The following is a 60948-nucleotide window of genomic DNA, read 5'->3' on the forward strand; positions in this document are numbered from 1 at the left end:
AAATGGAACCAACTATTACCCCATGGGGGGAAAAAAACTAAACAATTATTCAGTAAAGAAAGGCTTTGTCTCCAGCTACATGAGGTCTGTGCAACCTCCATTGTTTTGCTCCATTAAAAATCACACCCGTGTGAACTGAGCGGTGGTTTACCCCACCAACCCCCCCCCCCCCCCCCCCACCCCCCCCCCCCCCCCCGTGTGTGTGTGTGTGTGTGTGTGTGTGTGTGTGTGTGTGTGTGTGTGAACAACAGCGCCCCCTTCCCTTAACATGTGTGGTCAGAAAAGGTACTGCCAGGCTACATACACGGCCGGAGACGGACGGACGCATACATACCCACACACCACGGCCACGTTATAGGAAGACGGTGTGTGACCACCGCTCAAAAAGGGCATTGCTGGTAGCACAGCCTGCGTTCTGATACGGCTGCTTGCTAGGAGAAGACAGGAGCCCCAGGGGGGCCCAGGTGGAGCTGTCTTTTCTATCCCAGCGTCTGGGCTTCGTGTCTGGGTCACGGTCCTCTGTCTTCTCCCCCTGCCCTGCTGGAGGTCCACTGGGAACCCCTGCTGCTTTTGTAATGAGCTGTGGAGTCAGCACTTAGTACAGACACATGTCACGCCCCCGTAGCGCGACACATCACACACACACACAAACACACACTTACTCTATCATGAATGGATGTGGACGGAATCAGGAATCAAAACTTGCTCACGAGAGAACACATGCACATAAAACATGCATGATGTGCACATATAGAAATGGTCCTCACGTACAAAGGCGCACACATACACACAAAAACACATCCATGCACGTGCACGCTCCCTCACAACACACACATCAACTCTCGCTCCACAGACACACACACCCACATTGCTGGCTCGGACATGGCACACACACACGCACGCACGCACGCACGCACGCACGCAGCCTTGAGGCAGGATTAATGCAACAGTATGCGGAACAAGGCGATTTTTTAAAAACGCTTCCCATTCATTTTCTTGGACGTGGAACCAGTGTTGGAAAAAGTACTCTAATTTTTTACTTACTCTGTTACAAGTAAAAGTCAAGAAATCAAAATGAATTCTTAGACAAAAATTGCCGATCTACAAGCTCAGATCTTGCGAACGCCTGGTGCTAGTTCTCCATAATCGAGATTTGTCTCTCTGAAAAAAGACCTTTTAGGGTCAGAATGTTGGGGGGGGGGGGGGGGGGAGGGGGGGTGTATAAAACATGGCTAAAACCTAAAGTGGTTTATGTATGTTTAAAATATTATAACTTATATCTGAAAGTAACTAGCAACTAAAGTTTTCAAATAGGGGGCACGGTGGTTAGCGCTTCGCCTCACAGCTAGAAGGTCCTGGGTTCGATTCCCACCGGGGGACGCTGTGGGTGCTGGGGGCGTGTTTCTCCCTCTGCGTCATCAGCGCCCACACCCTAGGTGGGGTCGGCGATAGGGCCCTTTCTGTGTGGAGTTTGCATGTTCTCCCTGTGTCTCCTAGGGTTGATACCCTCACAAAAACATGCAGTAATCCTGGTCATAATAATGTCTCCCCCTGGCCAGCCGGGGGCGCTTGATGGAGGGGAAAGGAACTGGTTGGAATAACGTGTTCCTTCCACGCGCTGCGTCCATCCCGGGGAAATCCCCACTGTCAGGTGAAAAGAAACAACTTGGCCTACTCATGCATTGAAGGAAGCATGAGGTCAGGTCCGTTGTCTCCCCAGGTGCGGCAGAGGGAGAGCAGAGCCCAGGATTACATAGGCAATTGGCACTGGGTGAAAAAATGGGTTGCAAAATCGTGGGGATAAAAATTATAGAAAAAGTTTTCAAATAAATGTTAGTGGAGTAAAAGTACAACATTTGGATCTGAGATGTAGTGGAGTAGAAGTAAGAGTATTGGAAATTGGAAATACTCAAGTAAAGTACAAATACCTCAAAATTGTATTTAAGTACAGTACTTAAGCAAATGTACTTAGTTACTTTACACCACTGGATAGCTGTCACTACACGTTCACCTACAGACAGGGCGGCACCTGTCAGCTGGGAGTGATGGGCGGCGAGAGGAGTAGGGAGGAAGGCTCTTCGTCCTCCCGAACGCCGGCGTTGTGAGCATGTAGTTCGGCTATATTCACAATATTTATCTGTGGAACCGAGTCACATTAAATGTAATACCTACAATTCCGAGTGCTTGTCAGTGGTGGGGGTCCAGTTCAAATATGTTTATTTTGGGGGTCACAGCCTAAAAAGGTTTGAGAATCCCCTGCTGTCGGATACAACTGCAGACAACACACAAATGTGTTCGAGGAGGAATTGCTTGGCACTAAATTGAGGAGAAAAAGGGGTCAAAAGTCTCCTAAGGGAGCAACCCCACCTACGTCACGTAAAAGCCAGGTGGGCTGTCTTGCTCCTCTATTTAGCTTGGCTCGGCTCTGCCATCGATCCCACAATCCTTTAATAAGACCCACGTGAAGGCAAAATATTATGCGGTCTCGTAAAAACATGATTTTTTGCATTATCATACGACGGTGTGGTGCACCAAGAATATTCGACACTGTTGTAACAGCCGGGGTAGACTATATATCTCTCGGCCTCGGCCATTGAAATCTCTATCCTTTCTCCCGTCTCCTCTCTTTGTCTCATGGGTTTCAGCAGTCTCTCTCTCTCTCTCTCTCTCTCTCTCTCTTCTCTCTCTCTCTCTCTCTCTCTCTCATCTTCTCTCTCTCTCTCTCTCTCTCTCTCTCTAGTCTCTCTCTCTCTCTCTCTCTCTCTCTCTAGAATGTGAAAACCTATTTTCTATTTTTGATTGCCTGTTACCGAACAGTCACCCCCCCACAAAAAATATGAAGAAAAGAAAATCATCACTTCCTTTGTTTTCATTACATTCTTCCCGTCAGGCTCTTTCTGTCTCACAAATGCACATGAGCGCCACCAACACACGCGCACACAAACACACACATGCACACACACGCGCACGCAGATGCACAGTGCACACAAAAACACAATAAGGTGCACAATATGACACTAATGAGAACAGACAGCACAGCAAACAAAAACTTAAGACACTCTATCCTCGCGCACTCACGCACCCACCCACATACACACACACACACACGGACAAGTGTGATGAGCCTGCAGTCACGACTGCATTCTGGGAGGAGACAAGTAGGAGAGGTCTATGACATCACAGAAATACACTGAGGTACGAAGCACAAGAGGACAACTACTGTCTCTAGATGGAAGGAAAAGAACAGATTACTGAGAATTCAATGTTTAAAGTTGTAATCCTGACAATTCCTTCCTAGTCCTAGCTCTGTTGGGCTTTCGCTGTACCACAGTGACATCTTCTGATCAACTGAGGAACAGCAGCTAAAGGATTATTCACTACAGAGAGTTATATTGTATAGCTCACATTGTTATGGTGAAGACATTTGCCACCCACACAAAGGCAAGAGAGCAGACACCTCTTGTATGTGTGTGAATGCATAAACACGCAGACACATTCACACTCAGTCTTACACACATTGACAAAATACACACACAAACAGGTGAATATGCTGTGTCGAACACATACCCAGGGCTGTGTTCCACACGTGGTATGCAATATTACGCCGTGTGACCTGCAGAACATTTTCATAGCGAGGTGTAGCCATTCAAAAAAGCATATCTGATACACATCTGATACACAGGAGAGGGGCTTGGCAGCAAGAGTGTGGGCTTCGATAGCCTAGCCCAGGCCAGGATTAACACCTCTGAGGGCCCCTGGGCACTGAAGCTCCAAGGGCCCCCCTCTGCGTACGTGCTACAGGGCTCGAACTAACTGTTTTCAGCATTTTAAAAAGTAGCTTAACAATATCAGCAGCCAGTGAGGTAAGAAACAGTGGCAATGTGGCCACTGACAATCAAAATAAATAACAATGTACTATTATAGTACTACTATAATTATGGTCAAAACAAGCCATATCCTTCCCCCCAAAAATTACATAATACCATTTATGACAAGATTACTGTCTCTGCTCTTGCAGTTCTATTGTAATACAAGGCAAAATAACAACACAAGGCTATACTATTACAACTGATTATTTTTGTATTCACAATTATGATCATTTATAACTTTAACGCAATGGATGATTTTGGTGCACAGTGTCATTCAATGTTATGAGATATAATGGTTTTGTGTAAATAAGCTACAGAGCCAGTGAACCAGTGAACTGTACCGTCATGAAACTGTACCTTTCCTTTGCAAACTATTAATAAAGTCTTAAAAGGATCCCTGGCTAATACGACAAATATGCCTTAATATATTATTATTATAATTGTCCTCTTTAACTACAATGTAAAATTAAAAACACCTTAAATATTGTATTTCTTCTAGAAATAGCTAATCTTTCACTCAATAGGGGAAATGCCTGTCGCAAGTTGATGATGTCATAAATGTCATGTGTCATTTTTATGGCATGCATGTGCAAAAAAACTAAACACAAACATTTGAAATATTGATTTGATGCTCATATTAACCATAGGAAGTATTACGTTTGTTTTTATTTGCACATGCATGCCATAAATTCCATAGGGATAGATCACAAATTACATTTATGACATCATCAACTTGCGACAGGCATTTCCCCTATTGAGTGAAAGATTAGCGATTTCTAGAAGAAATAAAATAATTAAGGTGTATTTTTAATTTTAAATTGTATTTAGAGGACAATTATAATGTATTAATCCTTGCTCCTCTCTCTCTCATTCTCCTTGCTCTTCTTTGAGGATTGTTTTCCCTGCTAGAAAAACCAGCACAGACCAGCACAATTTTCATGCTGGTCTGTGCTGGTCTATGCTGGTTTATGCTGGTTCATGCTGGTCTGTGCTGGTGCTGGTCTATGCTGGTCTGTGCTGGTCCCATGCTGGTCCACCAGCACAGACCAGCACCAGCACCAGCACAGACCAGCATGAACCAGCATAAACCAGCATAGACCAGCACAGACCAGTACAGACCAGCACCAGCACAAACCAGCACATGTTGTGTTTTACTGCTGGTCTGTGCTGGTGCTGGTGCTGGTCCAGCATAGACCAGCACCAGCACCAGCACAGACCAGCATAGACCAGCACAGACCAGCACCAGCACTAACCAGCACATGTTGTGTTTTACTGCTGGTCTGTGCTGGTGCTGGTGCTGGTCCAGCACAGACCAGCATGAACCAGCATAGACCAGCACAGACCAGCACCAGCACAAACCAGCACATGTTGTGTTTTACTGCTGGTCTGTGCTGGTGCTGGTGCTGGTCCAGCACAGACCAGCATGAACCAGCATAGACCAGCACAGACCAGCACCAGCACAAACCAGCACATGTTGTGTTTTACTGCTGGTCTGTGCTGGTGCTGGTCCAGCACAGACCAGCATGAACCAGCATAGACCAGCACAGACCAGCACCAGCACAAACCAGCACATGTTGTGTTTTACTGCTGGTCTGTGCTGGTGCTGGTCCAGCACAGACCAGCATGAACCAGCATAAACCAGCACAGACCAGCACCAGCACAAACCAGCACATGTTGTGTTTTACTGCTGGTCTGTGCTGGTGCTGGTCTGTGCTGGTGCTGGTCTGTGCTGGTCTGTGCTGGTCTAAGCTGGTCATATACAAATAGGGACAAACACCCATTTTAACTAACAGGTTCCAGTGGCGCCGAGGATAAGTGCAGGACTGAAGTGCCAGAGGTAGTAAGTTCAAATCCCACTCACACCCACAATGTCAAAAATAATGTCACAATCTAATATGGTCAAATACAGAACAGGATTCAAGCACCAGAGCAAAGAGCAAATTAAACCAGCAAAGACCTGGTCCACTTCTCAGGGGGGTCCCCCGGGGGTCCCTGACCACACCAGCACAGACCAGCACCAGCACAGACCAGCAGTAAGCGCTCGTTTGTGCTGGTGCTGGTCTGTGCTGGTTCATGCTGGTTTAGATGGTGGGACCAGCACAAACCAGCACCAGCACCAGCACCAGCACAGACCAGCTCGAAAACACAACATGCGCTGGTTTGTGCTGGTGCTGGTCTTACTGCTGGTCTTGTGCTGGTTTTTCTAGCAGGGTTGATGGGGAAATGAAAGGGGAAGTTACAAGTTGCAACTTACAACCACAAAAAGCCAAACAAGCAGCCTAACAAACTTCAGAGCTATAAAGTCAGTCAAGTCATCCTGTCCTCCTCCATGTCAGTAGCCTAGCCAAACACACAACAAAAACACTGACTTAAGGTGGTTGCACACTGCTGCGTTTTTCGGGCCGAATATTGGGGTGAATTTCGGAGCGCACGTGAATAAAAAAATCAACCTAACGTTATGTCAATCACGTTTGCACACTGCCGCCCGTTTCGCGCACCACTCGGTCCCTTGCTCTCTCTATCTCTCTCTCTCTCCTTGCACTGAAAAACGCATTTCGCAACGAAAAACGCAGCAGTGTGCAACCACCTTGAGTCTATGGTCCTGAATTCTATACAGTCCAAATTTGTCGGCAGCAGTGACAATGATAATGCCATAATCCAGGCATATCCAGTGTGCACAATAGACAGCAGACTTCTTATTACCAATTGCTCCTGTCACATAGGCCTAATAGCAGAGATGCAATGCACGTGATGTTATGGCTATGCATATAAAATACAAATAAAAAAAATAACCCCAATAAACACACAGACACTGAGCAGACAAGACAACATGCTTATTGCACAGCTTAAAATGGTTCTTATCTTACCTATTTAGAAGTTCTTCTTTCTTGACTTTTTTTTGGAGAACTCCAGGATTATGTCCTCGTCCTCGAAACCAACTCTGATGCCACAGCCATTAAAGAGAGTTTCATATGCGGAGGAAAGGGACTCCGGACTCGGCCAATTTGCGAAGATCAGTGTCATCAGATTTCGTGTGAAATAGGACACCAAAGCAGCCTCCTCTTCTGTACTGTACTAGTGTAGGGTTTACTTGTCAGCTGGTATCAATGGAGCACACACAGACAGTCCCAAACTTTGGCCAGCAGCGCCGTCTCCAGCTTTCTCAACTTGGCACATAGCGCTGCGGCCTCATCCCACTATGTTTCCCTAGCCATAAATCATAACTCTTCGTAGGGGGCTTTTATTTTGGGACGTTAGTGTAACAGTGTTTCCTGTGAAGCGGGTGCTACACGCCTTTTCCTTTCTTTCTTTTTCTCTAGCGGCGCCGCCACGGCGCCACCACTACTATTAGGCTTTTGTTTGTTGTCCATTTTTCCATTTCCTCCTTTGATTTTAGCGCGTTCACTCACTTGTCACCTGCCTCCCTCTCCCCTCCCCGGGCGGGAGAGTGTTTTCTGCTGGTGTTTCAGTCCGAGTGTACCAAAGAAAGGGTGCGCTCGGAAATGCGCACCGGTCCTGGTTAGGGTTAGTTTTTAGGCATAGTTTTACTGAGGTTAGGGTTAGGGTTGGGTTTAGGCATAGTTTTACTGAGGTTAGGGTAGGATTAGGGTTAGGTTTAGGCACTTACTACACTGAGCACACACCCAGTGCGCATTTCCGAACGATGTGAATGTTAACCTCTATGCCTAAACCTAACCCAAATCCTACCCTTAACCTCAGTAAAACTATGCCTAACTCTAACCCTAACATTAACCTCAGTAAAACTATGCCTAAACCTAACCCTAACCTCAGTAACCCTGACACATGGCGAGTAGCCGACGCTGGTGAACGGAAAAGAAGCGCTCCTTCCCCCCCCAAAATGTTGTTGTTGTACTCGCAACGAAAGGACATGAACTGCAGCAGTCAGCAGTCATGAAGGACGGCCGCATTTTTTTCCGCTCCGCGACCCATTGTTCCGACTACACTCCAGGAACAAAGGGAAGGATATTTTTCACTTTTCTGATATTTCTCGTGTATTACACCGACTCGTGCCTCAGCTCACCATGGCATGCAGAGAAAATGGATACAGTGGATTATGTGCAGAACAGAGAGGAATCTCACTGTGATTTTTACCTCCACGATGGATCGGAACTGAAACACCTCTACAAACTGGCTATCCTAGGCTCGCTGATAACACCAAAAAACAGACCCCCGGTTGGTAGAATGGACAGACGGTCCTTTATTTACTTTTTTCTACTACTCTCGGGTGATATTCACGTTCACCCAGGCCCAGCGATCACTCGACAAACAACCGCTCGTCTGGCGAGAGAACAGATGTTTTCCCTGACCAAGAGTGAATCCGTAGCTGAGACAGAAGACCTCCCGGCCGCTACGAGGTCAGCTGGTGAGTCCTATGCTAAAAACAATGGCTCTCCAGCCGGCTCTCTGCAATACGATCGCCCAGCGGTTGCCGTGGCTACATACGACGACGCGAGAGAGGATCCCTGCATGAACCCTGCACGCATCGGCGAGGTTTCGGTCGTTGAGCCGCCTGACAACAGCAGCGCCGAGGCGCCTGGCGGCAAACCCCCGGTTCCCGACGGTGTCCAAGTCACAGACGACCCCCCGCCGACTTCCCCACTAAACACCCAGGGACCACCCGACCCACGGAGCGACTCGGACGACGGCATGTCCAACCCCGCACCACCAGACATCGAGGCTGCTGGTGCCCAGTTCGCGGAGATTACCATCGAGCAGGATGCCCCCCCGCTGGCCCCGTCACCCCCCAGGGATCATAACCAGTCGTGGCTGTTGACACGTCTCGGCTTTGATACAATCTGCGCCGACACCTCCCCCCCTCGTGCCGTGGAGAGAAGCTGGATATCCTGGTGTCTAGGTTCACAGACAACAAAGGGACATGACCTCCCCCCCTACCCCCACCCCCACTACCACTACAGACGGATGTGGACTCACACACAGCAGAAACCCCCAGCCCTGATAATGGCTATTTGATCACCTCAAATATGAAAGAAACATTTGTAAAAAGAGGACTGAAAATGATCCATCTCAACGTCAACAGTTTGGAACCCAAACTGGAACAAATCAAAGCTATGTTTTTTGATGGTAAGGTCCAAATTTTAACCTTCTCAGAAACTAAACTCGATGACTCATTCTCAGATGCTAGAATTGAAATAGCCAATTACACTGTCATTAGGAATGATAGGAACAGGAAAGGAGGTGGTGTTTGCATGTATATTCACAATGATTTAAATTTTATCATTCGCCCAGACCTACACCACAGCTCTCTTGAAACTGTATGGGTCGAGATAATTTTTGAACATGCTAAAAATATACTAATATGTGCTGTCTATAGACCCCCTGACCAGAATGATTTCTTTGAGCTGTTTGATGAGAGCTTAGCTAAGGTGGACGGTATTGAGTACTACGCTCTGGGCGACTTTAATTGTGATGCTTTACGTAAAGAAGCACCCCTGTTCAAGTCCTTTAATGGGTTATGTAATCAATATGGCCTCACTCAGCTTGTTACTGTGCCCACTAGGGTGACGGAGCACTCCCAAACCCTCATAGATCTCATCGTAACCACAGACAAATCAAAAGTCACCGCTAGCGGGGCTATTGTATGCGGTCTTAGTGATCATTACATGATCTACTGTACGCGTAAAATACACAAACCCAAGGCTAGTGGCCACAAAACAGTTGTAGCTAGAAGCCTCAAAAACTACTCCAGTGAGGCTTTAAATAACACTCTAGCGAATACAGACTTTTCCTCTGAACTGCAGTGTACAAATGTCGAAGGAGCATGGTGTGGTTTTAAAACCAAATTGACCGATGCTCTAGACATCGTGGCCCCCTTGAATACCACCAGGGTTAAAGCCCGCCAAGAGCCATGGTATAACTCAGATATTGCTGAATCAGCTAAACTCAGAGACAAAAAGTACGATGAAAAACGTAAGTGCTGCAAAAAACTTAAAAAAAAATTCAACCCTGACCTCAATATCCAAATCAAGCATCTTACTGCTCAGTGCAAGAAGCTTAGAAACCAGACAACTGCCTATATTAGAGCCGCCCAAAAAAACTACATTGATGAAAAAATCGACGAATTCAAAAACAAACCACGAGACCTATGGAAGTTGCTTAACAACACATTAGGCTTAAAACCTAAAACCATAGGCCACAGCATAAACATCAAAACGGACACCGCTCTCATTTCTGACAAATGTGAAGTGGCTACCCATCTTAACGAAACCTTTACCACCGTGGCCCGTTCGCTGGTTGAAAAACTGGTCGCCCCATCTGGGCGGTATGGTGTAAAATTTGTTAAGAAATTCTACAATAAACTGGGCGTCAGAAAAGACAGTTTTAAACTTGCCACAGTGACAACTGATGAAGTGTTTAAAAAACTGAGTGCCCTACCTCAACACAAGGCCACTGGCCTTGATAAAATTCCAGCTAGATTTCTCAGAGATTCAGCCGCCACCATTGCTCCAATAATTACCCACATAATTAACCTTTCCATCGAACAGGGTCATGTCCCACAGGACTTCAAACTAGCAAAAGTAACCCCCCTGCATAAAAAAGGTAGCAAACTAGACCCTGGAAACTACCGTCCCGTTTCCATTCTTAGCTCCATATCCAAAGTCATGGAGAAAATAGTCTACGAACAGATAGCAAGATATCTCGATGAGAATAATCTGATTTACGAGTTCCAATCTGGATTCAGAAAATCTCTTTCCACTGACACATGCCTTCTCTATTTGACTGACCAAATCAAACGCGAAGCGGATGACGGCAAATATAGCGGCATGGTCATGATGGACCTCCAGAAGGCATTTGACACCGTAAATCATTCTATTCTGATTGAGAAACTAAAAGCCATCGGTCTTGACAGCGCAGCAGTGAGGTGGATGCAGTCTTACCTGGTGGGGAGGGAACAGGTGGTGGAGATTAACGGTACCCTGTCCCCCCCCCTCCCGGTAAACTGTGGTGTTCCTCAAGGTAGCATACTGGGACCTCTGTTGTTCCTAATATACGTGAACGACATGGCATCTGCTTGTGACTGCAACCTGTTCCTGTTCGCGGATGACTCGGCTCTCCTAGTCTCGGGCAAGGACCACTTGCAGGTTGAGAAGACACTTAACTCTGAACTAAGTAAGATCTGCACATGGCTTAACGACAACAAATTATCAATTCACCTGGGTAAAACAGAGTCCATCCTCTTTGGATCAAATCATAACCTCAAAAAAGTTGATAACTTCACAATCAAAGTGGGTGACAAGGTCATAACACGAAAAAACGAAATCTCTTACTTAGGATGTATCCTTGAAGCTAATCTTTCCAGTGAAAAGATGACTTCTAAAGTAATAAATAAAATCAACCAACGAACTCGTTTCCTACAGAGGATCGCCCCGATGGTCAATTCCAACACACTGAAGACCATAGCTGGTGCAATAATCCAGCCCCTCTTTGACTACGGAGTCCACGTATGGTATTGTGACGCCCCACAAGCCCTGAAAACTAAACTACAAACAGCCCAAAATAAACTAATTAGGGTCCTGCTTAGACTTCCCTATCAGACTCACCTCACCGCTACTCACCAGTTAAGAGTGGGGTGGCTCAGAGTAGTTGACAGAGTACAGCAACTTGCAATGGGCCTGGTGTACAAGATACACTACACCACTATGATACCCAAGTACCTGTCAAAATACTTTATAAACATTAAGGATGTCCATAATTACAACACCAGAGGCAGCGCCACAGATCACTTTCAACCCAGAGTCAAAACCAACAAAGGGTCCAACTCTTTTTTCTGCTATACCACCAAAATGTGGAAAGCCTTACCGAAGGCCACAAAGGAGTGTGGATCACTAGCATCCTTTAAAATTGCCCTGAAAAACCACTTACAGGCAGCAGCCGTTCGCAACTGGTAAAAAAGAATCTAGCCCAACCCTACCCTCCCCTGCCCCTTCTTTGTATATACTGTTTGTTTTGACTTACTGTCTTCTATTTTGTTTTTCTTTACATATCTACTGCATAGTACTGTGTTCTATTTGTCTGTCATTCAATGTTATATGAGATACTTCAATGGTTTCCAGTGGAAATAAGCTTAGTCTTTTCATGGATCTCCTTTTAGTAGACCTTGTACCAGTGAACTGTACCGTCATGAAACTGTACCTTTTCCTATGCAAACTTCTAATAAAGTCTTCAATCAATCAATCAAACCGTCTCCTACGGTAGGAACATAGACCGTAAAATATATGGACAGTGCCAGGCCCGGTTCCACGGGGGTGCTCAGTCCTGCTAAGCACCCTCAGTTTTCAAGTGGAGCACCCTCAGATGAGATTTAGAAAAAGTTCTCTTTTTTATTTTATTTATTTTTTCGTTTTGTCTTCTAAGTTAGCTATCAATGGCATGTTAGCTTTGAGAGAACCTGCAGCTTGCGCCTCCCCTCCTCACTCATCAGTGAAGCCAAAAGGTGTTAATAGTCGGCCAACGGTAAACAAAGCTTTTGTTTGGCTCCTACATTTGCATGCACATGACATGCATGCACGCACGCACGTGTGGGGGGCTGACTATAGGTTAACTTAGCCCCCCCCCCCCCCAGGTTAGACCTATGTTTAATATTTTTCTCAACATTTTCTTGTCAATTATACCAATTCAATGTAAAGGAGCATTTGGCATGAGAAACATAAGTTTACATTGCCTAAGCAAGTATCAAAATAGTAATACAATAAAAAAGTAGAAAAAGGGGAACATACCTGTATATACAGTTGGAGGGGGCAGGGGGTACAGCATTGTGTAAACAGGACTATGTCACATGTTGTCCTAATGTGTTAATAGTCAATATACAGGCTATAAAGTAGCAGTATGAAATATGAAATACCATTCCTTTTGCAATTTGTCTTTGGAATGCTTTCTGCATAGTAGCCAATAGCCTACTGTGTTTTATTTGTCATTCAATTTAAACTAGTTTAAAAAGGACCCCAATTTAAACAAGCCCAAAGACCATTTTTATATATTTGTTTGTTTTGCTATTTTATTCACTTAATAATAACATGAAATAATACAATGTCTAGTCTACCTGTCTACCTGAGCAACCCCAGTTAAGATTTAGAAAATGTCCTCTTTTTTATTTTTTCATTTTGTCTCTAAGTTAGCTAACAATGGCATGTTGGCTAGAGAGAAACTGCAGCTTTGCCTCCCCTCCCCGCTCATTAGTGAAGCCAAAAGGTGCTAATAGTCGGTCAACTGTAAACAAAGCCTTTGTGTTTGGCTCATATTTCCATGCACATGACATACATGCATGCAAGTGTGTGACATGTGAGGGCTGACTGTAGTTTGGGGCAAGACATGCATCTTTTAAATTCCTTACATTCATAAAAACCCACCTAGACCAATGTTTAACATTTTTCTCAACATTTTCTTGTCAATTATACCAATTCAATGTAAAGGAGCCTTTGGCATGAGAAACATAAGTTTACATTGCCTAAACAAGTATCAAAATAGTAATACAATAAAAAAAAAAGTAGAAAGGGGGGAACATACCTGTATATACAGTTGGAGGGGGGCAGAGGGTACAGCATTGTGTAAACAGGACTATGTCACATGTTGTCCTAATGTACATGTTAATAGTCTATATACAGGCTATAAAGTAGCAGTATGAAATATGAAATACCATTCCTTTTGCAAATTGTCTTTGGAATGCTTTCTGCATAGTAGCCAATAGCCTACTGTGTTTTATTTGTCATTCAATTTAAACTAGTTTAAAAAGGACCCCAATTTAAAAAAGCCCAAAGACCATGTTTATGTGTTTGTTTTGCTATCTGATCCAACTGGCATTCGAGAATGACCTCAGTGTTAAATTCAGAGATGAATGGAAGGAGTTACTGCTGAGGAGATTCAGCTCAAACAGGAGAATGCAGCTCTACTGAGTAAAGCCTGACAAGGGCGACATTGTCAGGACATTGCTTTAAAGCCTATTTGATTTTTTCATAGGCATGTCGCATATGTATATATTTTTATTTTACTATTATACATTTTTACTATTTTTTACTTTTTTACTATTGAGAAGCATACTGTTTTATAGATATAAATCCGATAATGCTGCTATACATTCCCCGTTTTCTTTAACTGTTTTTATTATATTTTGACTCTTGCTTGGCAATGTAAAAAGATGTTTTCTCATATCAATAAAAAATAACCCAATAAATCACCTTTGAATTGTATTTGAATTGTGTGCCGTTACTTTTTGCATAGCTTTTCGGCGTCAAGCCTTTCTCAGCTTGGGAGGAACTTATCAAGATAATATCAAATATAATAATAAAACAAAGCTTCCGCCTTCCGATTGTTTTGCTAATATGGTTGGTTTAATTGTCTGGCTGTCATTGCCTGCGCAGTAGGCACAGTCTATATATAGACAGGCTACAGGGGGCGCTGCTGCAGCTGCCGCGCTTTATTGGACATAAAACATTTTCAAATATATGGGCATCCTCACTTAAAAGGGGGGCACCCTCAGCCATTGTGGGCACCAGCCGGGCCTGGACAGTGCGAAGCCATTGGTTTCTATGCAGCGCAACTGAAGTATTTTGGGTCCTTGGCATGGGTGTCGCCATCATAGATTGACATGGGAGAATGTGGTCGGAGCCTCCCGAAATACAGCACACGAAGAAGAACACAGCCAGCTGGTATCAGTTTAGTTGGCCACGCCCTCCGCAACTTTATCATCAATTTTAACATAAATGGAACCTTATTTTCACAAAACGCATATCATCGTGATTGAAAGGCAATTTTAAACTAGCGATAGGAACCATAAAGTATTTATGAAAATGTTAATTAAGGTTAGAAAAAGTAAGGGGAAAATGAATGGGGGGGGGGGGGGGGGGGGGTATTGCACATGCGCAGTGTAACTGGAGCTGCCATGGTGGAGTGTTCCAGCAGAGGCGCTAGATAAAAAAGATCATGATCCGTTCTCTGTAGATCGAGGTGTGCGTTTGTTTGTTTTGCTGCAGGTTTTCTTATATTTTCTGCACAGTGCAGTGCAGTACATTTTAAAAAAGACCTTGTACCAGCTGTCATGAAACTACCCTTTCCTATGCAAACTTCTAATAAAGTTTTAAATCAATCAATTGTGGAAAATAATTGATCTTCAGAGGGATGTTTTTATATAATCCTGTACTTTGAAGTATATGTCTTAGAACTTGTACTGTGTGCCATACTTGTAGTCAGACTAATGTAGCCTATGGTGCAAAACAATTCAACAGACCGCACAATGTAGTCTACTGGAGAATTGTCATTGAGGACAGAGGAGTGTCCCCTTCTGGGGTCCACCCTATGTTCCCCAGGTTCTATCCCCAGGTTCTATGTCCATTGTTCCCCAGGTTCTATGTTCCCCACTTCCCCCCAAAAAAGGTTTTGTTCCCCAGGTTCTATGTTCCCCACCCACCCAAAAAAAGGATCTACTGAATGTTCCCTACCAAAAAACAAACAAAAAAAGTATGTTCCCAACTCAAATGCAGGGCACTAAGAACATGTGGGCAATCCTAATTTAGGTGCCCAGTTGCCCAGATGTCTCCACCCCTAAGTGCCCACTCGTCTAGGTGCCCACTCATCCAAATGCCCACGTGTCCCTATTGCCCAGATGTCCAGGTGCCCACTCGTCCAGATGCCCAGTCTTAACAAAAGTATGGTGTCCAGATGTCCCTGGTACCCCTGTCCCACTAGTATTCATAATTTCTCCCCATTATTGTGTGTTTTGAGTTGTTATTAATAATTATAAATGAATGTTTCCTGCATTTTTGGATGAGTGGGGAACATAGAACCTTTTTTTAAGTTGAGCGGGGAACATATAACCTTTTTTGTGGGGGTAAAAGCCCAGAAAGCGTGGGGTGGCTCAAAGTAGCTGAGAGTACAGCATCTTGCAATGGGCCTGGTGTACAAGATACACTACACCTCCAAGATACCCATGTACCTGACTAAATACTGGTGTACAAGATACACTACACTTCCAAGATACCCATGTACCTGACTAAATACTGGTGTACAAGATACACTACACCTCCAAGATACCCATGTACCTGACTAAATACTGGTGTACAAGATACACTACACCTCCAAGATACCCATGTACCTGACTAAATACTGGTGTACAAGATACACTACACCTCCAAGATACCCATGTACCTGACTAAATACTGGTGTACAAGATACACTACACCTCCAAGATACCCATGTACCTGACTAAATACTGGTGTACAAGATACACTACACCTCCAAGATACCCATGTACCTGACAAACTACTTCCTAAAGGTCAAGGATGTTCATGATCACAACACCAGAGGCAGCTCCACTAAATCATCATCAATGTAGATTTAACACTAAACAATTAAGGCTCTAACTCGTTCTCCTGCTACACCATCATCATGTGGAACGCCCTCCCACAAGCCTTAAAGGAGAGCAAATCCCTAGCCTCCTTCAAAATCGGTATGAAAAGTCACCTACAGGCGGCTGCTACCCGTGACTTGTAAATAGACTAAGCCCCCATGCTCCCCCCCACCCTTTTTTCTGCCTTTGTATTTGATGTTATGCTTTTTCTGCTTTTGAAATTGATATTATCCTAGATAAAGTACTATGTTCTATCCGTCTGTCTTTCAATTATTATGAGATACTTAAAGTGTGGTTCCGGTGGAAATAAGCCTTAGCTTTCTAGGATCTCCTTTTAGTTGACCTTGTACCAGTGATTTGTACTGTCATGAAACTGTACTTGTTTCTATTGCAATCTTCTAATAAATTCTTCAATCAATCATAGAACCAGGGGAACATAGGTACGGTCCCGCTCTTCTGAGGCACTGGGACAATGCAGAGGGACTTCCACTGCTGTGGCACTCTCCCTGTCCTCAGGGAGAGGTTGAAGAGATGCGTGAGGACACTGGACTGGTCGGACAACGCAGAGGCGATTTACAGCAAGGGGAAGAGCAGGCTCTAACAATCTTCTACCAATCTACCAATTTGTTATGGCAAGTGTTTTTTTCTTTGGAATAACGTGCTGAGGGAGAACAACGGAGCGGGTGACATCTGCAACCTCAACAGACTGGTGAGGAAGGTGGGCTCCGTTGTTGGGTCCTCCTTGCAGGGGGTGGAGGAAGTGGCCAGGGTGTGAACGGCTAGGAAGCTGGATACAATCTTGAAGAACTCCTCCCACCCCCTCCATCTTGAGGTCCTCAGATACGGAGTAAGAGAGGAAACGATAGATTCATCTACCCAGGACGGAGATGTGATCGAGAGACTGGGAAAGTCCTTTGTGCCTGTTGCTCTCAAGTTATACAATGAGACATTCAACGATCGTTTGGCAAGGACTGTAACTCAACTGGATAATAGTTGTTACTGACTCTGAACTCTTTGACATTCCTAGGGAGTTTCCTGTGCAGTTTTTGCTGGGAGCACTTGTCACTTCTGATTTTTGCACTGACCAATGGACACTTTTGTTTGGCTCTGCACTTTTCAGTAGTCTAAGTATTATTTAATGCATGTCTTTGACTTATTGGTGAGACACTTATGTAGCAGTGACTGTTATGGACACTTTATTTGATTTAGGGTAACCTTTTCTTGTTTGGCACTGCATTGATATGTAGTACTACCAGTAAGACGCCCTAAGGGCGAGAAGCGATTTTTAAAGAGGATTTATAGTGTGCTTCTATTTTAATCATTTGTATGTCTCAAATATTAATATACATGTGCCATATAGACTTTGACCCAGTGTTTGCAACAGGCTTGGCCTATATGATTAACTCAAACTACAATGACCTTGCTGCCTAATTTAACTGGGGTCAAAGAATGTGAAATCAATAATCCAATTAAAAGCTATCAGCTTTCGATTGTCTCATGACCCAGTGCCTGCCTGCCTGCTTGTGCCTTGGACCTTGGAGGTGTGCCATGCCAGGCAGGAACGGCCCGGGCATGTCTCACACATCTTATCACTCTGTGCTCACTCTATCACTCTCTGAAGGGAGTGACTTAATTCCAGTAGCCTATATAAACTGTTGTCTTCGCTGTATTCTAGAGAATTATCTGAATAAAACAGGTGTTGTGACTTTGTATTCTCTCTCCCATTTTGGCCTCGCTTCACGATTACTTTTTCAGAAGAGTGACAAAGAGAATGACAAATTAATGAAGGATTATCATTCAGCAGGATATAGGATATAGCACCATATATGGAGATCCCTGATGTCATCAATATCATCCCAGCTTAGCCGAAGGATATACTGTAGGTAGGTGTAGGCTATAGCCCCATATACTGTACTGTATGGAGATCCCTGATGTCATCAATATCATCCCAGCTCAGCCAAAGGATATACAGTAGGATATAGCCCCATATATGGAGACTCCTGACATATTGGTACTCCATATATGTGGAGCTATCTGGGTCTGACCTCATGGACTCCATGAATGGAGCCGGCAAAGACATCTAGTGCTGGCATCAGTCTATATGTAGAACTCGTATATGACATAGCTGACATATCGTGACATCAGTGAGATGTCAAGAGCACATAAGACTGTCAAATTAATATTCGAATATTCCTCGTATATGGATTTTCTTACATTAAAATATAAAAAATTATATTCGAATTATTATAAAAGATTAAATAAAAACTCCGGCCACACACGGTTGTACTATTGAAGTATAGCTCTTGGTTACACGGTACTGAATTATATAACTCTCAACCTTCTCTCTCATCACACATGCTGTGAGCTGTTCGCTTAGGGGACGGGTCTCCATTCCGACACATCCCCATTCACCAGCGTCAGCAGGTTAGCTACTCACCGGTTAGCATTCACCAGCGATAGTTTTCCTTTTCTGCTCTTTTCGGCAAGCAACACCGTTGTGCATAAATGGAGCTTAAAGGAGTAGTTCACCCCCAAAATGATTTTTTTTTCTATTGATTACTCACGCAATTGAGACTCAAGTTCAATAATATTTGTTTTTTGTATTTTGTCGTTTGATTACAATAAATGTACGTACCCCCATTGCTTCTGGATGGTGACCCAAATGCAAAATATTTTTGAACGCAAGTCTCCATGGTGTGAGTAATCAATAGAAAAAGTCATTTTGGGGGTGAACTACTCCTTTAAGTGTAGGCTTCATTATGTCAAGACTATTACATGTCTGTACCTTTCTACTATTTTGTAAGAGCAGCTGTCAGTCACTTGTCTCAGATGACTCACTTTGGATAATGTTTCATTTTGTCGATGTCGTGCTGTACAGTATCTTTCTTTTTCTTCTTTATATCTTTTTTCATTGATCAATCAAGGCCCTATGTTATACTTTGTTACATGGCAGTCTCACACAAAGTAGCAAAAATAGCTGACCTACAAGCTTGTTTTTTTTTGCATCTTGGGGGGACATATTTTGCCTACATGCCCAAAAGAGGGATGCCCATTTTGCAGTTAAGTCTGTCTGTGGGTTGTATAGCTATTTTAAACATTGAAAAGTGCAAGACTAAAAAGCTAAACTAAATAACTACTTGTGGACCCATTGGAACAGTCAGAGCAGAGGTGAGGATTAGATGGATGTGCGGTGTCAAGCACAGAGCTGAGACAGAGGATGGGACTATTGGTGAGGAGGCAGACTGCGATGGCAAGGGCATGTTAAATTCACAACGTGTCGCAATTGTGAGCTTGTAGATCTGCAATTTCTTGGGCAAATGTTTCGCCCCAGGATAATGGATTTTGATTATCGCGATATCGTAAATCGTGATTTCTTTTTTCACAATAATCGTGATATGACATTTTCCTATTGTCCCATCCCTATCCAGGAGCACAGCTAAAACAAATTAAAAAAATTAAATTGTCACTTCACTGTCCTTTGGGGACCCCCCAAAATCAGGGCCCAAGCCACGGATTGAGAACCAGACATAGACTGGCCTCGATATACAGGGGCAACGCTGGTACCAAAATAAAAGAATGGAAGTCCCAGCACGGACTTCAGAGACGGGCTTCTAAGTACTCCAACAAACGGGTAAAATACTGTAGCCTATATACAGGTACTGACAATATACAAGTATACTGTAGTGAACATTACTCTATAAATAACACTCAACACACTCACCATCATATTGAGAAATAATTCTTCAAAACTCTTTGTTATAATTTAATTACCAGAATATTTTTTATTCTTTTATATTTTCCTATTAAAACACTAGCTGCCATATTTAATAAAACAGCCGTAGGCCAAGTGCCTCGGTCCTCATCCTCCAATCAAATTCCTCCAAAACAGGTCACGGTTTTGCAGGCGTGTCCTTGGCTTTGCTGCAGTCTGAACTGGCCCCTGTAGTCGTGGCAACCGTTGCTGTCACAGGGATTGTTGCTAGGTTGAGAGGTCGCAGGTCGCCAGGTGTGGTCCCCCAAAAAGCATCTCCATGGCTATCATCGTTTGGTACCGTCTCTGCGGTAGCAGTCAGTCTACTATTGCGTTGTCATTAGCAACCGCCCGGCCAATTTCCTCTTTTTCTATTTTTGCCCTTTTCTTCAAAATAGAGGTCATATATATGTACATTTTATATTTTGTATATTTGTACATTGTATTATCACATATATGGTGCCTGAAAAATAAAATCAAGGACAAAATGTGAATATAAAATGCAATGTCATTATTGTTTTGTTATAAAATTGTGCCAAGGAGTAGAGGATTTGTTTGAATTTTGTCCTGAATTGCCAGTGACCCTTTAAGACCCAGAGTCACTGAAACGGCATCTAATTGGCTGGCAGAACCACGGATTGCAATCAAAGCAACACAAAATGGCAGGAAATAAGTTTGAACTGAATAGAAGCTCTGGTGAATACATCTGTAGTCCAGCGTAAATTAAGGATTCACATGCTGTAAAACAAACAAGGGAGATGAAAAGAAAGCAACGAAAACGGGAATGGAAATGGCTGTACTGGTGTTAGCTGAAAACTTGAAGTGTTTCATATGTTTTGAGTAGAACACACACTGTGGGGAAGTAGATGCTAAATATGGGATTTGTTTCTACAAAAACAATAGTTATTTTGTCACTGAATCCGTGCGACTACCAGTGCTCACTGTTATTGCTGACATTCACAATAACTTAAAGGAGTAGTTCTCCCGCCAAATCACTTTTTTTACTCACGCCATGGAGACTTGAGTTCAATAATATTCTTTTGTATTTGTCACATTCCTAAGACAATAATTTGATTACAACAAATAAAGTACCCTCATTGATTCCCGGATGGGGACCCAAATGCATTTGGGTCCCGGAATCAATGGGGGTAAAGTTACTATAATACTTTTTTTTTTTTTTGTCTTTGAATGCGATAAATACAAAAAAAATATTATTGAACTCAAGTCTCCATGGCGTGAGTAATCAACAAAACAAAAAAAGTCATTTTGGGGGTTAACTACTGCTTTAAGGGCAGCCTTCACTGTAGAAACATGGGGAAAATCATAAAGGATTTTAAGTTCAACTGCAGAGTCCGTCTCTCTACCACTGAAAATCACTGGATGTCCCAGCAGTCCCCAAAGCCAATACAGACTGGGTTAGAATGCCTCTGCACCGAGTCAATACAGACTGGGTTAGAATTGCCTCTGCACCGAGTCAATACAGACTGGGTTAGAATGCCTCTGCACTGAGTCAATACAGACTGGGTTAGAATTGCCTCTGCACTGAGTCAATACAGACTGGGTTAGAATGCCTCTGCACCGAGTCAATACATAACATCAATGAAACCAAAATTATCTTTTCTCTTCTTTTATTACGAAATAGTGCTACAATTTACATTGCATTCTCTCTCCTGGTCGCCTTCTGCTTGTCAGTCTGCATTGGTTGACCTGGTGTGTGTTTCGTGTACCTGTGTGTGTGTGTGGGTTTCCAGTCTGTGCTTTTTAAGGATGGATGAGTGCTTTTGTCAAGGATGCATTCCGTTATGAAACTAGAGTATGAACATTAGAGACTCTGTAGGAAGAAAAATAAAAATTTAAAAAAATGTTCACTTCCTGCCAAAGTCCATCAGTGTGTGTGACTGTCTGCTGCTACAAAAAAACAAAAAACATCCATCTTAACGAGTGACCTTAACGTCTGCCGCCACACTTAAAATCTCATTTTCCTTAAAAGAAAAAGAGAAAAAAACATCTGACAATTTAAAACAAGTGGATTTTCAAAGACTCAATGTCACAACTCTATCACTTGTTGAGATGGATACCTTTGCTGCGTGTTAAATTAATGTGTAGCTATAATGTAAGGTAGGCTATTATCCATCCGTGGATACTGGAGAAAACTAATACGCTGAAATGCTCCAAATGACAGGCCAACAAATGCAAAAACAATGAGGGGTGGGAAAGAAAAAAACATGAGGTAAATGAGGTAAAAAAAACGAAAACGAAAACATAAAAGTTTAAAATATAAACTTATAAAGCATCTCTTTTGGGCGGGCTGGGCAGTGAGTCCTCATTGGCCAGATTCAGTTTGAATATATTCCAAAAACAAAAAAAGGGCACCTCTCTAACAAGCAACCACATGGCTGGGTTGGTTGGTCAGGAGGTTGGGGGGAGGGGGCAAAGTGTTGTTCGATGAGCCAGGAGAGCCAATGGTGTGTAGGCAGGAAGGAGATTGAGCCAATCAGAACGCCTGCTGGGCGGGATTGTAGTTGAAGGTGGAGGGAACGTGAGGTCGCTCTTCTAACTTATCATACTCCAAATGGAACTCCTTGAGAGGAAGGGAGAGAGACAAGAGAATTTAAGAATAAAAATAAGAATAATGCAACAGGGCTGCAACTCTGCACAATGAAGAGTGAGTAATCTGGGCATTTGATATCTGCTTGCATTTAGAGTTTGAGATAGGGCTGGGAAATGTATTATTACATAATATATACCGTATACCAGGGTTCCCCAATAGGCGGCCCGCGGGCCGCAAGCTACTGTCTGGCCCCCACCAACCCCAGGAATAATGGTGGTATAAGAGCAGCAACAATACTAGTATATTGTCGTTGTCAGGTGGAAACCTTCTATCTCCAAATGTGTAGTTCTTTCGCAAAGTAAAGCCCTGCTTCATCATTCAAGGCCGTCTCACAAAAGTAGTGAAAACAGCAGATCTAAAGCACACAACGCCGCGCTGTGTGCTTGTAGATCTGCTGTTTGTGAGACGGCCTTGAATGATGAAGATCGGCTGTTTTCACTAGTTTAAATCATTTTTAAAATGATAAATGCAAAACGAACGGTTTTGGACATACAAGATTTTCACCCGTCAACGACGATATCTGAACTGTCACTGGAGTAGCGGGAACGCCACCGTTGCCCCCTGCAATGTTGTCGCCCTCGGCTTGGTACCCTAGACATGATTTGGCCCTTGGGAAAAACTAATTTAGTGGGGTTCCGTGTACATGTAATTTTTGGTTTTCATTTTAAATTTGTGTTAAAGTTTATTTTTCACTTCCAATTTGTAGATTATGGTCTATAGAACAATTTTGGTTCGAGTGTCAAGACAGTAGATTGAAGAAAAATATATATTTTGCCCTATTTCCAAAATGACCAAAATCGGAATTGTGTTTTTTGAACAATGTCTTATTTTTCCCCACAATAGCTGTGTAATATATTTTTTTTTATTGCTATATCAAGTCAATACTGTGTGGGGAATCAATTGGAGTCAAATATTTGTTTTGAATATTATGGTATTATATGGTATTTCACACAATGAGACAATAACATGGTTATTACACTCATACACAACAATACAGTTACACTTTTTTTCTCCTGTACCACAATATAGCGCCACTGGCTTTAACAACTACTAGAACAATATTTTAACAAAGAAAAAATAAATCTAACACCTATATACAGGGGAAAACTAAGACATTGTTGAAAAAACACAATTCCGATTTTGGTCATTTTGGAAATAGGGCAAAATATATATTTTTCTTCAATCTACTGTCTTGACACTCGAACCAAAATTGTTCTATAGACCATAATCTACAAATTGGAAGTGAAAAATAAACTTTAACACAAATTTAAAATGACTGAGTGTCCAGGGACCCCACTAATTGGGGAACCCTGCCGTATACTCTCAGCTACAGCCTACAATCCTACATGCATTATGGCAACGTCATCATTAACAGAATCAGTTAATCAGTCTAAGAATCTGACTTTTTTATTTCTCAACACATTCCCCCACTTCCATTGGGATTTATGGGGCAATGAATGAGTGTGGCAACAGAGTATTTGGTTTGGAACAGACCCATCTTGTCTCTTTCTGTCATAGTGACATTGTCCTGCATCAGATCGTGTGTCCCTATCCAAATCAGGTTCTCCAATAGCCTCTTCTGTTTTTTGATGACCAATGATGTCATTGGTCATAATATATCAGTTTTTCTTTGTAAGTGGTGATGCCAGTGGTGAGCGCACCTAATGGCACGCTCTGCTTGCGCACAAGTACAATTTAGGCATTTAGCAGACGCTTAATCCAGAGCGATTTACAATGAGGTAATAAATACATCAATACGATAAGCAAGGTAGGCCATAAGGAGCCACCTCTGTGTCTCACACACCTCTGTGTCTCATATAGCATCATCATTATATATATATATATATATATATATATAATTTATTTTTCTTGTTTTTTTCTTGTTTTTTTTAATAAGAATTTGAAGGTTTTCAGAAAACCTTAGGTCAGGTTTTAAAAGGTGTTTTTAGGTCTAAATGGGTTATAATGCCATGATGCCATAACTTATAACAAGCAACTGGCTGAGTGTGTCAACAATTTGTGCTTGCATTTGTGTTTTCAGTCTGAATTCATAGTGCATTCACAATAAGTCTATATAAATGACACTGTTGTGTCAGGTGCAAATTGCAAAGACCGTTTCCAATAACCGTTCATAATAACCCATATGAGCTCAAACTAGGAGTAACTACTGCACCCGGAATGGATACTGAAGCATGTAAACATGCCATCACACAGTGTATACGACTGGGTTTCCTGGATGCATGCTCAGTATGCCAATCCTAACTCCAAAGTTGCAAAGCTGAAAACTCAAGCTAGACAATGCAGGCCTGTTGGCCATTTCCTCAATGTTTGGCAAAATGCGAAAAGGAAACCAATCTTTCAGTTTGGATTACCTCACGTCAGTAAAGATGCTCTGTGTATTTGCGTGCTCACAGAAATGGCAATGTTGGAAAACATGCCATTAAAGGTGCAAATGAAAAACCCAATTGTGAACATGACATAGCCGCGATACAGGTTAGTATCCGGGATGTGGTGTGCTTGCAAATGGACACACCAATGATACAACTGGGGACCTCCCAGTTGAACCACCAGGCCACCCCATTTACTTTACTGTACCTTGGCAACCTTTCTCCAGTTGAGGCAGTCAAAGAAGTAGTAGGTCCCTCTCTCATAGGCATTGGTTTTCAGTGTGGGCTCCATACCCGGCGCCCGTGTGATCCAAACCCGCTCCTCTTTATGGTACCGCCAATCCCTGTTAAACCTGAACACATTTTCCTTTTTTAGCCACTTGAACCCCATACCCATTCTGGGGGAAACATTCGCCAAATCGCTGCTATTTTTTGGTGAAGAGATTTGGTGTGGGTCGGAAAAACAGCGCAACAAGTACAGTACAACTCAAGTCAGTTTTTGACCCTGTTGAAGAGTGAAAATGTATTGGTTACCACAAGCAAATCCCTCTAGTCCGTTTTACTTAGACTAGAGGGTTTAAGTCAGGGGTGCCCACACTTGTTTGACTTGAGAGCTACTTTTAAAATGACCAGCCCAACATGATCTACTCTTTGCTTTGGAATAGCTGGTGTAATATAAGACAAATGTACTTGGAATGGGAAATAGTGGGTTTTTTCCAAAAATCTTAGAAGGATTCAAAAGACACTTATAGAATCGGGTCAAAATTCTAATTTTCACGATTTTTCAAAAATAGCAGATCTACAAGCTCGCAGCGTGGCACTCGGTGCCGCGCTGTGAGCTTGTATATCTGGATGGCATAGGTATGTATATCTGGATGGCATAGGTATGTTGGTATAACAGAGTATCCTTACAGCTCTACTGCAGCCAATAGTTGTAGCAGGTCTCCTCCATTCATATAGTAGAGATAAAACAGTAAATCTTCCCCGTATCGAGACAACTTGATAGCTGCTAACTGCACAGACAAGACAAGAGAGCAGACAAACAGAAGGATGGCAGACAGAGAAATGTTTTAACAAAAGTTAACATTGATAAAGACAATTCAATATCGTATTACATTACTGTGTATGGATTCCAAAAATTGCATTAACACCACTTTCACTCATGTCCCAATGTTGGCATGGGGGGCAGACCTCCATTCAGAAACACCCCCACGTAGAAACATCCCCATTCAGAAATACCCCCACTGAGGTTGGGGTTTAGGTTAGGTTTAGGTGACACCTCCATTTAGAATAATGGAAGTCAATCTTCTGAATGGCAATGTTTCTGAATGGAGATGTGTAACCGTTGGCATGTGATTATTGCAAAGAATTTAAACATTTTGAAAGCTCATAGCGTTGTTTACGTGTCGTGAGCTTGTAAATCTTGATTCAGTGGTTGACTAATAATTCAATGAATTATATCCATTTCAAATTCCATGTTTTTAAACGCTGCCAGATAAACGGTTTAGGCCGAATATCAAAATGTATTCCACCATTTGAGGAAAAACAACACACAAACCAAACAAAAGGTGCTGATAACACAGCATTCTAACATTAAGCTAGACATTAAGCTCTAATATTAAGTTAGGTAGCAACTACTGTTGGCGTATACAATATACCAAACTTTAATGCACATGTACATTTGACGAAGCTTTTTAATCTCTTTGCTCTTTTGCCCTCTCTTTTCTTTAATCTTTCCAAGTCATTATTATCATTATCTTTCTTTATTTTCTGCCGTTGCCATTATATATGCTGCTGCATTGTCTGAAGGAAGCCAAACCAAAATCTTGTATATACCTGTACAAAAGGTGTAACAATAAAGTACAACCATGAACCCTTAGGCTAAGCTAAAAGGAAGTTTGAGAGGTGTGTGCAGTACAAACCTTGTCCCTTATGTGGATATTAGTTAGATATTCCGATGGTACGTGGAAGTCTGCGTGGAGGGAGAGAGAAATCACAGAGTTGACAATGTGTCCATGACAATTTGATTCTGGATGGTGTAGGCCTGTCACAATCATTACATAATAATCGTCTAATCCAGGGGTCTTCAACGTTTTCAGGCCAAGGACCCCTTAGCAGATATTTAACCACTTGAACCGTCAATAATTAATAAACTTGACCTTTCACTCTGTATTTAAGTGTGCTCTTTTTTCCCCCTCTACAACAAACCTCTTTGCCGAAAATAGCCGATCTACGAGCTTGTAGATCTGCTATTTTTGTAGGAACACTTTGACACTTTGTAGGAAACCGCGGCAGGTTTCCAAACTGTGTTTGCGAGTTCAGTATGGAGACTCACCTATGTCTTGTGGCCGACAGGGAGCCGATGCCCACGGAGATGCAAACTTAGGATAGAGATTTCTGATAGATGATAGACAGACAGAGAGAGAGAGAGAGAAAGAGGAAAAGTATTATGTTCTGCCTGTTACTTATGTGTACACAGAAAAGTTGTTTCTGGGTTATTGAGCTTCATCCGAACACATCGTATATGTCTGTATGTATACGTACTAGGGGTGTAACTGTCGAAAAATCTATTTTAACACATTGACCGCCATTTTAACATACCTCCGTACTCCCACCTGCCATTCGTCTCCATAGACTTCCATGTAATTGGGTGTGCACGGATCATGCACACCCATGCCTAGATAATGCACCACGTGTGTCCACATTGCTCACAGCTTTCAAACAAAAAAATCCGAATGGAAATCCGTTCAGGCATTCATGAGATAACAGCCACTATGTTTAACAAAGATGGCTGCCAAAATGGCTGCCATGCTTGAAAGATGGGGTTGCTATGGGGGTTAAACATGCAATTTCGCGATTGCTATCATGCCTACTCCATTTTTTGGGGTCAAAATTTTTTTTTGAAAAAATTTTATTTTTTATTTTTATTTTTATTTTTTTTAAATTCTCTGGACCATCGGGCCTGGCGGGGAAAGACATTGGAATAATCTCGGGACTATCGGGCCTGGCAGGGAATGAGTTAATTTGCAACCATCTACTAATTCAAACAGCAAAATATCGTATGATTGGCTTTGTATCATATCGTTTTACAATGCAAATTAACGGTATCGAATCGTTTTGCAAAGCAAATAATCGATTGTATGGATACTAAGTACTTGTGCCTTCTATTTAGCAATTTCAAGAAGAAAAATTTAAAAGAGGGGTCTAATTACTTTTCCATTCCATATAGCTACTTTTGGTCTATCGATAAATGTGTGTAATTTCTGTGTTCATGTCAAGGTGCAGGTTTGTCCATGCGTTGAAATATAATGTCCATGTATTTGCTAAAGAATTACTGTTTAGTCATTTATATCCATAATATTTTTTTTCCCTTAAAAAGCCTGCACTATTTACACGTTTCACACAGATTTAATTTCTTTGCTAAATAGTTACTATATCGATTTTAAATCATTGAATCTTTTCGTATTGCCATGAATGAACCAATATCAATCATGTATAGTGATGCCTATCGTATCGCTATTACATGTATCGTTACACCCCTATTACGTACAGTATATGGTCACTGTCGGGCAGAAACCTCGTATCTCCAAGTTTCAAATTTGTACATTTTTTCGCAAAGCAAAGCCCTGCTTCATCATACAAGGCGGTTGCACAAAAGTAGTGAAAACAGCCGATCTACAAGCACACAACGCCTCACAGTGCGAGGCGTTGTGTGCTTGTAGATCGGCTGTTTTCACTAGTTTAAATCATTTTTAAAATGATAAATACAAAACAGAGGCGTTGTGTGCTTGTAGATCGGCTGTTTTCACTAGTTTAAATCATTTTTAAAATGATAAATACAAAACAAACGGTTTTGGACATACAAGGTTTCCACTCGACAACGACGATATGTGTGTGTGTGTGTGTGTGTGTGTGTGTGTGTGTGTGTGTGTGTGTGTGTGTGTGTGTGTGTGTCTCTCTCTTACTCGGGTGAGTTGAGGTTGAGGCCGAGCGTTGTGAGGTCAGATCCCAGCGCTAGGTGTACCATGCCTGGATCCGTCTCCGCCGCACGGATGAACGTCAACAAACCGATCATCCCAAACTGGTCCGTTACCATGCCAACCGGGATGTTGGTCACGCGCCCTGAAGATATGATAATAATGATAAACTTTGTATAGCACCCTTCATGACAAGAAATACAGCTCAAAGTGCTTTACAGAGCAGAAATGAAGAAGCACAGGTGCTTAAAAAAGTATACATTACAGTAAAGCAGAAAAAAAAGTAAAAAAAAAAAATTCAATAAAAGACTCTGCCATTAGTGATGTGTGATCTAATCATTAGCGAGACTCGTGAACGATTCGTTCAAATCCCTGAAACGTGTCGTTCCCGCTTCCGTTCACGTTTTCCTCGCAACATAATCACTCAAATATCGTCACTGTCAGGCAGAAACCTCTGTCGCACAAAAATAGTGAAAACAGCCGATATACAAGCACAGGTTTTCACCTGACAACAACGATATGCTATAAATATAAGGTGCTGGGAGTGAAAATTATAATATAGGGGTGCCTCGGATTAAAAAAATATTCATAGGGTGCCCCGAGACAAAATAAAATGGGGAACCCCTGACTCACTTTCTGCATGAAGGGAATGAATATGTACTAACCACTACACCAACGTTGCGCCTGACATTTCGCCCTTAGGCTGGTATATTACTGGTATAATAGAAAGTAAAACGTAACTGCACGTGTGTGTATGATAAGTGTGTGTTTGCTTCTCACCATCAGGGAGCACCTGAATTCCTTTCTTTTGCTGGTTGTTGTTGCTGGGTACCACCGAACTCTTGTCTCCGGGGAACTTTGGACCGTCTGTGTTGGAGGCGGGTTTCCCCGACGAGTTGAGATTCTGATTGGATAAAAAAAATAAAAAAGGATGAGGGACAGTCAGTTGATTCAATCGGTGTTAGACTTGCATCCGTGTCACTCTAGATTTTAACCACTTTAACCATTATTTAATGCTTTAACTATTAAATCACAGTGCAGCACCGAGTGCTATTTTTGAAAATGCGTGCAAATCTTGTGAATCTTGTGAATATATATTTTTCAAAGCAAACATTTGCAACTCAAATCTCTGCTTCTGTCTCACATATTTTGTGAGACAGGGGTCGGTACCGTGACTGGTGCTGCTATTTTTCAATAGATAAAGCATACAGAATGGCTAAAGTGACTTTTTACGTTCCAGGTGTAACCCAGGTCATGTAACCTGGTTACCAGTGACCTAATGAATCAATGAATATGGATATTCTGTCTGAAGTATGAAGATAAGCAAGTCAACCTAACTTGATTTGTCCTGTGAAGACTGACAGGTGAACTCCCAATCAGTCTAACCCCCTCAAGACTGACTGATTGAATTCCCTCCAATCAGACACACCCCTCACCTCTGCCCCGCCCTCTCCCTCTCTGCCCCTGCATGCACTGTGAATCCCCATTCTCACAGAACCACCTGCACTACAGGAGAGAGAGACACACTGAGTGACAGAACTCAATTTACTGATAAACTGACCAGATATAATTATAGAAGCCACTCAGACAGCACACACACCCCTTGCCATCACCTCAGCGTTCCAGAGAGGGCTGAGAGTTTGATTCCAATTACTTTGGTGAGTTGCTACAAACTTTGTTTGGCTACAGCTAAACAGCCATGCAGTGGTTAGCTGCTAATTGGCAAAGCCTTTGAAGTCCAGCACATTGCCTTTGATGTTAGCTCAAATGTTTGGCTAGTAGCATAGCAGACTGTTCCAAGCTAATCTACCTGGTTGACTACAGTTTGCACTGTTAATGAAACTTGATTATTTTATTTCACCGATGTAGATGGCTGTGTGCTGCTTTTATTTAGTTTTTGCACATGTTTGGCCTTTGATAAAATAGGCTGCTGAGTGAGCATATTTTCATTTCATTTTCTAGTGTGTGCTGGGTTTGCCCTCTGTCTGCCTCACCAGTCCTGGTGTTTAGAGGAGCAATTTATTTGGATGCCATTGGTGAGAAAGAACTTTAATACAATGCCTATTATTTTATTTTCATGATGAGAATATTGTATTGTATTTTATTATTTTCACTTTTGAGAACTTTGTTAATTGAAATACACCTGTTTTGAATATCTGCTAATTGTAGTTTTTCATGTGGACCTGTATGCTTGCATACAGGTCAGGTTTTATGCCTGGATGAGAATGTCTGGATGACTAGGTCTACCAAGGGTGGCGAGCTTCCAACCCAGGATTCGACGGATTGCATGCGAAGAGGATCTTTTTGTTTTTTCCCTTGGAGACTCTGGATTCTGTGGTTCTGCCAGTGTGGTAGGACAGAACTGAACTGAACATTCACAGAACTGAACTCATACAGTAGAACTGAACTGAACACAGAGCTGAACTCTGCACCATACACCTCCCTTACACTACACTTCACAGTGCAGTTTGATATCAGTGGACTCAAGCACATACAGTACACACCTCCGTGGTACTGTACCTTTGGGTTTATTTATTGACAAGGGATTGAAGTGTATTGTTCATTTGATTTGAGAGTAATTGTGAATTCATTTAATGCTGTATTTGGTGATTAAGAGTTCATGGATCAGTAGTTCATAAATATTCATACTTACCATACAGTTAAAAAGGATATTTACAATTAAAGGATAAATAGGAGTTAAAAAGATAAATAGTATCTACAGTTAAAAGGATATTGACTAAAAGATACTTACCAGGGTGCACCCGCAGATAAAACTAATAGATTAAAACCCATAGGATTCAAAGCCTGAACTTAAAGGGTATTTCACTCAAAATATTATATAAGGGTTTAATCTGAAAGATTTGATTGGTTTCATTTGATACCACGTGGTGACTGCTAGTTAACACAACCATTATTGAGCTCATTGTTGTCTATGTCTGTTGTTTATATTTTTGGTACCATTTACTATTTACTATTGCTAATACATGCCGGCCTTCTTTATTATTGAAACATACTTGTGTGGTCTCGATTATTTACTCATTTAATGCTCCCAGAGTCGAACCTTACCCATTCACTAGTCCAGGATTAATGCCTTATATGGTAGTGGTCTTTGCAAGTCTATTACACAGGTGTTACGTGTTACATAAAATTGGCGAGCTAGCCAGGAGCATTGTGGGTAATTAATAACTAAACGAGATAACGAGTATTGATATTTGATACTTTATTTTGAAGCCTGGTCAAAATGGAAATAGTTACGAGTGAAATGGTCAAAATCTCTAACTCAGTCATAGTTAGTGGGCTTATCGGTGTGGAAGTGAATGAAGAAATCACTGAATATTTAAACACTCATGGCAAAATTAACCGTATAATCCCCATTGAAGATGAGGACTCTCCATTTTATGGGCAGTTAATTTATGAGTTTGAGTCTGGCGCATCCATGGAGTCACTTAAGCCCTTGTTGCCCCTTAATTATGAAAGCCCCAGCAATTCACGTGTCACCTACAAAGTGAAGGCCTTAGCTTCCGTGTACCCCCCTACCGCAAGCAGTAGCGCCACCCGAACTTACATTGATGAGCTGCAAGAAATAGCTAAGCTAAGCGGGCAATCCTTTGAAGAACTACTACGAAGAGAGCTTGCTAAACTTACTGCATCTTCTGCTTCAACTCTGGGTAACAGCAAAGGCGGAGAAAGTGAATCCCCATGCCCGGACCTAACACAGACCCCAGTTGATTTGACCCCTGCGCCGTCACAGGCTGCCACACTCAAGCCAAACCTTGAGTCAACGAGTTCAGCTGATCGAACTTCCACACCCGGTGCACATTCTCAACCCAGTGTCACCGTTGATTTGACATCAGTCCCATCACCCATTATGAAACCGCAGCCACCTGCTGCACCGACCCAACTCCAAAACCTGACCAATGACAACAGATCGCCTGTCCAAGCACAGGTTGACTCAAAGACATTTAAACAACTCAGTGTAACTGATGTGAACCCTCCTGACATACAGAGGGTCGTCGTTGAACACATAGTGAGAAGCCAAGAAGCTGCATCGCATCATCTTACTCCTTCACGTCTAAGAGCCTTTTCAGGCAGATCTCCCCGTCCAGTCAACGAGGTGGACTATGATACATGGCGTACCAATGTCGAACTGATAATGAATGACCCTGCTATCTCTGACCTGCAGCGGTCTAGGAGAATCCTTGATAGCCTTCTGCCACCAGCTACTGAAGTTACCAAGCATTTGGGTCCACAAGCATCCCCCACAGCTTATCTGGAGCTGCTAGATTCTGCTTATGGCACAGTAGAAGATGGAGATGAGCTCTTTGCCAAGTTCCTGACTACGTTCCAAGACCCAAATGAAAAGCCTTCCAGCTACTTACACAGATTGCAAGTAGTCTTGAGTTCAGCAGTAAGGAGAGGTGGCGTATCTGCCAGCGAAGTCAACCGACTTCTTCTCAACCAGTTATGTCGAAACTGTTGGGATAATGCTCTCCTAGCTGACCTCCAGCTGAAGCACAGAAAGAACAATCCCCCTTCATTTGCAGAGCTGTTGTTGCTCCTCCGCACAGAAGAGGATAAACATGCTGCAAAAGTAACTCGCATGAAGCAACACCTTGGTGCCTCCAAGCAACGTGTCACGTCACATCTACAGAGTGCATGTGCCTATACTGATTCAGATGAAAGTGAACAGTTGAAGAAGCAAGTCGCTGCTCTTCAAAGTGAGCTCACGAACTTGAAGAAAACAAAGACTGAAAGGAAAGAGAAATCAGCTAATCCCAAAGTAGCTACAGACAAAGAACAGACTACCAAAATGAAGAGCCAAAAGCCTGAGAAGCAGCCAACCACAAGCCGCAATTCAAATAAGCCCCGGCCTTGGTACTGCTTCCAGTGCGGTGAAGATGGGCATATTAAACCATCATGTGAAAATGAGCCAAACCCTTCCCTTGTCGCAGCCAAGAGGAAGCTTCTGAACGACAGACAACTTCTGTGGGAAGCTCAAGCTGTTCCATCAGATGAGGATCAGTTAAACAACTAGCAGCCCCTATTGAGGGACAAATGGGAGCTGCAAGTGATGAGAACCGTCCCACTGCAAGTAAAGAAAGAGCCTCACTGAAAAGTGCCCATACGAAAGACAAACCCATTAAACTTCCCAAAGGTTTAGTTGGAACAAAGTACACTGCCCAAGTCACCATTGCAGACCAAGAAGTGAACTGCCTCTTAGACACAGGGTCTCAAGTTACTACAGTCCCCCTGTCGTTCTATGAGCAACACTTATCAAGTCAAGACATTAAGTCCCTAAACAACCTACTCGGGGTAGAAGGGGCTAATGGACAAGAAGTCCCTTATCTGGGATACATTGAGCTGAGCATAACCTTCCCGAAGGAGTTTGTAGGGGTTGATACAGAAGTGCCAACTCTAGCACTGGTTGTTCCCCAACTCCGTGCTGAAGAACAAGTACTAATTGGTACCAACACTCTTGATGTCCTCTACTCTGATTATGCTCAGAAGACACCTGCACCACCCCAGCCTACCTCATTTGGCTATCGTGCAGTCTTAAAACTTCTCCAGCTCAGACAACAGCAGGCTGAAGATGGAAATATGGGATGGGTGAAACTACAAGGAAAGATACCAGAAGTGGTTCCAGCCGGCGAACAAGTAGTTCTCAACGGATGTATCAGTGTACTTGGGTCCCACACTGACAAATGGGCCATCCTCGAACCCCCCTCAATGTCCTCCTTGCCAGGTGGTCTACTTATGTCCAGCTGCCTGTTCACCCTCCCAACTGCCAGACACCATACCCAGATGCCTGTTGTGATAAGAAATGAGTCAGGCCATGACATTACCATTCCCCCAAGAACAGTACTGGCTGAAGTGAATGCAATCAAGCAAGTAATCCAGAAAGAACCTGCGGGAACTGACCCCAGTCCTGCAACTAAGTCTGACAGACCCAAATTGAATTTTGACTTTGAAGATTCTCCCATATCCACTGAGTGGAAAGAGCGAGTGACCAGCAAACTCAACTCGATGCCTGAAGTGTTTGCACACCATGACCTCGACTTCGGTCACACTGACAAAGTCAAACACAGCATAAAGCTCAGTGATGAGACTCCTTTTAAGCAACGAGCAAGACCCATACACCCCCAAGACCTTGAGGCAGTTCGAAAACATCTCCAGGAGCTGTTGGCTTCTGGGGTCATTCGAGAGTCTGAGTCTTCCTTCTCATCACCAATCGTCGTAGTGAGGAAGAAGAATGGTGACGTAAGACTCTGCATTGACTACCGCAAGCTCAACCTACAAACTATCAAAGATGCATATGCTTTGCCCCACCTAGAAGAAGCCTTCTCCACCCTAAGTGGGTCGAAGTGGTTCTCTGTGCTAGATCTCAAATCTGGGTACTACCAGATTGAGATGGAGGAAGAAGACAAGAAGAAGACGGCATTTGTCTGTCCCCTAGGCTTCTGGGAGTTTTGTAGGATGCCTCAAGGAATCACCAATGCACCATCAACTTTTCAACGCTTGATGGAGCGGTGTATGGGTGACATCAATCTAAAAGAGGTCTTGGTCTTCATAGACGACCTAATCGTCTTTTCAGAGACACTGGAAGAACACGAGAGCAGACTGCTTCGAGTACTGTCACGTCTGAAGGAATACGGCCTGAAGTTGTCGCCGGAAAAATGCAAGTTTTTCCAGACTTCTGTTCGATATCTAGGACACATTGTCTCCCGAAATGGAGTAGAGACAGATCCTGAGAAGATTAAAGCTCTTTCAACCTGGCCAGTTCCCTGTACCCTTAAGGCATTAAGGTCCTTTTTAGGTTTTTCAGGGTACTACAGGAGATATGTAAAGGATTACTCGAAAATAGTCAAACCTCTAAATGACTTGACCTCCGGCTACCCACCACTCCGGAAAGGTTCCAAACCCACTAAGGAGCAGAGTGCCAAGTACCACAACCCCAAAGAACCCTTTGGCAGTCGTTGGACACCCGCCTGCCAGCAAGCTTTCCAAACCATCATTGACAAGCTCACATCAGCCCCTGTTCTGGGCTTTGCTGATCCTAAGCTGCATTACATCCTGCACACCGATGCAAGTACCACCGGGCTAGGAGCAGCCTTATACCAGGAACAAGAGGGGAGGATGCGAGTCATTGCATTTGCCAGCAGAGGGTTGTCACAGAGCGAGTCCAGATATCCAGCTCACAAGCTTGAATTCTTAGCACTCAAATGGTCGGTCACCGAGAAGTTGAAAGATTATCTGTATGGCTGTCCGTTCACTGTGGTTACCGACAGTAACCCTCTGACGTATCTCCTCACTTCAGCGAAGCTTGATGCCACAAGTTACAGGTGGTTGGCAGCCCTGTCAACTTTCACTTTCAAACTTCAGTATCGTGCTGGAAAGCAAAACCAAGATGCTGACGGTCTCTCAAGACGTCCCCACGGTGAGCTGTCAGACGACTTAACGTCACAGAAAGAGCGTGAGCGTATACAGCAGTTTACGCGACACCATCTAGCAGACCCAGAAATTGTACAAGCCATCTGTGAAAGGCATCTCATCTGCCAAAGAACAGATGACGATTCTGATGATATTGACCCCGGTATCACTCTGGTTGAGTCTCTTGCCGTCTCTGCAGATGCCATACCAAGTAGCTTTGAGCAAGAAAGTTCTTCTGTCATCCCTCATTTCTCAAGCGAGGAGATAATGGAGAAGCAGAGAGCAGATCCTAGCATCAGAGAGATCATCTATCAGCTTGAGTCTGGAGAGAAGCCCCCTCCTACTGCTAGAGCTGAGCTCCCAGAACTCCCACTCTTGTTGCGGGAGTGGAATCGTCTGGAGTTAAGAAGCGGAGTCTTGTATAGACGAAAGCAAGATGGAGCCCATCAAACATACCAGCTTGTCCTACCAGAGGAGCTGCGATCCCTTGTGTTGACGAGTCTCCATAATGACATGGGTCACATGGGAATTGATCGTACTCTCGACCTTGTGAGATCCCGTTTCTATTGGCCCAAGATGGCATCTGCCGTGGAAACCAAGATCAAGACTTGCAACCGCTGTGTTAGGCGTAAAACCCAGCCAGAGAAGGCTGCTCCCTTGGTCAACATCAAGACCAGCAGGCCATTGGAATTGGTCTGTATGGACTACCTTTCTCTGGAACCGGATAGGAGTAACACGAAAGACATACTTGTGATTACCGACCACTTCACAAAGTATGCCGTGGCGATACCAACTGCTAACCAGAAAGCAAGAACAGTTGCCAAGACCCTCTGGGACCATTTTATCATCCATTATGGTTTTCCAGAGCGCCTCCACAGTGACCAAGGTCCAGACTTTGAGTCCAAAACCATCAAGGAACTGTGTGAGCTTGGAGGAATCAGAAAGGTCAGAACAACACCCTATCATCCGAGAGGTAATCCTGTTGAGAGGTTCAACCGGACCCTCCTACAGATGTTAGGCACTCTGGAGAGTGAAGACAAAACCCACTGGCGGGATTTCGTGAAGCCTCTGGTTCATGCGTATAATTGTACCAGGAACGATGTCACTGGCTTTACCCCGTACGAGCTGATGTTTGGCAGACAGCCCAGACTACCAATCGACCTAGCCTTTGGTCTGCCTGCCCACAAACAACAGAAGTCACATTCTCAGTATGTGAGAGATCTCAAAAGTCATCTGGAGGAGAGTTACAGAGTTGCCACTCGTAATGCCCTCAAGGTAGCGGAGAGGAACAAAACTCGGTTTGACAAACGAGTTACCGAATCCACTCTTGAAGTTGGCGACCGAGTTCTGGTCCGAAGTGTTCGCCTACGTGGTAAACATAAGCTAGCTGACAAGTGGGAATCCGATGTCTACGAAGTTGTAAAGCGTGCCGGTGATCTGCCTGTGTATACAGTCAAGCCTGAGAACAAAGACCGACCACTGCGCACCTTACACCGTGACCTGCTGCTGCCTTGTGGTTTCCTACCAGCAAGTGAACCTGATAAACCCGTCGCACCAAAGCCAGTCCGTAAACCTTGCACACGGCAGAATCCTGGTGCTGAAACAAGCAGTGTTGCGGAAATGGAAACACCCTGTGATGATGCTGATGAAGATATTCCTGTTCCTGTCCACTGGTCTACAGATCAGCAGGCCACAGAGCCAGTCACATTCACTAAAGTGTATGAAACCCGTGGATGGAAGTCGAGACAACCTCCTAGTACTGATACTGCAGAGGAGCAGTCAGTACCAGATCTAGTCCCTAATACTTCAATTCCTGCTGTTGAGCTGTCTCCTGTGGAAGAAGAGGCTGCTGATGATGTTCCAGTAGAGGTTGAAGAAGACAACTTACCCGAAAGAGACAATCCACTGGAAGAAGACATCCTACCTGAAAGAGACCACTTAACTGAGGATCCACCTGAAATGGAAACAACTGAAAATGACACACCACCTGATCTTGACCTACCTGAATATAACTCACCTGACGCTGTTCCACGATCCATGGAGGAAGTCCCTACCATCATGGATGGAGTGTTACCTGTATTGTCTGATATGTCAGAGTTGAGTGAAGAGGAAACGCCTGAAGAGGAGAAACTGGAGGAGGAAAGATCTGAAGAGGAAAGATCTGATGAGGAAAATCCTGAAGAGGAAAATTCTGATAGTGATGTGGAAACGAACTTACCTGCAGCAGTCACTGTTGAGTCCATTCCAGTTGATGCTGAAACCGCTGGAGCAGATGCAGTTGAAGATACTGTGGAGGAAACCGAATGCCCTGTCCGTCGCTCTGCTAGGATACAGCAGAGACGAGAGAGAAATCAGATGAATAATCCCCTAATCTCAGTGATTCAATCACTTTTCCAAGGCCTCAGTACTGCCTTTACAAGTTCATTGGATGGAGATGACGGTATGTCCCTAACATTTCCCAACGTGGTGACCAGTCAGCCACTAAGATGCAATGGATGCAACGGGACGTGCACCAATTCAAGAGGGGAGGGTGTAACCCAGGTCATGTAACCTGGTTACCAGTGACCTAATGAATCAATGAATATGGATATTCTGTCTGAAGTATGAAGATAAGCAAGTCAACCTAACTTGATTTGTCCTGTGAAGACTGACAGGTGAACTCCCAATCAGTCTAACCCCCTCAAGACTGACTGATTGAATTCCCTCCAATCAGACACACCCCTCACCTCTGCCCCGCCCTCTCCCTCTCTGCCCCTGCATGCACTGTGAATCCCCATTCTCACAGAACCACCTGCACTACAGGAGAGAGAGACACACTGAGTGACAGAACTCAATTTACTGATAAACTGACCAGATATAATTATAGAAGCCACTCAGACAGCACACACACCCCTTGCCATCACCTCAGCGTTCCAGAGAGGGCTGAGAGTTTGATTCCAATTACTTTGGTGAGTTGCTACAAACTTTGTTTGGCTACAGCTAAACAGCCATGCAGTGGTTAGCTGCTAATTGGCAAAGCCTTTGAAGTCCAGCACATTGCCTTTGATGTTAGCTCAAATGTTTGGCTAGTAGCATAGCAGACTGTTCCAAGCTAATCTACCTGGTTGACTACAGTTTGCACTGTTAATGAAACTTGATTATTTTATTTCACCGATGTAGATGGCTGTGTGCTGCTTTTATTTAGTTTTTGCACATGTTTGGCCTTTGATAAAATAGGCTGCTGAGTGAGCATATTTTCATTTCATTTTCTAGTGTGTGCTGGGTTTGCCCTCTGTCTGCCTCACCAGTCCTGGTGTTTAGAGGAGCAATTTATTTGGATGCCATTGGTGAGAAAGAACTTTAATACAATGCCTATTATTTTATTTTCATGATGAGAATATTGTATTGTATTTTATTATTTTCACTTTTGAGAACTTTGTTAATTGAAATACACCTGTTTTGAATATCTGCTAATTGTAGTTTTTCATGTGGACCTGTATGCTTGCATACAGGTCAGGTTTTATGCCTGGATGAGAATGTCTGGATGACTAGGTCTACCAAGGGTGGCGAGCTTCCAACCCAGGATTCGACGGATTGCATGCGAAGAGGATCTTTTTGTTTTTTCCCTTGGAGACTCTGGATTCTGTGGTTCTGCCAGTGTGGTAGGACAGAACTGAACATTCACAGAACTGAACTCATACAGTAGAACTGAACTGAACACAGAGCTGAACTCTGCACCATACACCTCCCTTACACTACACTTCACAGTGCAGTTTGATATCAGTGGACTCAAGCACATACAGTACACACCTCCGTGGTACTGTACCTTTGGGTTTATTTATTGACAAGGGATTGAAGTGTATTGTTCATTTGATTTGAGAGTAATTGTGAATTCATTTAATGCTGTATTTGGTGATTAAGAGTTCATGGATCAGTAGTTCATAAATATTCATACTTACCATACAGTTAAAAAGGATATTTACAATTAAAGGATAAATAGGAGTTAAAAAGATAAATAGTATCTACAGTTAAAAGGATATTGACTAAAAGATACTTACCAGGGTGCACCCGCAGATAAAACTAATAGATTAAAACCCATAGGATTCAAAGCCTGAACTTAAAGGGTATTTCACTCAAAATATTTAAAGGGTTTAATCTGAAAGATTTGATTGGTTTCATTTGATACCACGTGGTGACTGCTAGTTAACACAACCATTATTGAGCTCATTGTTGTCTATGTCTGTTGTTTATATTTTTGGTACCATTTACTATTTACTATTGCTAATACATGCCGGCCTTCTTTATTATTGAAACATACTTGTGTGGTCTCGATTATTTACTCATTTAATGCTCCCAGAGTCGAACCTTACCCATTCACTAGTCCAGGATTAATGCCTTATATGGTAGTGGTCTTTGCAAGTCTATTACACAGGTGTTCTAAATGGTTTCATGTTGTGCTGGAAGGGAACAAATAGGGCTGTCACAATTATTACAGAATAGTCTAATCGCTATTTTTTGGTGATAATCGTCATAATCGTTTACATGTTGAAAAATGTTTATATATGTTTACACTTTAAAAAGAGCACCGCTGTAGATCGGTTATTTCCACAATCAACGTTCTTTTTAGAGTGTAAAGTTGTCAAATATGTCAGTCATTTCTTTGTATATTTAGGTTACTTGTCATATCTGCCATGTGCAACTTCAAAGCCTAACAGCCAAACCGAAATGTAATTGTCAACGACAAAAACACAATTAAATCGTTAATCGCAATTATTTGAGTGACAATTAATCGTCATGTAAAATGTCATAATCGTGACAGCCCTAGGAACAAAGACGGAAGGAAGTTTGAAACATACCGAACGGTTAAGACAAAATGACAAGCTTATAGGAGAGAGGGAGAGGGAGAGAGAGAGAGAGAGAGAGAGAGAGAGAGAGAGAGAGAGAGAGAGAGAGAGAGAGGGGGGGGGGGGGGGGGGTATCTCACGGTTTTGCTGTCTTCGTTGGTGCTGGTGGGGTCTTTTGTTTGGTAGTTTGGCCCAGGGAGCGCTGGGAAATCCTCGTTATGGATGGAGAAGTCTTGGGACTGCTCATTGGACGGCTTGGTTACCATGCCAACTGAAAGGAGACGGTGTGGGGGGGGGGGGGGGGGGGGGGGGTTAAGGTGACGTTTGACTTACTGAATCTAAAATAATATTAATAATAATAATAATAATAATGTACCTATTCGTTTAGGGCAGGGCTACTCAAAAGATGGCTCAAGAGCCACTCGCTCGGCACAATACAAAAAGTTCAAGGGCTGCAAGCTAAAAATCATGGTTCTATTTTGGACGTTGACAATGATTTTGTAACACACTTTGCGTGAGTAGTCTAAAAGAGTAATTAAACACACAGAAAACGGCCACATTTCCATCTAAGGCCAAACCTCATTGAACAAAAAGATTGTCATGGAATGATGAAATAATAAAGTCTCTTCTTTTGGAACAAACGAAATAGCAAAAAAAAAATATATATATATACATATATATTTTGCCTACTTTCAGTGTCCACACTGAAAGTAGGTAAAATATATTTTTATCAGTATGATCATGACATGCTGCTGGGGCTGCAGGTTGAATAGCGCTGGTTTCGGGTATTTTTGTTACTGTACATTTGCTAAAAGTTTTAAGTTATGATGATGTTGCCCTAATTGTGCCAGTGTAAATTCAGTATGACCAAGAAGAAAATTCATATATTTTCATATTATTATTAAACACACCCACATACAGATGCGTTGACACTTCACTAACTTTTCAAATATAAGAAAGTGGCATAAAATGTTTTGCCGTTTTCACAATACAGAACAGAGTCAAACAAAAATGTCTCAACTCCTACAATTCCAAGTGATTGTCAGGGGCTAGCGGCCTGAAAAGATTGAGAACCACTGCCTAAAAGTGACATGTGCCTTTCAATCCATGAGAAAAGCCATAGGTAAATATTGTAGGTAATTGCGTTTGGAAGTGCAAATTCAATGACAGATGCTTGTGCATTACTACAAATTTGCAAGAAAACAATAGAAGGGTAATTCTGGATGTGATCAGACTGCGTCTGCAAGTACAGTAAGTGGACAACTACATAATGAGGGATATTATAGTAGGGTTGCAGTGCAGAACCCCCTCATTACAAAGACAATTGCACGTTTTGAGAGTCAATTGGTGCAAGAACCATAAGCAGTGGTGACGTGGGGAAAAAAGGTCATTGTCAGATGAGTCAACCTTCACCATATTCTCAAGAGGGCATGTGTGGCATGGTTTGGGTCCAACTGTCTTAACACAGCGAGTTCCCAAGATGAAACAAAAATCCCATAGTGCCCCAAATTGTATTGATTTTACCCCATTTCATAGACTCAGAGTAAAAGTTATCTGAGTATATGTAATCCCAGTATGTCACGTTTTCTTTTGTGATAGTATTTTCTTTCACTCGGAACAGAAAAATAACAATCGCGGGCATCAGTGCTTTTGTAGCGGCCGGTAGAGAAGGCCGTGTTTTAAACATGAACGTGATTTAAAAGAAAGAAAAATCCACTTTTGTGAATCTCACAACACTGGCTGTCTATGAGGAAACCAGACCTCCCGGTCACGTGATACCCTGTTGCATTTCGGGAATTGGGAGTGTTTCTCTTCAGCCGCGGGTGCCTCGTACAGTAAGCTACAGCTTACTGTAGCTTACTGTACAACGTGTCAAACGTGTCGTAAGCACCGGGAGACATCGGAGCGTTCGACGTGTTGGAGCGTCGTGGGCATCCAATGTTTTAAGAGAGGGAAGGGCCGGGTCACTGCAAATTGGTGATTCTGAGTAATCAAGATCCTATGATTTAACACTTCTATCCTGATGATCTTCCTGGATGGCAATGACGAGGTCCATAGTTGTCACTGACTGAATGGTTTGATTATATTTTCTTAAAAGTATGTGTGAATCTTGTGCTATGGCCTACGTACATAGTCACTGACATCCCAATAGAACACCTATGGGCGTGTTTCTACCGAATTGTCAGACAGCATCATTAAAACTAGGGATGTTAAAGACTCAGCAGTTAGCGAGTCGACGTGTCACAGGTATTTATCCATGCTGTGATCTAGTTTTCCTCTTTTTTTGTTGTTGCTGTGCAGCGTTTGAGCGCAAACTGAGCTTTCCATTAAGCACCACAACTGCACCCATCTTGTTTAGAACCAGCATCAACGCCCTAAAATGACTTATTTTGTAAACATTAACATGGAACACTTGTTACTCATTACTGACTCAGCGCTAGGGATGGGACGATAAGCGATATTATCGTTTATCGTGATAAAAGAACACTTGCGATAATCGTATCGTGGAGATTTCATTTATCGTGATATCGATATCTGTCATCATGCACTGGGATCAATTCACCTTTATTTGCCGAGCTGCATATCCAGTACCACTTAAACCCTCTATAATTGGTAAAAGGTACTTATAATATACGTACTTGATATAGTCCATGGGCCATACGAGATGTCGATATCCGAAAGGTGGCAAAGGTTACCATGCACTTTTGAAAAGCTCTATATCTGTAGATTACATTTTGGTATGATGACCCTTTCTGAGACACAGCTAAATTGGTGTTATCAGCTGCTAGAGTTGGTGTCCCATTACCTTAACACTTTGACAGCCGTATGGAGAAGCCCATATTAAAACCGTTTTATACCGGACATCTGAGCAAGTAGTCTCAGCTAGACCGAATTTACCGTACTGGGTCATTAAAAACGAAATAAATGATTTTCAGCTAAATTGGTGTTATCAGCTGCTAGAGTTGGTGTCCCATTACCTTAACACTTTGACAGCCGTATGGAGAAGCCCATATTAAAACCGTTTTATACCGGACATCTGAGCAAGTAGTCTCAGCCAGACCGAATTTACCGTACTGGGTCATTAAAAAGGAAATAAATGATTTTTATCCGAAAATCGGCGATCGTCTAACCTTCCCTAGTCACCGCTCGTCCATCGATAGCACATGGCTCCTCTGACATGAAGCGGAAGTGACGTCAGGTCCTTTCCCTGCAATAGCTTCCCAGCTCCCATCCATTTATGGTTTAGACGTTAGCGTTAGCATAGCTGGAGTGCTAAGGGCTAAGTTAGCGAAAATGTTCACATCGACTGAAGAGTCATACTTGGATTATTTGAGCCCACATTTACGTGAATAGATCGCGCACGCGAAACGCACGGGGAGACGATGCCTCGGCCAAAACCGCCACTCTAAGCCAATGCAGATTGAGGAATTTCGCTGGTGACTGTGTTGAGAATACAACGGGGATCGTGTGATGGTTATGGGGGATGAAGACTACATGATATTGCAAAATGAATGCTGTTCAGATCATCATATAATAATAGAAATTTCACAGCTAATCTACCAACAAGCCATTCTATTTCGGCTGGCGAAGTGTTAATATACAGGGGGAAAAAAGCAAAAAATGTATCTGCTTTAGGTAGCATATGAGGGGTCAAACTAGGGTTTTTTGATGATTCTGAATCCATTGCAAGCATCCGTTTTGCACAAAAAACATTCCTTGGGCTAAAAACGGCCCCACAAGACTATGGTTTAATGATGAAAATTGATGAGTCATCAATTTTCACACTTTCATCCCGATACGATTATCGTGAGTGTTTTTTATCACGATAAACGATAATATCGCTTATCGTCCCATCCCTACTTAGTATACCAAGGTGCAATGAAGCCGTTATGGTGGGCCAAAATCCTTTCTTTCTTGGCTTTCGTTGGTGTTTCATTAAGTTTGGTCACTCAGGGTACATCCCATACCGTGGCTCACACACTCATTAAGCATGCACCCACTCCACCTCTTACCGTAAGGAGCCCGTCCAGCCAAGGGGTTGAGTAGCGGCGTGGGATTCGAACCCCCGTCTCTCCGACTCCTGTCTGCTAATGCTGGGAAATCTGACAGGTCCAGACCTGTCACGTTCTCACTGCCGTCTGGAACGCGTGCGTGCACATACAGCCAGCCCCACACACACGTGCACACACACACACACACACACACACACACAATTAGCAGACTAAATCTGTGAGACCATAAACACAATTTCAAATAGCAAATAAAAATAAACTTCAATAAAACAGAAAACTATACCCTTTGTGTATATCTATACGGTGTCTGTGTGCACGTCTTCTGTATTTGTGTGTTTGGTACCTGTCCATATGCGAAAATATGCAAAGTATGTGACATGTAAAATATGCAGAAAGTTGCGAAATACGCAAAACGTTGTGAATTACAGGAAAAGATGCAAAATATGCGGGGGTTATGTGATTTTATGCTGTGAAATATGCGGGTAGTTCCGAAATATGCGGGCGGGAAATATGCGATTATGCTGCCTTTTGGAAAACACGTGACACCCGCATAATCTGCGTCATTTGGCTGATTATGCGGGGAAATTATGTGATTTTTCTGGAGGGTCTAATATCTGTGTGCATGTCTACTGTATGTGTGTGTGTGTGTGTATGTCTACTGTATTTGTGTGTGTGTGTGTGTGTGTGTGTGTGTGTGTGTGTGTGTGTGTGTGTGTGTGTGTGTGTGTGTGTGTGTGTGTGTGTGTGTTAGGTACCTGTTCCATTGAAGATATTGCTGGATAAGGAGCTGTTCATGCCAAATGCTGGATTCCTGTTCATCCCGAAACCTGACATACTGACACACAAACACCCAAGGTGGTCACTCACAGTTCAGTTGTGCTTTATGTACATACTGTACCAGATCACTTGTGTTGGATCACATGTGATGGGAGTCATGGACGATATGAACATTTCATGTCACGATTATTGTGAACAAAAGAAAATGTTTTGGTCACAATCTTTTTTGGTTTACGATATTATCGCGATAATCAAAGAATCCCCAACATCCATTATCCTGGGTTGTGAGCATGTAGATCTGCTATTTTCACAATTTCTGCCTCTAATATTTGACAATTTGGCCAATGTTATTTTTTTTTTTATCATTTTAGAGATATTAAAAAGTCTTTAAATTGTCACTTTAGAAATGTGTAGATACTCTCTATACCATACATGGACAACTGGCGGCCCGGGAGCCACACTGGAATACTGATATATTATTGATTTCAGCTGTTACAATTCCAAACATGCAAACATGACCCACTTTACTTCAGTCTATATTAGTAGCTTAACACCTTCTAAGCCTGGCCGTACTCCCTCGGACTTCCTACTGGGTCCCATCAGCCACGCCGTCTATTCCCGGACTTTTGATATAAATTATAATAAAAAAAAAAAAAACATCGGAAATTCTTCTCTGTGTCTTTTTGGAGCGATCTGAAAGGGTTAATATGCTCTGACAGTCATTTTCTGGTGCTGGGTGTGATACTCCTAATATCCAGCAGGCCACGCCGTTGACTCACATTCTGGATGGATGGCTGGCCAGGAGGAGCCTCATCCTCTCCCCAGTGTTGAAACTCAGCAAGAAGCTCAAACAAGATGGCTGGTCTTTGTCTCTGTTCGTGGATCGCGGTTTCAATCACGTTCGGGCGCCGCTTCTCTATCGCTCCTTTCCCTGCTTCGCCGCACGTAAACGAATGGAATTGATCTCCCCTCCGCCTCGCCAAAGTAAGATCGCCGACCTCTGCAGGATGAATATGTACGCTGTGTCGAGCACTCCAGTACGTGTTGTTATCATGTGGGCTTTGTTTTTTTAAAACATGTTTGTAAATAAATGGCTTATTTCTTCGGCGCTACCTCTGTTCAGAGGGTTCTGCCGCGGCTTGCAACGTGTTAATGACTAGTATAGTATTATTCAAATGTATTTTTTTATGTCCAATGTATTTGTATTTAGGTTCATAAAGTTAACATGAGTTTAACTAAATGTGTTTGAAATTAAATCAAAATGTAACATTTCAGGATTCCAATTCAAAAATAACAAAAACTTCAAAAGAAGCAAAAATAGCCGATATACAAGCTCAAAACGCATTTGAGCTTGTAGATCTGCTATTTTTGCTTCTTTTGTATGAGATACTAGAATGACAAAGTAGGACGTAGCAATATGCAATGTGGCCCTCTGGAGTGAAGGAGGAAATATAGTGGCCCTCGCCATCATCAAAGTTGCCCAGCCCTGCTCTATACACTTAAACTTTATGTTGGTTTGTCTACTTTTGAGTGAGAAAACAATGTTGCACATTAAGTTAATCATCAGGGGACCCCCCGCCCAAAATTATTTGGGGAACCCTCTGGGGGTCCTGAGTCCGACCCACAGGTTGAGAACCACTGGAATAGATAAAACATGGCGTCTCACTGTCTCACCTGCCTATGGGCTGCCGTGCTTGCTGCTGCTTGGGCATACAGATGATGCTGGGTGACGATCGGCTTGGACTCCCCATGCTCGCACTCCTGCCGCCGCCGCCGCCTCCTCTCTCCCCACCTCCCCCTCCGCCGCCGCCGCCCAAGCCGCCCACCGGCCCGCCGGCACCCACCTGTTGGCTGTGGTTGAGCATGTTTCGACTGCTCATAGGCAGGATGCCCCTGGGGAAAACAGAAAGGATTTATTAACAACCCCATTCAAAACGGGTACACATTATGGCGTATTATTATTTTATGCTTTAACTACTGAAAAATACAAGCTCACAGCGCGGCACCGAGTGCCGCGCTGCGAGCTTGGGGATCTGCTATTTTTGAAAAATTGTGAAAACTCGAATTTTTACCCGATTCTATAAGTGTCTTTTGAATCCTTCTAAGGTTTTTTTTGAAAAACCTATGTTTCTATGTCAGCAATCTGGCTATAGCCATCGTCAAAGAAAAGGTCCTTTTCACTTAACTGGAGCTCAGTTAGTCTGTTCTTGAGAGACTACTATGTCAGTGGTTCTCAAACCTTTTCATGTGAAGGAACCCCAAACTGATATTTATTTGGCCACGGACCCCCATCTCAAAATATTTAGTTCCAGGAAACACCCAGAAGCAAAATTTGAGTTACAAACGTTCGCTTTAAAAATACATATATTCAAATGATTTGCACACATTTTCACAACTTTTTCAAAAATAGCAGATCTACAAGCTCGCAGCGCGGCACTCGGTGCCGCGCTGTGAGCTTGTATATCTGCTATTTTTCAATAGTTAAAGCATTCAATAATTCTAGGCCTAAATGGGTTAATAATAATAATGAATTGTATTTTTATAGTTCTTTTGCAAGTTGCGAAGTCAAAGCACTTGGTCATTCATTCATACATTGGGAAGTGAAGCAGCGAACATTCGACGCCAGCGTCCTCACTTCCCACATTCATCAATGGTGGCAAGCTGACACCGACCAACTCATTGGAGGCAATGTGGGGTTCAGTGTCTTGCCCAAGGACACTTGGACAGGAGGAGCCGGGATTTGAACCGCCGACCCACGGATCATTGGCCAAGACCTGCTCTACCTCCTGAGCCACAGCCACCCCTTGAGAGGAGGAGTGAAAGAGGGATGTGTATCTGTAACTATCCCCGCAGGCGTGTTTGCTTTACTAGCCCTTACCCGTTCAAAGATATGAGCTCCAAAATGATATGCAGTGTGTGGGTTATGGGGTGCACACAGTATATGAGGGATGGAAAGTAACTTTAACTGGTGCTTGCATGATAATATATAGGAGCATCAATGTAAGAAACCCGTTTCGTTTAATGGCTACAGAGATACTGTCCCCCCCCCCCCAGCCCGCCCGCCCACCCGCCTGCACACACACCCGCCTGCCTGCACACACACACACACACACACAGACACACACAGCTGGTTAAACATGTTGCCTCATGCTAGATGCAGAATAGATTAGCCTCAAGCTAGATGCAGAATAGATAGTAGATACACCATCAAAATGCTAATATACAGCATACGATTTGTGAAAGTGACAAACGGGCTTCACAGTTATGTTAGGTGTGTTCATATGCTAATTGTGATGCGATTTCAGATCAATTGCTCCAGCCACTGAGGAGAAACGCTGTTTCAGACAGACAGACAGACAGACACTCACTCACTCACTCAGACAGACATTTGCAAAATTATAGTATAGATTGTATCATCATACTCTACCTTACAGATTGGTCAAATTAACATTTTATAAACACAAAAGTAGTATAGCAGTGCAGCTTTAACGGTTAGTGACTGACTGTAAGCATGTGCGTGTGTAAGAAGACAGATTAACTGTGCGTGTGTGTGTGTGTGTGTGTGTGTGTGTGTGTGTGTGTGTGTGTGTGTGTGTGTGTGTGTGTGTGTGTGTGTGTGTGTGTGTGTGTGTGTTTGTTAAGGTTGGGTGATTTGACAAATTTCGAATCTGCGATTTTCCAGGCGATATAAATATATATATTTTTTCCCCCCCAAATGTAATACTCAGCCTTATCGAAAATGTAATTCATCAAATGTAATCCAATTAATCTGTGAAGGGCAATATAGTGTTCGCAAAATGCTAATCTATTTGGCCCAGCAGTTAGGCATTACACTGTGATTGTTATTTAATTCTGACGAGGCTTTCACAAAGCGGTTACGAGCCGTAAAAAAGAAAAATGAAACCGAAGCGCTAGTTTCTGCAAATCGTTGCTGTGCATTTTCAAGCTTGGTGACGCTTGTCTAGACGTCAAGTCTAGACACTAAAACCTGTGTCTGCTCATGTTTATATCACCAGTCAATCAACGCGATGCAAAACGAGGTAGGCTTTGTGTGCCCCTACCTAGCCTGTGATCTTAGATTTACCCGAAATAATATCTTGGTTGTTTGGGTCAGTGAGACTAGAGTGAGATTGGTCCGTGGCAGCAGAAATACAGTCATGCCATCGGTCTCATCCCCGGACTGCAGCTTGTACTGTATGTGCGGTCCCGTTTACTATAGTAACCCGACACTGCGCGTGTCAAAAATGGCAGCAGATCAACAAGCTCAGAACTCACAACACGTCGCATCCGCAAAGTGTTGTTAGCTTGTAGATCTGCACACGACTGGCTATACTGCACTGGTACTCGAGCTGGGGAGGACTGGGGAGCCGCACTTGCATTGTTGCTTTTGTAGGCAAATATATATTTAATCAGCGAATCTTGGGCCGACGATGGACGATAGGAATATTTTGGCTCATCATCCAACTCCAGTGTGCGTGTGTGTACCTGCTAGGAGATGGGGGGGTGTGCAAGGTGCCAGCGTTGGGTGCATTGACGTGGCTAGCTAACTGGCTAGCAGGCTGATTCAGCCCACTCCGACTCAACTGAGGTGCAGCACTACTGTTGATACCCCGCATGGGAAACCCTAGACCTGGAGAGAGACAGGGAGCGAGAAACAAACAAGAAGTTACATTTTCTTAGACAGTAGACAGTAATCTGCAGTGGAGTCAGTTGTCTTGATGAATGGCCTGATGTGTAAGGAAGTACATGACTACTGTGCATTTCCAGCAAAGACTATGCTCTGCAACCTAAACTAAAATCCGATACCCAACTACCTCCCACCATCAAAGCTGCATTGGTGTTTGTGTTATGTCTGCGCCATATTCTTCTTACTCTGAGGGCCGCCGTATAAGCTTGCTCCCAACTGTGACAGCTGACCTGTCGATGAAGGGGATGGAGACGCCAGCATCTGTAAAACAGAAACAAAGAAACTAAAAAAACAAAAGAAAAACAAAAGATACTCACACTTACTTAACTTTCACCAAATCAAAGGGGCTTTCTTTTTAAGAGCTGCCAACGTGCTTAGAGATCAGAATTAAATGCACACATGTTGCACAGCAAAATATCCTGCCCCCATTCGGACTCCCACAATTAACAAGGGTTGGCAAATGTGAGCGAATGAAACCAGTGTGATGTAGCGGATAAGACAATGATGGATATATATCAATAAGCAAGCATAGACTTATGCTTTAATTGTAAACATAAACATTGGAGGGTTATTTCTCTTACAAGTATTATATTACCAAGAAGCCAGCCATCGCACCTACAGCTCCAATCTCAAGTCTGTTCCCTGTAGGGCTGCCACCATTATGACATTGTACATGACGATTAATTGTCACTCAAATAATTGCGATTAACGATTTAATTGTGTTTTTGTCGTTGACAATTACATTTCGGTTTGACTTTTAGGCGTTTAAGTTGCACTGCACATGGTAGATATGACACATAACCTAAATATAAAGAGAAATTACTGACATATTTGACAACTTTATACTTAGAAAAGAACATTGATAGTGGAAATAGCCGATCGCCAAGCTCACATAGATCTGCTATTTCCACTATTTTTGACATTTTTTTTTTAAACATATGAACATTTTTCAACATGGAAACGATTGTGACGATTATGAAGAATAATCACGATTATATCAAATAATTGCGATTAGACGATTATGTAACAATTGTGACAGCCCTAGTTCCCTGTGCTGCTATGTCTCAGAATAAAGTGATATGTAGTTGTTAAGACTGTTTTCCTGAGCGCCACTCTGTGGAGGGCGCCAACATTACTGCGGTTTCAACCCCACATACAAACCAGGGAAGCCAATACAAAACATGCATGGCTTCCCGAGGCTGCATGCTACAAGGTTCCAAAACCTACTGTGCTGTTCTTTGCGGGAACAAAGTCCTTTAGGTTGACATGTTTTCATCCACTTCTGGCGAACATCTTTGTAACTCCTCATCCAGCGTGTCAGATGTAACAGACTAGAGTTGCACCGCAGCCATGGCTGACTGCGCCCTCTACAGAGGAGTGCTCAGGAAAACGGTCTATATATACACTAGATACCTTTATTATCCCACGGGGGAAAATCAGTCGCCCAGAGGCAGCACAGCAGTTAACTCATTCGTAGTTTACGGCCGAGGAGCCCGAAGTTTTTTCTATGTCTTTCACTGCTGGCTTCTCCTACCTGTTAAAGCGGCCGCTAATCCAGTTCCCATCGTGCGTGATCGGACACTGCTATGCATCGTGTGTTCGCGTATTCCATCAGCTTCTCAAATCCTTTTATTTTTTTTCAATTGATCAATAAGTTCTCCGTCTGTAAGCTGCCGTGTTTACACAGAAAGCCAACGAATAGAGGATAGAGGACGGACAGCCGCTTCCGGTTTACGGTCTCAATGTTAACTGGTCCGCTCAATAATGTGTCCGTGTAGAAACCGATCACGGAGCATTAGTTCCGGCCTATTTTAGTTCCGCTTCGATAATTGTTTTTTTTTTAATCAAAGCTTATTAAATCTTCGGGTTCCTCGTGCATGGCAGGGAAGGGGTACAAAGGGGTATTTTTTTGGCAGAGGTTGAGTTAATATGCTTTAATCGCTATAAAACATTTAAAAGTATAATCGCTGTTTATCGCCGATCCGGACTGTTTATCACTCGGAGAACTGTTTCCGGTCGCATTTCCGGCGGGACCAGAGCTTCCGTTAGCTTTCATGTAAACAGTAGAAGAAGTTGCGCAGCGATGGAAAGGTCTATTTTCAATCAGATTTTTTTTATTTGAAAGCTGTGATCGGGTGTACACACGCCTGGTACATGAACCGTGTGCGCACATCGCGCACATGCCCATGTTAAAAGGTAAAGACGACGTGGCAGTTGATGAGTTCAGCAATGTTTTAAAAGGGGAGAGTGTTTTCTGCTGTTTTTTTCAGTCCGAGTGTATCAAAGGGTGCGTTCGGAAATGCACACCGGGTGTGTGCTCAGTGTAGTGAGTAGGGATGTCAGCGGTTAACCGGTTAACCGGTTAGCCGACCGTTAAGAAATAACCGGTCATGCTTAACGGTTTCACGGTTAATATTCATAATAATATGATCGCATTTTCCTGGACCTGCACCTGTGTTTTTGGCTATGGAGATGTGATTTTGTCAAACAGACTCTGGGAGGCGCAAGAGTAAGTAGTCTTATGTCATGTCCAATCAAACAGTGAATGAGAGACAGCTGTTTTAGTGTTACACAGTGGGGTCTGTGCCACAGTGTGGTCCGGGGAGGATCAGACAACGAGCGTCGGAATACACAAAACAGAACACGTAGCCAACAGAGGTATTTCGGTCTGGGAGCATTTCAAAAGGAAAGGAGTGTAGACGACAGTATCTTTCTCAAATACAGCAGCGACATGAGGCAACAGCGATGCTCAATCACAAGCCGTGAGTCGCAGAACGCGACGCGCTGTGAGCTTGTAGATCTGCCATTTTCATCTCGGAAGAGTTTTCTCTGCAGCGCGAGTCAACAGACTCGTACACAACAGAACTCATCGTCATGTTAATGGTTCTCAATAAAAATGCTCAGCCTAGGCTAGAGCTTGTTTGTTTGAAAGGCAGAATAGGCACCGCCGCCGACCACTTGTTGAAACGCGCAGGCGATGCTTGTTGTTTATTGATGATTAAGCCTAGAACAATTTAACCCAATTGAACCCAACCCTAATCCTAACCCTAACCTCAGTAAATCTATGCCTAAACGAAACCCTAACCCTAACCCTAACCTCAGTAAAACTATACCTAAAACTAACCCTAACCCTAACGCTAACCAGACCCGGTGCGCATTTCCGAACGCACCCTTTGATATACTCGGACTGAAACACCAGCAGAAAACACTCTCCCGTTTTAAAAGAGAGTAAATGAGTTAAGGTTACACAGTTAAAGAGAAGTATGAAAAGAAAGAAAAACATACTGTCGTGTACAGCAAAAAGAACAAGGCAAAAAAGAATATATAGTGTCACGTCATAACACAAGAGAGACATATAGTTGAACCAGGCCACACGTTGTTTTTCAAAACCATATTCATGCATTTTGTGCATTTGGGGCTTTCCACAAGGATATGAAGTAACCAGCAAGTGGGGAAGGAAATCAATCAATCAATCAATCAATCAATCAATCCAGTCAGGGTTTGTCCAGTGCCATACCCCCTAGACAGAACATAACACACTGAAGATTCTACCGAGTTTGCCTCAGATTGTGAACATGCAGTGTGATAATATTGCTGTGATCATGTTCTTCAACTACTTGAACCCTAGCGTCCCTAATCTGGGGGACCGCAGATTAAGAAGCTCACAACGTAGTGCGTTGTGAGCTTCTAGGACCGCAGTGAGCTTGTAGAATTTGGGGTAGTGAGAAATAAAAGACCATACCAAGTCTGGTCTGGTCATGACCAAAAGTATAAGGTCGCGGGTACAAGCGGACAAAATGAGTTCCCTCAGACGGCTAGCTGGTATCTCCCTTAGAGATAGGGTGGGAAGTTCAGTCACCCGAGAGAGACTTGGAGTAGAACCACCGCTCCTAAATTTTGGAAAGGAGTCAGTTTAGGTGGTTCGGGCATGCCCCCGAGCGCCTTCCTAGGAAGGTCCTCGATGCACATCCCACTTGGAGGAGACCCCGTGGCAGACCAAAGACCAGATGAAAGGATTATATCTACACACTGGCCTGGGAACGCCTCGGTATACTCCTGGAGGGAGTGGAGGAAGTTTCTCGGGATAAGGAACTCTGGTTACCCGCGCAACCCAATTCCGGATAAGCGGTTGAAGATGGATGGATGGATGGATGAAGTAGAGAGCTGACCATGTTCAACTAAGTAACTTTACTAAGTATAGAAGGTTTAAGTGGTTAATCTGTAATCTGGACCGGCAAGGTTTGTATAGGGTGTTTCCCTTTCTGGGTCTCCTCTGGACATGCAGGATGTTGCCCTGTCTCAGTGGTTTAATGTCTTATAATGTAATGTAATGTTATGTTCTTATGGACTCTTGGAAGATTAGCCCGATGGGCTAAAACTAAAAGAGAACCTAATAACACCAAAAATCTCAACCCTCAAATTATTCTGGGGGGTCCCCAGTCAAAATATGATTATTTTGGGGGTCACGGCCTGAAAAGGCTGAGAACCACTGCCCTGGCTGGGCCTGTTCTGGACATGAGTGGTTCTGATTTGGTCACGTACCCCCTCTGAAAATATTGTGCCAGAGACCCTCATACAAGATTGTGTTTTCACGTAAAAAAAAAGAAAACGCAACACGTTGTGAGTTTGTAGATCGGCCATGTTCAAATAGCTCAGGGTTAAAGTGGTTCAATTGTTTTTTAACTCATTTTGCTGGGGCCCCGAGTCCTGGCCTGTCAAGTTGATGTCCACTACACTCGTTTGGGTGGCATCTTTCCTCTTCCTATGCTTTTATATTTGTAAAGACAGGTATGATCTAAGAATGATTATTATAACTTAAGTTTTAGACATTTATATAGTATGCAATATTAAAAGGATTATGCTTAAAAAAATCACACCCAGTGTGAAGTGAGCGGTGGTCGTGCTTGCTTAACGTCTTCAGACTAGGATTTAAGTCAGTACAGGCTACAGACACACACACAATGCTATGGCAAAACATGACATGTACAGGCTACAGACACACACACACACGGCCATGCTATGGAGCGGTCTACCACCGCTCCAAAAAGAGAGCCCTATGAACAAGACAGACAGAACGTACGTCTTTGTCAGTGCGGTGGGGCGGGAACATAGACTGCTGGCTGTAGTAGATACTGGAGTCGTCCGCGTAGTCGCTATCCACCCCCCCTTCCACAAACTTCTTCCTGTTAGCACCAAACATGCCGTGTGTCACCTGGAAAAGAAGTTAAAGAACAGATGCATACGAAATCAGGCTCCGGAGTTTTACGTAATGAAACCTATACAACAGTATGCTTGCTGAAGCATTGTTACAATAACACAACAGTTTGGTGTAAGTTTAATCATCTCGACTTCCGCCCAGTGGCAGTCGTGTAGGTTGAATGCAAGCCTGTTGAGTGTTATATCAAATTTCTTCTTTGTGTAACCCGATGTGACAGTCCCTTCAATAGAGAAAGTGACCTTTAGCTTCTTATGGGCTAAAATGGAGACAATGCCTGTGTTGGGAAACAAAGGCAATGTTAACAGCGTACAGAGCGTAGAAAAACACATAGGGTAGCGGCATATTTAAGTGTCTACCTAGACGCAAATTGCAGCACTAGATTTTTTTTTAATCTGATGAATCTAGGGTTGCAATACCTCCCACAGGGATTCAATGCATCAGAACGTTTTTTTGCCATCTGAAACAATGTCAAACTCACCAATATTGTGGCTCTAAGGAAAGCTAGAATTATCCTCTTTCTATCTGCAAGAAATTCAGTTCAGGTGATTATTTTTTCTAAGTATTGGAGTTTGGAAGAGCTCGTGGGAAATCACTCAACGGTCCTGTGTACCACCTGGTTCTAAATGTCACATAATGCAGGGGGCAGTGGGACGTTGCGTTATTGAAGACGAGCTCTTCCAAAGTTCAACAAAAGAAAACATGTCTGCTCGGATTTCTTGACAGAATGTAACTCATAACATGTCTACGGTGGATTTTTCTGAAACAAACACTTTGCAGATAGAAAGAGGATAATTCAAGCTTTCCATAGAGCTGCAATATTGGTGAGTTTGACGTTGTTTAATACAATCAGATCAGCAATTGATGCATTGAATCCCTATGGGAGGTATTGCAACCCTAGATTCATCTAGATTTAAAAAAAAAAAATCTAGTGTTGAGATTTGCGGCTAGTGTCTACCTAACTAATGCATAGGTCCCCGGGTTATGGATACAAGTCCCCAGGATCTTTTTGTGTTATCCTGTTTGCCCTACGTGTACCTCAGGCTGTTTACATGTCTGTTTAATAAAGTATTCAAGCAATCAATCAATTCAAATGAGTTATCTTGGTATTCATGGATTAAGTGTTGGCTGTCTCAATTTCCCCACACTTACTGCTTACTACAACTTTTCCTCAGTCACCACCACAAAAAAAAAAAACACAGTGAAACAAGCATAAACTTCCAAAACAACGAACACACACATCACAAACTGTCTCTCAGTATCATAGCTGGAAACAAGGGAGGAAAGGATCCGATAGGAAGTATTGTGAACAAATAGCACCCTGGAAAACATCAAATAAGTTCTACAATGACCACTGCCAAGTAGGTGCATTGCATTAGTAATGAGAGGTGGGCAGTTTGGTCTATTCCACTTCTGTAAACAAACTGTACGGCTTGTGTGACAGGATTCAGAATATGTAGCCCAGAGCAGTGGTTCTCATTCTCAAACTTTTTCATGTCAAGGACCCCGAAATGTACACTTATTAGCCCTCAGTCCCTGATTTGAAAAGATGTGCCAGGGACCCCATATAAGAGATTTTCTTTTTCTTTTTTTTACAGCTCCAGCCTCCAGCAGTGATTTTCAACCATATTTTAATTTCAAGGACCCCCAGTTTGACATGCATTAGGCTACGGACAGGCATTTCTATCTCTAGGAATTTATATTGTAGAATCAATGCTATTTTAACTCTGAAAGTGTAGTACAAATGGAACCAAATGGACCCATCTGGTTCCATGTGTACACTCTGAGTTACATCTAAGGGTCCATTTGTTTGCTAAGTATCATTTATCTGGAGACCCTCTGAACTCCCTCAAGGACCCCTGGGGGGTCCCTGGGTCCCACTTTGGGAACCAATGGCATAGAGCAGTACATGGACTCTGTGGGTTCCTTCCTTTAGGGAGGTCCAAATTGACCCATACAAGTCTGTAACTCTGACAGTGGGCTTCACTGGTTCCATTTGTAGATGTTGTACACTGTCAGAGTTAAGGGGAGACCTTGCAATTCGAAAGTTTGAGAAACACTTGCATAGAGACATCAGACAGGACATGTCACCATCTTTTGTTTGCCCCGTGAACGGTTGTAAACAACGGGGACGTGGCTTGTAAGCATGTCTGAGTCGTTGCTGTCACAACAACAAGTGACCCATTTAATTCATGTCACTCAGCCCTTGTGCCAAGCTATGCGTGGCAATGGAAACGTTATATATCCGTTATGTGGTCACCTGTGTAAAAAACAACAACAACAACAACAACAACAACCAGAAGCCCTGATGGCTGCACAAAACCTTTGTTTGCGGTGCCGGGGGTTATAGGTTCACAGATCATCGCTTCTCAAACGGAACCCATTTGGTTCCATTTGTACACTCAAGAGTTAAATTAACATCGATGTTACAATATACATTGGGGTACCAGAGATAGAAATGCCGTTAAATGGGGGTCCGTAGCCTACAAGCATGTCAAACCGGGGGTCCTTTAAATTAAAAAGGTTGGGAATGACTGCTAGAGCTGTAAAGAAATATTCTATGGGGGTCCCTGCCTGGCATACCTTTTCAAGTAGGGGGTCCGCGGGGCTAATAAGTGTCCATTTAAGGGGTCCTTGACATTAAAAAAAAAGTTGGAGAACCACAGATGTCTGAAACATTAGCACGAGAGCTAAGCTTTACAGTGGTGGCTGCTACGCTAGGTTGCAGCTAGGTTGCTTTGGCTGGGTTGTCTATGGAGCTTTTATAGCAAAGCGAAGCTAACGCTGCTAACTCGCAAAACACTGTGAAACCAATTCAACCGCGTCGAAGTTAACGGCGAGCCCGATCAAGACGCCGATCAACCGGGGCGAAGCCGCTGGAACCTTCGGTCCTCCGGGCCACCACGGAACAAAGCAACGAGAACGAGAGCGAAACCAGAGCAGGTTTTTAATTGTGTGTTTGTGTAGGGGGGATTCGGGCCTACACTGGTGCCACTGTTCAAGTCCGCCGAAGACAAAAACACAAAAGGCGATCACGTCAAAACCACCCGAGCCAGAGTCCTTTAAAGCGCTCCGATGGCGAACCTAACCCCCCCTCCTCATGTCCACTCGCAAGGTGTCGTGACGGTCGCCCCGGTGCCGACGACGGCGTTCGTTTGAGAGAGAAAATGAGCGGAATATTGTCTCACCGCATCAATCCGTCTTCCCCGCTACAATCCAAGATGGCCGGCTGGCTGCTCCAGGTCGCCAATCATCGAGGATGCTGGGAAGCCATTCGCCTCTGACCTCTTTACCTCCTCCACCAAGTCCTCTGCATCTCATCATCTCTCCTCCTCCTCTCTCACCTCACCTGGCTGCATCTCCTCTTGTCTCTCACCTCAAAGAAGAGTGCTTCTCAAAGTGGATTCCTGGGACTCTGCGGGTTTCCTTTATGGGGGTATAAATTGACCTATACAAGGGTCTGTAACTCTGACAGTGTACAAATAGTCCAGTAAAAATAAGGCTGAGTTTGGACAAAATTGTATTATTTAGTTATTCTGACAGGAAATTAAGTCTACTAGCCAGGATAAAAAATCTACCATGATCTGCTCACTGCAAATACCCACAGTGGCCAAATCAAGTTGGGCTCCCATCGACTTTCTATACAGGAGGAAAATACCCAGAAAAAGAAAATCTGCTTTAAGTAGGATGTGAGGGGTCTAACTAGGGGTTTGTCATGATGCTGAATCCATTGCAAGCATTTGTTTTGCACAAAAACATTCATTGTCCCCATAAAACGCCCACAAAACTGTGGAAAAGTGATGACTCATCACTTTTCATCACTAAACCATAATTTTTTTGGGGCCATTGTTAGCCCAAGGAATGTTTTTTGTGCAAAACAAATGCTTGCAATGGATTCAGCATCATGACAAACCCCTAGTTAGACCCCTCACATCCTACTTAAAGCAGTTTTCTTTCTGGGTATTTTCCTCCTGTATAGAAAGTCGATGGGAGCCCAACTTGATTTGGCCGCTGTGGGTATTTGCAGTGAGCAGATCACGGTAGATGTTTTTAATCCTGGCTAGTAGACCTAATTCCCTGTCAGAATCAGTTGAAAAACTAAATAATACAATTTTGTCCAACCTGAGTGTATTTTTTCCCTAGATTTACTAGACTAAAATGGAACAAAATGAACCCGTTTGGTTCCATTTGTACACTGTCAGAGTTAAGGGGAGACCTTGACTTTTGGAGGTTTGAGAAACACTGTATTAGAAGGTTGCATGGGGAAAGGTACAGTTTCATGACAGTACAGTTCACTGGTACACGGTCAACTAAAAGGAAACTCAGGTAAGCCTTGTGGCTTATTTCCACTGAGATCCTTTTCTTTAACTCATAACATTGAATGACAGACACATAGAACACAGTACTATGCAGTAGATCATCAAAAAAAGAAAAAAAACAGTTGTAAGCAGGCCTGGAAGGAATTTCATCATTTTAGGGGCAAGGCCACTTGGCCTTTGGTGTTGTCCATTTTTTGAGGGAACAAAGGCCAAATGCCAGGGCAGGAAGGCCATCAAATAAAACAAGATTTTAGCACCGGTGTCTACTGTCTACATATTTATTGACAAGAGAGACAGCTAGAGGAGAAAGTTGTCCAGTCAGCTGGGGCATTAAGGCCACCGTGGCCTCAATTCATGCCATTGGTTTGAGGGGCACAAGGCCAAACTGAGGGGCAACAGAAGCCGTAGCCTCCTTGAAATTCCTGCCCTGGTTGTAAGGGGAAAAAAAGTGTTTTAAACAAAAACGACAATGCAAAATAAAAAGGTATTTGCAAAGAAGGGTCAGGGAGCTTATGGAGAGTCTGCAGGGCCACCAGTCCTCTGCAAACAACACACAAACACAGATCAGCTTAAAGAGCCATGACCGTCCTAAGAACTATGAATATGGTGTCAAAAAATGTCCACATCAAATCATTCTATAACAACAACAACAGTGGCTATTGTGCTAGTGATTGTTGGAATTACCTTTAGAACAATTTGATGAACATTGACA

The 60948-nt window shown here is 43.2% G+C and overlaps 1 protein-coding gene across 1 annotated transcript; it reads right to left on the reverse strand.

The window, feature by feature from the left end:
* Positions 1 to 21610: 21610 nt before the first annotated feature.
* LOC308308633 (CCR4-NOT transcription complex subunit 2-like) lies at positions 21611 to 59142 on the reverse strand. The gene is made up of 15 exons (XM_080754067.1): positions 59106 to 59142; positions 55783 to 55914; positions 50888 to 50963; positions 50501 to 50645; positions 47690 to 47908; positions 45994 to 46073; positions 45239 to 45364; positions 41366 to 41496; positions 29755 to 29878; positions 28963 to 29119; positions 27333 to 27394; positions 26920 to 26969; positions 25910 to 26010; positions 25206 to 25350; positions 21611 to 22580 (listed from the first exon to the last, which is right to left on the reverse strand). The coding sequence occupies exons 2-15, from the start codon at positions 55900 to 55902 to the stop codon at positions 22494 to 22496; spliced, it is 1623 nt and encodes a 540-aa protein (XP_080610193.1). The 5' UTR covers positions 55903 to 55914; positions 59106 to 59142; the 3' UTR covers positions 21611 to 22493.
* Positions 59143 to 60948: the final 1806 nt, after the last annotated feature.

The sequence above is a fragment of the Nannobrachium achirus genome, assembly GCF_963921795.1.
Source record: "Nannobrachium achirus genome assembly, chromosome: 23".
Classification (NCBI taxonomy): Eukaryota; Metazoa; Chordata; class Actinopteri; order Myctophiformes; family Myctophidae; genus Nannobrachium; species Nannobrachium achirus.

Bases quoted from the DNA above. Each gene is read 5' to 3' on its own strand.
- LOC308308633 (XM_080754067.1), bottom strand. From the start codon at position 55,902: ATGTTTGGTGCTAACAGGAAGAAGTTTGTGGAAGGGGGGGTGGATAGC. The intron at 29,120-29,754 runs GTGAGAAGCAAA...TCATATCTTCAG, and splicing joins AATTCAGGTGCTCCCTGATG to GGCGCGTGACCAACATCCCG. The intron at 26,970-27,332 runs GTGAGTCTCCAT...CCCTCCACGCAG, and splicing joins CTGTCGGCCACAAGACATAG to ACTTCCACGTACCATCGGAA.